Source organism: Camelus bactrianus, chromosome 13 (genome assembly GCF_048773025.1).
Source record: "Camelus bactrianus isolate YW-2024 breed Bactrian camel chromosome 13, ASM4877302v1, whole genome shotgun sequence".
Classification (NCBI taxonomy): Eukaryota; Metazoa; Chordata; class Mammalia; order Artiodactyla; family Camelidae; genus Camelus; species Camelus bactrianus.
In genome coordinates, this window is record NC_133551.1 from 73322366 (window position 1) to 73393985 (window position 71620).

A 71620-nucleotide genomic window follows, 5' to 3' on the forward strand; every position below is an offset into this window, starting at 1 on the left:
GCTGAGAGAGCGGAGAAAACCGACAAGAGGGCTGCTGAGTGCTTCAGGCCTGCACTCCTAGCTAACCCGCTCCCCTCCCTCTGCACTCTTTTCTTAGAATAACTTACCTTTTACCCTAGAGGTCTTGAAAGAAGGTCATGGACTGAACCTCAAGAAAATGGGCAAACTGTCCTCAATTCCCCCATAACAACAGCAAGTTCTTATCAAGATGAAAAGAATGTAACACCCTGTAAAACGCCCTGATTGTTATCACCCTCCTGCTCCCATTTTTCTGTAAAGCCGCAGGACCCCAGCCCCAAGACGGGCGCACAGTCTGTAAGGCATGAGCCTGCTGTGACTCCCTTTGCCTGGGAAAGCAATATAGCTTAATATAAAAAAAACAAGCAACCCAGTCGAAAAATGGGCCGAAGACCTAAACAGACATTTCTCCAAAGAAGACATCCAGATGGCCAGCAGGCACACGAAAAGATGCTCAATAATGCTAATTGTCAGAGAAATGTAAACCAAAACTAAAATGAGGAATCACCTCACACCAGTCAGAACGGCCATCATTAAAAAGTCTACAAATGATAAATGTTGGAGACGGTGTGGGAAAAAGGGAACCCTCCTACACTGTTGGTGGGAATATAAATCGGTGCAGCCACTGTGGAGGAAAGTTTGGAGGTTCCTTAAAAAGCTAAAAATAACCTTACCATATGATCCAGCAATCCCATTCCTGGGCATATATCTGGAGAAAACTCTAATTTGAAAAGATACATGCACCCTAATGTTCATAGCAGCACTATTTACGGTAACCAAGACTTGCAAACAACCTAAATGTCCGTGAACAGATGACTGGATAAAGAAGTTGTGGTGTATATATACAATGGAATACTACTTGGCCATAAAAAGAATGAAATAATGCCATTTGCAGCAACATGGATGAATCTAGAGATTATCATATTAAGTGAAGTAAGTCAGACAGAGAAAGACAAATATCATATGATGTCTTTTGTATCTGGAATCTTAAAAAAATACAAATTTTACTTACAAACCAGAAATAGATTCACAGACAAAGAAAACAAACTTATGGTTACTGGAGGGGATGGGTGAGGCAGGCGAGGGACAGATTAGAAGTTTGGGATGAACATATACACACTACTATACATAGGTAAACAACAAGGACCTACTGTATAGCACAGAGAACGACATTCAGTTTCTTGTAATAAGCTGTAATGGAAAAGAATCTGAAAAAAAGTATGTATTTGTATAACTGGATCGCTTTTCTGTACACCTGAAACTAACATTGTAAATTGACCACACTTCGATAAAAAATAAGAATAATTTTTAAGAAGTACCATTTCTGGTGGGGGATGTTGACACTGAGGAGTCCGAGCGTGTAAGGGGGTGGGGGTGGGGGAGTAAATAGGAAATCTCTGAGCTTTCTGCTCAGTTTTGCTGTGAACCTAAACCTGTTCTAAAAAATAAAGTCTATTAAAACTTATTCATTCAGCCAAAAACCCCTCAGTGAGTCCCCCCCTCACCCCCGCCATCAGTCTCTGAGCTGGGACTGGAGGGAAAGCTGGGGCTCACAGGAGCGGGGCCTCCAGGAGAGGCTTTCTAGAGAGGCCGAGAACCGCAGTTGTCCCACGTCCAGCCCTGTCCGAGTCATCCTCACCTCCCTAGGCCTCATCAGCCTTGGAGGGGACACTGGGGAGGTGGGGGCGATGGTGACTGTAAAGCAAAGGCTGGTGGTCTCCTATCTCTGGGCAGACTACGTCTGGGCTGGGAACCTGGGCAAGTCGGTGTCCGTCTGTAAATGGGGGTAGCAGTGCCTGCACCTCCCGTGAGCGCCAGTGAAGACTACCAAGGTGATATGGGTGGAAGCTCAGTGCACAGCAGGACCTCAGTCGAAGCCTGGAGGGAGTTGGCAGTTCCCTGCGGTTCCTGCTGGCGCCTCTGCGCCCCCTGGTGGCCGCAGTGGGGGCTGCTCGGGCCGTCTCCTGGGGCTGGGCCACGCTCGCATCTGCAGCTGCTTCTGCTGGGGCTTTGCCAGGGGTGGGCACTACGATGTATTCATCAAGTGTCCCCAAAGGTGGCCACCCTGAGTTTCCTCCCAGCTTTCTCCTGCTTGGGTTCTGGGGTTGCCATCTCCAGGTCAGGATTGCTGGATGCTTGCGGGATTGTGCTCCAAACACTTCCACCCATCCATAACCAACCCTACCGGGGATGGAGACCCCTACCCTTTATCACCTGTCTCCCCCCAACCCCACGCCCCTCGGGCTCTCCCAGGACACCCCCCCCACACACACACAGATGCGGAAGGAGCTAACCCTTCTCTCCTGTGGAGAGTCCGCACCAGCCTGGGGCAGCCCACCCCGCTAAGCTGAACTGCTAGGGCTGGATATACAGACAGGTCCTCTCTCGGGACCCTCCATCAAGGGGCAGAAAGTCCAGGAAGGGCCCTCCCGCCTCTGGTTTTTGAGAGAGGCTGAGTGCCAGCACTTGGAGGGGCTTTATCCACTCTCATCTCCTCTGGGAACCCCAAATAAGGATAAAAAATTGGCAAAGTATGTGTTTCAAATTCCCAAGTTGATGGGACTACTGTTTAATTCATAAAAGGAAGAAATTAAGACAAAGTGGTAATGTACTGGTGAAATAACTGATTGATTGGCCATTAGGGGAAAGTTCTAAATTCTACTAAAAAACCGTATTAAGTAACCTGTTTGTAAGGATAAAGTATTTATTAATAACATCTTTCTGGATTGTTTTTCAGTGCTCTCCTCAGACAGCTGATGATAGCTTTTCTGTAAATGTGCTCTAAGCCTCAGCCCAGCTAAAGAGCCACCCTCGCGCCCTCTGAGGAGGGGGTCAAGGAGCCCCCACCCACCTGGCCATTGGACCGTAGTAAAAGCACCGATTCCAGGACATCTGAGTGTGATTGGATTCTGGAGGAAACTGGCAAAGGGAACAGGTCTGCTGACCGGAAGCTGAATGGAGGTGGCGCCCCCAGTGGGGAGAGTGGAGTGGGATCCATGGGGTAGGGGCAGAGGTATGAGTAGAGAATGTCGTGTCCATGTTTGGGGTTTTAGTCTGGAGCAGGTTGTGAAGTCAGAGCATTTGAGCCTTGTTTGTCTAAATTTCAAAGGGCCAAGTTGGCCCAGAGTGACATCTGAGTCAGTCACAATATTTAATGTCACTGATGTTGCCTTGGAAGTCGGGGTGCTGCCAGCGAACAGGCCATGTGATAGAGCTGCCAGGGCTGGAGGAGGGCAGACTGTTCTGGAGGGAGAAGAGGAGGGCATCCGAGCTCAGGGAAGAGGGGCAGCTCAGAGGGAGGGGTCGAGGGCTCCCCGTGGGACTGAGCAGGGGCCTCACCTGCTCAAACATGGACTCAGGATCTCACACCACCTCCTTCACAGGCTCAGAAACCTCGGAAAGACTTTGACAAATTTCAGGTTCTGGGCTTATGAAAGCTGTCAATTACACAGTATTTTTCATGTTTCTCTGACAGTGTGTCGGGTGCATTTTCTGGTTTAAAAAATCATTTTTCTATGATAAAAGTAATAGAACCACAGAGAGCTGGGGAACCTGGAACAGGAAAACAAATGCAACCTCTGTAGTCAAATCACAGAGCACGGTCCACCTGTGGCCCTGCTCCCTTGGTTCATTAACACGGCTGCAATCTCAGGCCACTAGCAAATCCAAATTATGTGTTAAAATAGAAAATTGCTGAGACAATATATCTTAAGTGTTCTCATCACCAACCCCCCCAACAAAGACAACTATGTGAAGTGATGAATGTGTTAATTAGCATGATTATGGCAATCATTTCACAATGCATACATATATCAAATCTTTACATTGTACACCTTAATGTATACACTTTTTGGTCAATTATATTGCAATAAAGCTGGAAAAAATAGAAAAGCAGTTTTCTTCAACAAATAAATTTGCAAGGTGAATGGGGAACCTATAGAAAAAAAAAAAGAAATTTAAATGTCAGATCAACCAATCTGGTGAATCTTGATTCAAACAGACTGTCAAAAAAAGAAAAGAAGGATTTTTGGCATTGAGGAGACTGTTGATAATATGACACTAATAATTTAACTTTTTTGAAGAATTTTGTGTGTGTGGTAGTAGTATTGTAGTGAGTTTAAAAAGAGTCTTATCTTTTATGCATCTGGAAATATTTATAGATGGAATAACATGCTCTCTGAGATTTGCTTTAAAAATAAGACTGTTGGAGGGTGTGGATGGAGGTCAAGATGAAAATGAGGATGAGGCTCGCCACATGTTGTTGAAGCAGAGCGGTGGCGACCTAGGAGTTCATTGGACTATTTCTGTATTAAAAAAAAATGTTTGTAATTCTCCATAATTAATGCCCCATAATAAAAAGATTTTAGATTAAAAAACAAAACGGTCAGACAGGGACTATGACTGATCTTCTTTGGGTGCAAAGGGACTCATTACCGGTAAGCACCCTTGCGGGCTGGGAAGCGTGGGCCAGGATATTCAGACTTGTCCAGCCGCCAGCTCTCTCCAGATGCCCCTTTCTAAGGCGCAGTTCCCAGTGTCCGCCAGGGGGCGGCCGAGACCATGTTACCGACTCAGGGCAGAGGGGCTGGACAGGGCTCTGCCTGGTCCTTCCCCACCTTTTCTCCACCTCCTCTGAGATGTGCTGAGATTTCGGACCTCTCCTTGGGGGACAGTTTGGGCACAAACCTAAGAGATGTGCACGAGGTCAAGGCGAGGACTGAGACTGCAGGAATGTTGCTGAAAACTTGTAGATGAAAATTGAGCTTTCTTGCTGTTTTCTTCAGAGAATTTTATTTCTTTGGCTTCTATCCCAGAGTTTCTCCAGTCTCCCTTGTGGATTTTTTTTAAAGAATTTTTTGGGGGGATATAATTCACATATCATACAGTTCACCCATTTAAAGTGTACAGTTCAGTTGTTTTTAATATATTCATAGATACGGGAAACTATCACCTACTTCAATGTTAGGTTTTTTTTAAAAAATCACCTCACAAGGAAACCGTGTACTCTTCAGCTATCACCCAACTATCTTCCTGTCCCCTGGCCCCAGCCCTAAGTCACCACCAATCTAGGTTCTGTCTGTAGATTTCTCTATGCTGGACATTCCCTTGTGGTTTCAGTGAGGGAGGGGCTTCTTCCTCTCCTGCCCTGAAAGCGACAGCATTACGGGAGTCCCTGGGGCCTCCTGCCCTTCCCTCTGAGACCTTGGTCCAGACACATAGAAGCTGCAGGTTGCGGTGATGCTCTCTAGACTGCTCGATGAAACTGGCTTCCCCCGAAGTAGAGCCTAAAGAGGTTGGTGTCCACTGATCACGTCCCCCAGTACACACATATGCACTGGAATTCGAGCTGGGTGATGAGGAGTTACAGTTCAAAAAGGCCCCAACCACCCTCCATACGTGACCAGAGAGATTGTACAATGATGCAGCTCCGGAGGAAAATGAGCTGGCATTTCCTCAAAAAGTTGAAGACAGAGTCACCCCATGACCCAGCAATTCCACTTCCAGCTTTATACTCTAGAGAATTGAAACCATACGTCTGTGCAAAAAACTTGTACACAAACGTTCTTAGAAGCATTAGTCACAATAGCCAAAAAAGTGGAAACCAGCCAAATGTCTATCAACAAAGGAATTGATAGAATGTGGCATAGCTGTACAATGGAATACTATTCATCCATAAAAAGGAATGAACGACTCATACACCAATGAACCTTGAAAACATGATGCTATGCGAAAGAAGCCAGACACAAAAGGCCACATATTGTATGATTCCACTTGTAGGAAATGAGCTGAATAAGCAAATTCATAGAGACAGAAAGTCGATTAGTGGTTGCCGGTTGGGGGGCGGGGGTTGGGGGAAGTAGGGATCAAAAGCAACTGCTCATGGGGATGGGGTTTCTTTCTGTTGTGATGAAAGTGTCCTGGAGTTAGGTTGTGGTGATGGTTGTACAACATTGTGAATAGGCTAAAAACCAGTGAATTCCACACTTTAGAATGGTTTCAATGGTGAGAAAAAAGAAAGAGTGAACCCAAGGGGTTGTCTTTCAGCAGGGAGGTGGGGAGAAAGTCTCAGGACTCCTTCTGGAACTGGGGTGCAGAGATCTGGAATGGGCTCCAGGCTGCTGTTTCCCTTCACCACTCCCCTGAAATGGCTCTTGTCCAGGTCATGGGCGATGCTCTCCTGGTTTTCTCCTTCTCTGATGGCTCCTCTGCTGGTCCCTCCTCCTCTCCCAGCTGTCAGTGCTGACGTGCTCTGGGACCAGCCCTTGGATGGCTTCTCCTCTGGTCACTCCCAGGTGCCTCCCAGCCATCATTCCTGCCCACCTCTCCCCTGACTCCAGACTTCCCCGTCACCTGCCTCTCTCTTACTGAGATGCCCAATAGGAATCTCAAGCCTAATGTCTGTAGAGCCAGTTCCACCCTCCCTATCCCAACCTGCTCCTGCCCCTGCGCCCTGCAGCTTGTCCTTCAGTTGCCTGAGCCAACGACATTGGGGTCTTCCTGGCTCTTTTTCTCACACTTGACATCGGATCTGTCAGGAGATGCTTTCAGTTCCACGTGACAGGAGAAGATGTTCCGGATTTGACTGTTCTCACCACCTTCCCTGCTTTCTCTGTCACCCAGTTACTGCCCCCAGTTACAACCCCAGTGGAATCTCCCTTTTGTCCTTCTAGAATCTTTTCAACACAGCACCCAGATTGATCCTTTTAATTATAAATCAGATCCTATCACTCTTTTTTTTGAATTGACATATAGTTAGTTTACAAGGTTGTGTCAATTTCTGGTGTGCAGCATAATAGTTCCGTCATACACATACATACACACATTCCTTTGCATATTCTTTTTCATTATAGATTACTACAAGGTATGGAATCTAGTTCCCTGTGCTATGCAGAAGAAACCAGTTGTTTATTTATTTTATATATACTAGTTAGTATTTGCAAATCTCAAACTCCCAATTTATCCTTTCCCACCACCTTCCCCCCCCGTAATCGTAAGTTTGTTTCCTATGTCTGTGAGTCTGTTTCTGTTCTGTAAGTAAGTGCATTCATGTCTTTTTAAAAAATCCCACATATGAGCAATCTCATATGATATTTTTCTTTGTCTTTCTGGCTTACTTCACTTAGAATGACAATCTCCAAGTCCATTCACGTTGCTGCAAATGGCATTATTTTATGCTTTTTTATGGTTGAAAAATATTCCATTGTATAAATATACCACAGCTTCTTTATCCAGTCATCTGTCAGTGGACATTTAGATGGTCTCCATTTCTTGGCTATTGTAAATAGTGTTGCTATGAACACTAGGCTGCATGTATCTTTTCGACTTAGAGTTCCCTGCAGATATACGCCCAGGAGTGGGATTGCTGGATCATATGGTAAGTCTATTTTTAATTTTTTTGAGGAATCTCCATACTATTTTCCATAATGGCTGCACCAAACTGCATTCTCACCAACAGTATAGGAGGGTTCCCTTTTCTCCACACCCCCTCCAGCATTAATTGTTTGTGAACTTTTTTTTAAGTTTAATGCCTTTTATTACAGATTTTATGTTTAACAATTCAAGTTCAGTTCATGCTTTATAACTATTTACATAAGTTTATATATATATGTAAATATATTTATGAAGTATTCTCAGTTTACAATGTGGACTTTTTTAAAAATGCTTTTTTTGGAGGGGGAATTAATTATGTTTGTTTGTTTGTTTATATTTTAAAATTTTTAATGGTGATACTGGGGACTGAACCCAGGACTCTGTGCATGCTAAGTATGTGCTCTACCATTGAGCTATACCCTCCCCACTCTGTGGACTTTTTAATGATGGTCGTTCTGACTGGTGTGAGGTGATACCTCATTACAGTTTTGATTTGCATTTCTCTGATAGTTAGCGATACTGAGCATGTTTTCCTGTGCCTCTTGGCCATTTGTATATCTTCACTGGAGAATTGCTTGTTTATGTCTTCTGCCCATTTTTGGATTGGGTTGTTTGTTTTTTATCATTAACTTGTGTGAGCTGTTTATATATTCTGGAAATTAAGCCCCTGTCAGTTGCATCATTTGCAAATATTTTCTCCCATTCAGTAGGTTATCTTTTTGTTTTGCTATGGTTTCCTTTGCAGTCCAAAAGCTTATATGTTTAATTAGGTTCTGTTTGTTAATTTTTGCTTTTGTTTCTATTGCCTGGGCAGCCTGACCTAGGAGAACATGGCTAAGATTTACGTCAGAGAATGTTTTGCCTGTTTTCTTCTAGGAGGTTTGTAGTGTCTTATGTTTAAGTTTTTAAGCCATTTTGAATTTATTTTTCTACATAGTGTGAGAGAGTGTTCTAACTGCACTGATTTACGTGCGGCTGTCCGGTTTTCCCAACACCACTTGTTGAAGAGATTGTCTTTTCTCCATTGTATATTCTTGCCTCCTTTGTTGAAGATTAATTGACCGTAAGTCTGTGGGTTTGTTTCTGGGCGCTCTGTTTTGCTTCATTGATCCACATGTCTGTTTTTGTACCAACACCACGCTGTTTCGGTTACTGTAGCTCTGCAGTGCTGTTTGAGGTCTGAGAGGATTATTCTTCCAGCTTTGTTCCTTTTCTTCAGTAGTGCTTTGGCAATTTCGGTTTTTTTGTGATTCCATATAAGTTTTAGGATTATTTGTTCTAGTTCTGTGAAACGTGTTCTGGGTAATTTGATAAGGATTGCATTAAATCTGCAGGTTGCTTTGGGTAGTGTGGCCATTTAAAAATATTGATCCTTCCAATCCAAGAGCTTGGGGTACGTTTCCATTTCTTTAAGTCATCATTAATTTCCTTAATCAGTGTTCTGTTGTTCTTCACATATAAGTCTTCCACTTCCTTAGTCAGATTGACTCTTAAGTATTTTATTTTTTTGGATGCAGTTTTAAAAGGAATTGTTTCTTTACTTTCCTTTTCTGATATTTCATTGTTAGTGTAAAGAAATGCAACTGATTTCTGTATGTTAATCTTGTATCCTGCTACCTTGCTGAGTTCTTTTATCAACTCTAGTAGTTTTTTGTTTGTTTTGTTTTTTTTTTGTTTTTTTTATTATTGTATTACTTAATTATTGTATTTTAATGGGGGGAGGTAATTAGGTATGTTTATTTTTAGAGGAGGTAGTGGGGACTGAACCCAGGACCTGGTGCATGCCAAGCATGTGCTCTACCACTTGAGCTATACCCTCCCCCCAGCTCTAGTAGTTTTTGTGTGGAGCCTTAGGGTTTTATATATATAGTATCATGTGATCCACATATGGTGACAATTTTACCTCTTCTCTTCCAATTTGAGATCCTATCACTCTTCTGCTCAAAACCTCCCATGGCCCCGTTTCATGCAGAGAAAAAGCTGAAGTTGGTGCAAGTCTCACAGGACCCTCTGTGGTCGAACCCCTTGTGTGGACCGAATAGGAGCCCCCTGAAGGTGGCCAAGTCCTAGTGCCTAGAACCAGTGAATATGTCACCTGATATAGTAAAAAGGCCTTGTGCAGATGTGATTAAGTTAAGGATCGTGAGACGGGGAGATATCCTGAATTACCTGGGTGGGTCACAAGTGTCTTTATAAAAGGGAGGCAGAGGGAGATTTGACCCCAGAAGAGAAGAAGGAGGTAGCATCGGAGGGGCCACGAGCCAGGGGATGTGGGCGGCCTCTGGAAGCTGAAGAGGCAGAAACAGACTGTCTGGGAGCCTCCCGGAGGAAACAATTCCCCTCCCCCAACACCGTAAGACTTGTTTTGGACTTCTGACCTCCAGGACACCATATGAGAATGAATTACTATTGTTTTAAGCCACTGAGTTTGCGGTGATTGGCTATGGCAGCATCAGAAAACTAATAGACCCTCCTTATCTCTTTGACCTCACGGCCTAGTCCCTGCTCCCCGCTCCTTCCTTTCTCATGGTGCCTCTGACCAGCCAGGCACATGCCGGCCTTGGGGTGTTTGCTCTGGCTGCCCTCTCTGCTGGGAACACCCTCCCCATGGCCAGCTCTTAAGTCTGTCAAAAGCCACCTCCTCGATGAGGCCCACTGTGATCACTTTATTTAAAAAGGCAGCCCACCTTGTTCTTCAACCCCAAGCACTTCCAAAATCCTTCCCTTGCTCTACTTTTCCTGCTATCATTGGCACTTATAAGTATCACTCTGAACACACCTTGTCAGTTACTTAGCTCCCATGTTCTTGGAGGGGAGAATAAATGGTCCTGAGGGCCAAAGTCAGGTACCACTGATGATGAGCTTCTGAAGTTATAAGACAGAGTATTTAAAGCATGGTTTGCACGTGCACGTGGAAAAGACTGGGAGGGGTTGGAGCAAAGGCATTCAAGGACTGTCTCCAGGTGGTGGTGTTCTAGGTGACCACTCCAATCCTCAAACTTTTCTATAGTTTCAAACTTTTCTGTAAAAACTTAAAAAAATACCATTTTCATTTTTTCTATTATGAAAAAGATTAGCATTTACAAAAGTGGACAGAATGTTATGATACACCTCTATGTCCCTGTCAGCCAGCTTCTGCAACAGTCAGCTCATGGCCAGACTTGTTTTGCCTACATCCCCACTCCCTCCTGCCCACCCCCATCCTGCATTAGTTTGAAGCCAACCTCAGATGTCGTGCTGCCCACACACGACAAGCCCGCGGAGGCAAAGTCCACTTTGTTGTGGTAGGGAACACACCTGGGTCTCCGTCTTATCTCAGAGGGCAGGATGGAGAAATGGGCTGTATGAGACCTTATCAGGCTCCCTCCTTCCAGCCATGGCATCCATGGAAGGATGGTTGAGATGCTGTGTCAGCAAAGAGGAGTCTGCAACTCCAGACTGGGGCCCCATTTATTTTTTTTTAATTGTGGTAAAATACACATAACATAAAATTGACCATTTAAATAATCTTGAAGTGTGTACTTCAGTGGCATTAAGTACATTCACCATGTCTCACAACCACCACCAGTATTTAGTTCCAGACCTTTTTTGTCACCCCAAAAGGAAACTATGTACCCATTAAGCCATCACTTTCGGTTCCTGGTTCCCACCGCCCCCCCAAACCCTGGAGACCATCAGTCTGCTTTCTGTCTCTATGGATTTACCTATTCTGGACATTTCATGTAAATGGGATCATAGATATGTCACTCTTCTTAACTTGCAGAATATACCAACAGCTCATACAACTCAGTAGCAAAAAACCCCTAAACAATCCTATCCAAAAATAGGCAGAAGACCTAAACAGACATTTCCCCAGTGAAGACATTCAGATGGCCAATAGGCGCGTGAAAAGATGCTCAGTATCACTAGTTATCAGAGAAATGCAAATGAAAACTACAACGAAGTATCACCTCACACCAGTCAGAATGGCCATCATTAAAAAGTCTGCAAATGATAAATGCTGGAGAAGGTGTGGAGAAAATGGAACCCTCCTACACTGCTGGTAGGAATATAGTTTGGTGCAGCCACTATGGAAAACAGTATGAAGATTCTTTAAAAAACTAAAAAGAGACTTAACATACGATCCAGCAATCCCACTCCTATGCATATATCCAGAAAAAACTCTAATTTGAAAAGATACATGCACCCCAATGTTCATAGTAGCACTATTTACAATAGCCAAGACGTGGAAGTATCCTAAGTGTCCACTGACAGATGACTGGATAAAGAAAATGTAGAATACTACTCAGTCATAAAAAAGGAAAGAATGAAATAATGCTGTTTGCAGCAACATGGATGGACCTAGAGGTTATCATACTAAATGAAGTTAGCCAGACAGAGAAAGACAAATATCATATGGTATCACTTATATGTGGAATCTAAAAAGTGACACAAATGAACTCATTTACGAAACAGAAAAAGACTCACAGACATAGAAAACAAAACTTATGGTTTCCAAAGGGGAAATGAGGGGAGGAGGGGTAAATTAGGAGTTTGAGATTAGCAGACACAAACTACTATATACAGAATAGATAAACAACAAGGTCTTACTGCAGAGCACAGGGAGCTGTATTGAATAACTTGTAATAACCTATCATGAAAAAGAATACATATGTAAATGTATATATGTATGATTGAATCACTATGCTGTACACCAGAAACTAACACAACATTGTAAATCAACTATACTTCAATAAAGAAAAGAATATGTCGCCCTTTGTGTCTGGTTTCCTTCACTGAGCGTAAGGTTCTCAAGGTTCATCTGTGTTGTGTGTGTGTCCTTTTCATGGCTGAGTAATATTCCACCACATGGCTGTGCCTGATTGTTTATCCAGCCCTCTGTCTATGGACACATGACTTGTTTTCATCTTTTGTGAATAGTGCTGCTATGAACATTCATGTACAAGTTTTTGTTTGATGTGTTTAATATTAAAGTCCTACTGGAAGAGCAAAACTTTAATTGCCCAAGTACAGGAGGGGAAAGTTCTGTGACCTAGATCTGCAGTTTTCCTTCATTCTCATCTCAGTGAGGACCAGTGGTGTAATTCATCTCTTAGGGAAAAAGATAAATGAGTGCAGTCTTTGGACTGTAATTTGCTCAGCTTGGACCAAAGGCCAGACCTGCATCAGCTGTTTACCGTGGAGGTGGCAGTTCTTGGAGAATAAGTCCCTCGTGACCAGAAGTACCAGCCCCACTGTGTCCCATGCTGGTCAGTCATGAGCACTGAGGGCTTACAGGGGCCACAGAAAAGGTAAGGCCTTGGGTTCAAACCCCAGTCCTGCTACCTCCTGACTGCAGGGCTAATTTTGTCACTAAACCTGTCTGACCCTAGCACCTACTCATAATGGAAATTTCCTAGGATGATTGTCTCAGATAAAGTGAGATAATGTGGCAATACTTGTCATGTGAAAAATGCTCCACTGACATTTGCAAGGGCCTTGGGGTGCAGGAAGGGCCAGCCCAGGGCTCCAGGATCACCCACTGAGACCCCTGGCTTTGCTCCCCAGGCTGAAGGTGCTTTAGGCAGAAACAGATCATAATACAAAGCAAGCTGCTCTCACAGTTTGATAAAGAGGATCCAGCGAGGGCAGAAAAGCAGGTCGGGAGACGGGGGGAAACCGTGAGGATCACAAACACGCTCGACCCGGCCAAGGTCGTGTCTGCAGTCGGGCCGATGAGATGCACCTGCACAAAGACAGCCCCCTTGGCAGTAAGACGGCGTCCCCTACTGGGAGGATTTTCTTTCGGGTCTCCCCACCTAGAGCTCACCAGCGACGCTGGAGGGAGTTTTGAGGAGAAAAGGCAATAACAGTGACGAACAGGCTGGAGGGCTTGGTTATGAGAAAAGATGAAATGACAGCTTGGCCGTAGCACAGATTTAGGGGAGACCCGGCCTCCATCTGGCAGATGTGAAGAGTCCCAGATGGAAGGAGAAGTTGGGAGAGTCTGGAAGGACGTGGGAGGAGTAATGATGCGGTGTTATGAAAAGGAAGTGATAGGCCGAGCGTCAAGACGATTTCTGGGCGAGGAGCCTGCTTAGGAGAATAATAGCCTCCCGAGGGCCGCGGATGTGCTCCGTGGCCTGCTACAGCTAACACTGCACAAGATCAAAGTCTTAGAAGCTGCTCTGTTGGGAGTGGCCGCCTCCTCCTCACCTCAGATGTTTCATCTCCAGGCCCCTTTCCTGTTTCATAAGTTTGGAAACACCACGCGGGTTTGCAGCCCAGGTCTTCTGGGCGGCGGATGGGGTGCTGGCCATGAACACAGGCTCCGAGGAGAGCTTAGCAAAGAGGAGCAGACGGATGGGCTAGCCCGAGGGTAGCTTTATCCGCCCCGGGAGCCAAGGGCGGATGAGGGGCGAGACCAAGGGGGATGCTGTTGGCACACCGGGGCAAACAACCAACACGCTTCTGGCCTCTGGTCTGAGCCAAGCAAACGTTTGGCGGGCTCTTCTAGGGCCAGTTTCTTTGACTTGTATGGTTCCTGTTCTAACTGTGTCATGATGCCGCCACATTTCCAGTGGTCAAAGCTGTTTCGTGCCTATTGCCTCCTTTATGTGCTCACTGTCACTACTTGAAGCCGACCTTAAGGGCGGCAGAAACCTTCGCACCATCCGGTCCCCTAATTTGCTGTGAGGAAACCAAAGCCCCCCAAAAGCAAGTGACTGGATCCGAGGCAGCTGGCACGTCCAGACCTCGCAGGAGGAATCCTGGGGCCATGGGGCAGGACTCCACGCCCAGGAAGCGCACCAGGGCAGTGCTTGGCTGAACTCTAGAGGATCGCTTCTGGGAGGAGCCGTGGGTGGCTGAGGGTGGACACGGATTGGAGAGAGACTTAACTGTATTCCCCTCGTATACATTTTAAATTCTGGGCTGTGTGCATGTATTACTTATTTAAAAATAAATAGTATTTTAAAAAACAAGGAGAGGACTAGCGTGCATGGGGTAAAGGGAGCAACGCGGATGTGGAAGAGCTGACGTTGGAAAGTAGGGCGTGACCAGGGGCTACTGTAAGGAATTTGAGCTTTATCAGTGCTGGCTGTGTGGCCCTGGGCAAGCTACCTAACCTTCCCGTGCCTTTATTTCTCAGGCTCTACCTCAGGGCTGTCATGAAGGGTAACGAGTGACTCTTCCTGGGAAAAGTGATTCCCTGAGAAGCAACTGTCAATGGTAATCCTCCAAAGACGTTCGCAGCTGGGACCCGCGCTCGTCCCGCCGGGGCGGCTGGGACCTGTGCTCGCCCGCCAGGGCGGCTGGGTTCGGTTGGGAACTGCAGGGCTGATGAATGACCCCGGTGGGGGCGCATGGGGCATGCAGGTGCTTTTCAAATGGGGGCAGGTGGCAGGTGAGTGACTTCTCAGAGGATGAGGCTTCCGGCACGCCAGACCCTGCTCTGCTGAGCCCAGGAGGGAAGCCGGCAGTGGGTTCCCGCAGTACAGCCCGGAGCAGGGGAACCCATTCTTCCTAAGTCCTGGGAGGGACTAGGGTATTAGAATTCGAGGGCCCAGGTGTGCAGTTGCTCCTGGGAAGTTAAACCAGCAGCTCCAGGAGGTATGAAGGGTCCAGAGAGATGACTTTTGCTCCCTGACAAATAAATGCCGGGACCGACGGGGGAGGAGACCGCTGGGAACCAACTAGCATTGCCTGTCATTGGGGTAAAGGAGTCTGTGGATCTTCCTCCTTTGACTCAGCATCACCGGTTCCCAAACAGTCTCGGGTTACCCAGCTCAGCCTCACCCAATCTGTTCACACCTTAACTAGCATCCGGAGGGGTGGTCCCTTCTGGGAGACCCAGGAACAAGGGAAAATGCGCCTGGGAGGGTCCTCCGCCCACCCTGCCGGCGCCACCTCCAGATCCGCCCTCTACTCACTGAGGCCCGATCACTGAATCAAAGGGCACGGGGCCAGCTGGCCAGGGGCAGGCAGAGCCCCGACATCATCGCCTTGGCTGGTCTGCAAATCAGAATCATCCATGAGGAAGTGAGGACCACAGCTGATCCCCTCTGACAGCCTCTGGGCTCTCACATTTAAAATCATGAATGTGGCCGCTACCAGAAGCATTAGACAGGCTTTGGGGGGCATCTAAAGGCCTGATCAGGATCCTCCCAGGCTGGGGGAGAGAACTCCGTGCTCCCCACCATCCACAGTGTGTGAAAGGCCTCCCTGTGAGGGAGTCCCATCTCTCGCCCACCCCGCCTTCCCCCCTCCACCGGCAGGGGTGGGATATGGCTCCAGAGGGAAGGGCCCCAGAGTCCAATCTCAGCCAAAGCAAAGACCAATCACTGAAATATTAGAATTTGCATCCTTAAGTTCAGGACAGAACGGAGCTGCGCTTGCCTGGATGAAGGCTGCTGCATAAATGTAAACTGCATGTCTTTGGGAAACACTTGGGATATAAGCTCTCTTTTAAAGCAGTGTTTCAAGACGTTTCATTCATCCATTCATTCAACTGACATATATTGAAGGCTGACAGTGGCCCAAGCGCTGTGCTGGTCAGCAGTAGGCCAGGCGCAGACCGAGCCCGGAAGGAGCCCTGTTTGGTGTGTGTGGGGTGGAGAGGAGACATCGGCAGATAATTAAGAACAACGTGCAGGCGAGTGGTATGACTGAACCACACGCAAGGCTGTGGGGAGCCCCAGGGACGCGGCTTTCTGCTGGAGGAGAGGTGGGGCACTGAGTCAGGGAAGGCTTTTTGGAGGAGGTAATGCATGAATTGAGTGATAAAGGATGAGTAAGCTTTCAGGGGTTGGGTGGGTGTGATGAGAGCATTCCGGGCTGAGGAGACTGGGAAAGCAGAGCCCCTAAGGCAGGAAAAGTGTCGTGTGTGTGTGTGTGTGTGTATGTGTTTGTACTGTGCGGCTGGCATATTAAATTAGAGGCAGAGGGTATAAGGGATGAAGAGGGAGGGAGGCAGGGCTGGATCAGGAAGGCTGTATGTTCCTTTCTAAGGAGCTGTATTATATTCCATAAGGGATGGGGGCACGCAAAGGCTGGTGGGTGAAATGAAGTCATGTTTGCCACATGTATTGTTTGGGTCTCTTTTAGTTGCAGAAACTCAATGCCAACTAGCTTGGGCACAGAAGGATGTCACTGGCTTTCAAAAATGAAATGTCTGAGGATAGTGCTACCTTCAGGGAGAGCTGGACCCAGGTGCTCAGACAATGTTTTTTTTTTTTTTTTTAACATTTTTTATTGCGTTATAATCATTTTACAATGTTGTGTCAAATTCCAGTGTACAGCACAATTTTTCAGTTATACATAAACATATATATATTCATCATCACATTTTTTGTCTGTGAGCTACCATAAGATCTTGTATATATTTCCCTGTGCTATACAGTATAATCTTGTTTATCTGTTCTACATTTTGAAATCCCAGTTCTGTCCCTTCCCACCCCCCACCCCCTTGGAAACCACAAGTTTGTATTCTATGTCTATGAGTCTGTTTTTGTTTGTTTGTTTGTTTGTTTGTTTGTTTATTTTAAGATTCCACATATGAGTGACCTCATATGGTATTTTTCTTTCTCTTTCTGGCTTACTTCACTTAGAATGACATTCTTCAGGAGCATTCATGTTGCTGCAAATGGTGTTATGTTGTCAGTTTTTATGGCTGAGTAGTATTCCATTGTATAAATATACCACATCTTCTTTACCCAGTCATCCGTTGATGGACATTTAGGCTGTTTCCATGTCTTGGTTATTGTAAATAGTGCTGCTATGAACATTGGGGTGCAGGTGTCATTTTGAAGTAGGGTTCCTTCTGGTTATATGCACAGGAGCGGGATTCCTGGGTCATATGGTAAGTCTGTTCCTAGTCTTTTGAGGAATCTCCATACTGTTTTCCACAGTGGCTGCACCAAACTGCATTCCCACCAGCAGTGTAGGAGGGTTCCCTTTTCTCCACAGCCTCTCCCACATTTGTCATTTGTGGACTTTTGAATGATGGCCATTCTGACTGGTGTGAGGCAATACCTCATTGTAGTTTTGATTTGCATTTCGCTGATAATTAGTGATATTGAGCATTTTTTCATGTGCCTATTCATCATTTGTATTTCTTCCTTGGAGAATTGCTTGTTTAGGTCTTTGGCCCATTATTGGATTGGGTTGTTTGTTTTTTCTTATTAAGTCATATGAGCTGCTTATATATTCTGGAGATCAAGTCTTTGTCGGTTTCATTTGCAAAATTTTTCCCCTATTCCGTAGGTTGTCGTTTTGTTTTACTTATGGTTTCCTTTGCTGTGCAGAAGCTTGTAAGTTTAATTAGGTCCCATTTGTTTATTCTTGATTTTATTTCTATTGCTTGGGTAGACTGCCCTAGGAGAACATTTTTGAGATGTATGTCAGATACAGGTGCTCAAACAATGTTGACAAGAACTTCCACTGAAACCGTTTCAGCCTTCTGCTGAAACCAAGTCCTATGACTAGTTTATAATTAAAACTAATACCTGGGTTTCTGTTCTTGATCTTCTTATTCCTCTTTGTCCTAGTCCATACCTGTTTGATCACGTTTGCCTAAAGAAGAAGGAGTAGTGAAGGTCAGGTGCCTTGGGCCACAGCTTCCTGATAAGCATCACTGTTTGTGTGATGTTCTGAGTTATCTTCCAGGGCAAGATGACCTGTGCAGATTACGCTGACACAGACCCCGGAGTTCACAGACCGTCGGACCAAAGACTCGTTAGACCGCAGATGATTGAAATGATTAACCCAGCTCCTTTGTTCTCCCCCTTTAGAAATCCCTAACTCAGAGACCAAGGTGGAGTGGATCTGGGACTTGTCTCCCATTCCCTTGCTTGGCTCCCTGCAACAAAATCCTCACTTTGTTGCAAACTCCTGCAGTCAGAGCTTTCTGTGCCACTGACACATCAACCCTTTGCTCGGATTCAGGGATTCTGTTCTTTGTCTCTGCTTTCTTCTGGGTGGGTTTCATTCCCAGGCGGGCACTCCTTCCATGGTGGCAAAGGTGGCTGCCAGCAACTCCAGTCAAACAGAGAGCACTGTGTGCTCCAGAAGCCCTGATGCTGCTCTCATTGCCTGGGGTTGAGTCACAAGCCCAGCCCTGAACCAATCACAGAGACTGATCTGCCAGGCTTGGGTCACGAGCCCGCACCTGCAGAAAGCAGGTGGGGAAGCCAGATGGGTTGAGGGGCGGAAGGGATGGCTTCCCCAAAGTAAAATGTGGGTGCTACGATCAGCAGGGGAAATGGGGTGCTGGGCAGCTAGAAACAACAGATGTCTAGTTTCATATTGTATGACTCCATTTCTATGAGATGTCCAGAATAGGTAAATCCAGAGGCAGAAGGCAGATTGGTGGCTGCCAGGGGCTGGGAGGAGGGGGAACAGGAAGTGATGGTTTAATGGGCAGGGGGCTCTCTTTTGGGGTGATAAAAATGTTTTGAAACTAGTTAGAGGTGGTGGTTGCACAACACGGTGAGTGTACTAAGTAGTCCTGCATTGTTCACTTTACAGTGGTTAATTTGATGTCCTGTGAATCTCACCTCAATGAAAAAAACCATCAACACAGTGGGTATCTACTCCCCAGGCAACCATGGGATGCTTCCTCGTCCCACAGAGCCTGCTGGATGGCATGACTCCTTTCCTTCCCTTTTCTCCTGTTCGCTCCCTCCTTACACCTCAGAGGGCTTGGGACCTGCAGTGGATTGTAAGCCGGAGGTATTTCTGGGCGTGGTCACTGGCAGAGCCAGAGTGGTTGGTCCAGAAACTGAGCTCATGACCTGGTGGAGTGGGCTCCGGTGAGATGCCAAGGACGTCTTGTTCACCAGCTGTACCTGTTTTCCTCCTGGCGTTGGGTAGTGGAAGGGAATTACATGACGTAGGGTGCAGGGCTGCAGCTCCAACTGGCCGTGAAGACTTGGAATGCCGGATTTCCATCATCTCTTGGCACTGAAGGTGCATAGATGACGCCACTGTGAAAGGGCTGGTCTTGGGGAAAAGCGATTCGCATTGGAATTGTAAAGGGGAGAGAGGGGTTTGGCTCACTCTCTGGGCCTTTCCAAATCCTCCATGCTGGGGTTTGGGCAGAGCCCAGAGCTGCCTTGAGGCTCTCCCAGAATGAGCTTGCATTAGCTCCTCCAGGAATGGGCGTTTGAATCCAAACGCTCCTCCTCGGTTGCTCGGCACCAGCTGGCTGCAGCGGGATGAGGACCTCTGGGCCCTGGCAGGCCCGGCCCTGGGCTCATCTGGCACAGACACGGGGAGCGGACCCTCTGGCTGAGCTGTGCTCTCTGCTCCTGCCTTGAGCCAGAGACGAGCTGGTCTAACGGGGTCTGATCTCAGTGATGCTTCAGGGATTCTCAGGTCATGGTTCTGGCCCCGCCTGCACTGCCTGCTCCCAGTCACGTGGGGTTCAGGGTCCTATTTACAATGCAGATTATGGTTCCCCTTCCCCGACCAGCCGACTGGGTCAGAACCTCTGAGACAGATTTTACAAACTCCTTTCAGGGACGCTTTCACAAACTGAAGTCAGAGAGTGACTGGCAGCTGGGACTGTGTTTTGCTCCTGAAAGTGAGAATTTCTACTTGTTTTCCCTCTTGTCTGGACAGGTAGGGCAGGGATTCTGGCAGATGTCGGGTTCTGACAGGAATATTGCAGTGGGTCCTGGGGCCAGCGCGGCCTGGATTTCAATCCTGACTCCACCCCTTTTCAGCCAAGGGACTCTGGACTAACCACCTCCCTTCACTGGACCCCAGTGGTATCATCTGTACAAAGGAGCTCTCAAAATCCATGTCCACCCAGACCCTCTGAAGGTGACCTTATTTGGAAATAGGGCCTTTGCATATGTAATTAGTTAAGAAGCCCCAGATGAGGTCACCCTGGATGGAGGGTGGACCCTAAATCTGACGGCTGGTGTCCTTGTAAGAAAAGGAGAGGATTCGCAGAGAGATACACAGAGTGGAAAAGCCATGTGAAGACCAGGCAGAGAGGGCAGTGATGTGGCCCCAACTAAGGAAAGCCTGAAGCCACCAGAGCAGGGAAGGGCAGGAAGGATTCTCCCCGAGAGCCTTCGAGGGAGCTTGGGCCTGCTGACACTTGATTTCCAATTTCTGGACTCTTGAACTGTGAGAAACGCTTTTCTGTTGTTTTAAGCCACCTCGTTTGTGGTAATTTGTAATGGACAGCGTATAGGAAGTGAAAACACTCCCTCAAAATGTTACCAAACTCAGGTCAGGCTGCTCGCTGCTCAAGCAATACTGAGAGGAACTTGTTGGTAGAAAGGAAAGTTGCTTTTAATCAGGATGCCAGCAATCTGGGGAGAAGGTGGACTCATGTCCCAAAACCAACTCTGAAGAGTCTGCTCAGCCATGAAAGTTTTAAAGGGAAAAGGGGATGTCATCTCAGTTAATCGCTGAAGTACAAGATCAGAGTTGTAGCCATCTCCCACTGCCTGCAGGCTTGTCGACTCCTCGTGGTCTTTCCTTAAGTGCTACCTCATTCACACAGTCTGTTCAAGAGATTACCAGAGGAGGAGCAAGGGAAGAGATCTGGTCATCTGTTACATATTCTTCATTTCTAATTCTTTGATGTATGGAAAGAACCAACAGGTTAGGCAAGATATTGTGTGATCAAAAGATTTGAAAGGTATGCTTGGGGCAGAGATGAGTAGAGCATAGGGGGCCTGGTTTCAAAGTTGTTTACCGTGTAGCTTTGCTAAAGTGACAAGGCAGAGGAGCATCCTACTGAGAGTGGTTTCCTGCAAAGAGCTCCTTACAAATCCCCTCCCATTTCCCATCAGATATCATGCTGTTCCTGTGGGACTAGGGACGAAGGTCTGTCTGCCATGACTGCTTACACTGAGAAAGGGCATCGAGGTCTTAGGGTGAAAGATAGCGATGTGGGTTTGAAGCATCTCTTTGCTGACAGTTTTAGTTGCCCGCTTACATATACCAGTAGAACAAGCTACAATTATTTTGATGCCTACAAAGATACACATTATTATGGGCAATAGTGTCAATGCCAGCCTTTTAAGGCCAGTTCTTGGCATTGTGCTGGCCACAGATTCAGTCCTGCTCAACATGGAACAGCCCGTGTCGTGGCCGCAGTCTGGTCATTGTCCAGTTAGCTTTCTCCCTCTGGTGGCAGTTATAGTGTCTGTAAAATGACTCAGGAAAGAGCATCAGATTGTGAGTCTGTGACTCCATTGTCCTAGTCATCACGTGCTTGAGCCTACGCTTTTGTGACTCAGGGAGGCCCAGGAGAATTAAGCTTTTCTACAAACAAGAGGCGGGGGACATAGAGGGCCTTTGTATTTTGAGGGGGCGGGGTTCTGCTCAGTTCCAGAAGGAAGTCATCTCCTAAAGCATTTTATACACAGTTAGCAAGTAGTAGTCAATAAACACCCATGACATTCACCATGCTGCCGCCCCCCAAGACGGAGCAGCAGGACAACCCTGTGTCTTCCGGCGGGCAGCCAGTGGCCCTGGGGAGGACCAACACGTCAAAAGGAGCACCCCGAGTGTGCTCAGGGTGCACTGCCTCACTCCTCACCCTCCTGGCCTCCGGAGGCTGGAACCCTGGGGCAACACAGCCTGGAGGGAGCAGGGAGCAGGCAGGCAGCATGCGGAATGCTCAGAGCTGTGAATCATGGCACGCGGGCCTGCTGACACATCACACTTCCAGGGCAGGACAGCGGTGAGCTAATGTGGGTGTCGAACACTCAGGGCCCCTCCCAGCACCGCCCAGTGCTTCAGTGTTGCCCAGAGGGAGCTGTCCCCACCCCACCCCTGCCCAAGCGTGTGTGCTCTCCCCTCCCTTGCACACACAGCAGGACGAGCAAACTGAGCAAACCGTCTAAGCCAAGACGTCAGTGGAGGTTTATTATTTGGATGCTTTGGAATGGGCGAGGCAAACAGTTTCCACTTCCCTGAGGGCAGCCTCATCGTAAATCCTGGAATACACACCGCACATCTGCCACAGCTGCATGGGAGAGTGTGACGGGATAAGCTTCGAAGGGCTTCGTTCCCAGGGCTGGAGTCCCTTTCTCTCCTGCCTCCATCTATAAAAATAATGGCTTTCAGATGGGGAAACTGAGGCCCAGAGTTGCTAAGGACCTACTATGCATCTCCAAGTCAGAGACCTTCTTGGCAACAGAGCTAGGATTGAAACTGAGAGCTCATCTTGGGCAAAGTTCTTTTCTACTTTCTGGACCAGGGTCCTCGTCTTCTCGGCCATCGCTGCAAATCTCCACACCCCTGCGCCCGGGTCCCGGATGTGCCCCCGAGTCATGCATTGTGGCTCCTGAGGTCTAGAAACGACTCTTACTGTCTTGGCCCTCACCTTCTGAAAGTGAGTATGCCTCCCTTCAGCAGTGCGCTCACTGCGGACTCCCTCTGTGCCCACCCCACCATCAGAGGTAAAGTTTTCCCGAGGCTCTGGATCTGGGTCCTGGGCCTCTGTGGTTGCCAGATGGCAGTGAGCAAGAATTTTAGGAGAGTCGGTGGAGATGGCATCTAGCATGGAGAACGGGCTCTGGCGTATCCGGGCACACGCAGCCCCTAACCTGTCCTCCGTCTCCCCAGGAGAGAGCTCCAGGCTTCCCTGTGGGCGAGCCATGTCCTTGCCGGGGCTCTGAGCGGGCATCTGGGACAACGGACAGGGCCACTTCGAGCTCCCCAAGGCGCTTGCTTATTTATTTTACCATCATGACTTGAAGCCAATATTTAAGCATTACCAAGGCAACAGCCCAACTCTCCCAGCCCTTGGCCCCCGTCCAGCCCCACGTGGTGGGGACAAGGGCAGGAGGGGAGCAAGGAAAATGAGTCAATCACCCCCCACCCCCCAACCACCTGGGAAAACAGTGACCCAAAAACAGATCCCAGCTTCTCTTACAGGGAAGTGGTAGTTTTCTGTGGTCCTGCGACTGAGCGCTTGTCACACAAGAGGAACAGAATCGAGCAAGACTTCTACCCCAATAGTTTGCTTTGTTTTGGCTGTTATGGTTGGAGATGACAGGTTTTTCAAACGTTTTGTTGAAGCTTAATATACACGGGGAAACCACATATTCCAAGGGTATCATTTTTTTTCACAAACTGAACTCACCCTTTCACCAGCACTCCGATCAACAAACAGCACATGAGCAGTGCCCCAAAGGCCCCCTTGCCCCCCATCCTCATCACTGAGTCCCAGGGTGACCATTACCCCGGCTGCTCACAGCCTAGCTCGGTTTTGCCTGTTTCTGTACTTTACATAAATGGAATCGTCTGCTATGTTCCATCTTGGGTTGAAGCCAACAGCAGTTTTAGGCACTGGGAGGGTCCAGGGGTCCTTTTCCACTGCCAGCTCCTGGGAGGAGGAGAGGGCACCTTCCCTGTCCCATGGGCCATGCAGGTGTCAGGACAGGGACTGGAGAGCACAGATAGAATGGGGCGGGCGGTGGTCTTGATTTTATAAAAAAGCCCCAGCATCTTTTTCCTCTGCGTATCTCAGGTTTCTACCTGACGTGCAGGGATGGAGAAAGGGGGTGGGACGCAGAAGCATAATAAGCCCGACCAGTGGGGTCCCCAGAACCCCGGTCCCCAGAAGCCTCACTTCTGGCAGGATGCCGGGTGCACCCACATCCCCTTTGCTGGTCAGTGGGCCTCTCCACTGCAGGGCTGGCTCTGATCACCCCCGTTTTTATGCCTGGTCGGGGCGGGGCAGGGGTTCTAGTGGCTGGTCGTCCCGGAGATGGGGAGAGCCTGGGCTCCTGGCCGCCTGGTCAGGCCCTCTGTATTTTCAACACTTCTAGCCCAGACTGCTGCCTTTGTGAAATACAACAACCGTGACGTACGTGGGAACATGAAATGGAAGGAACGAAAGCCTCACAAAATACAGGCGCCCATTTCTTTTTTTTATTACTAGATTCAATGGTCATTAAGTTACATCTCACAAAATATAATAAGACACACCTAACGAGAGGCAAAAGGCGTACAGAGGTTTCTCAGGGCTCACTCTTGATCTCTACACGTACCCTGTGGGCTTTGTGACAAGCTGTTAGCTGACCAGCAGGTCTGTGGGCCACACTTGGAGCAGCCCCGCCTTAGACTACCCTCTGCCCTGCCCTGAGCTGACCTTGACCGGCCTCTGCAGTTGGCATCTGCCTGTGGCCCCCTTCCCAGCTCTGTGCAGGGCCTGTCTCCTTCCTATTTCTGTATATGTTGCTTTAGCTGAAGTAAAAGAGTCAGAAGCCTCTGCCCACCCATTTTAGGGTCCTTGTACAAGACCCTGAGCACAGAAGCTTTGCTCTTTTCAGTTTCTCATAGATCCTTAGGAATTACACCTCAACTTTTTTGGCCTCTCGTGACCTCTCTCTCTTGGGTGTGGGACAGGTTCCCCCCGGAGCTGGGTTGGAATATTATACTGCTGAGAAGAGGATGGGGCCACACACTTCTCTCCTCCCTTTGCCTCCACCCACTGAATCCCAGCAGCCCAGCGTCACCCTCTGAGAGGTGCTGAGAGTGGGAAGGAGGTACCTAGAGAGGGCAGGAGGCATCTCTGCCCACTCCTTGCTTAAGAGTCTCCATCCTGTGGTTCAATCCTGAGCCCACTCGTCCTGGGCTTTTTCTTGAGGGAACGCTCTCAGGATCCAAGTGGGCTGGCAGCTTTATCCCTGTTGAGGTCACCACCAGGTCTGTGACCAAGCCCTCCACCCCCAGTGTCCTCTCTCTCCCTGCAGGAGATCCGTGGTCTCGGCTCCTCTTACTCAGGGAGACCCCCGAGGTTGCTCATCCTCCCCTCACTTGCAGGAGGGACAGCTCCTCCGTGGCCATCTACTGTGTGACCAGCCTCTCCAGAGGACAGCCCACATACACCTCTTCTGGCCCTAAGTGTCACCAGACCCATCTGACCAGAGTGTCATGGGTGTATGTGGGATCACATGTAGGAAGGGGGACAGTGAGGAGGGCGGAGTGCGTTTCCTACGTGAGACTGATTTTATCTGGGCTTCTTTTGGGACAGATGGGCTCAGCGAGGATCGCAAAACCCCAGCCAGAGACACACGCAGAACCAGCGGTGTTGGGATTTACGAGCTGTCACCGGCCCTGCTGTGTACAAGCCTTCCTGCTTTCCCCTTTCCTCTCCTCATTCTTCTGCTTCTTTTTTTCTTTTTAATAACCCTGGCTACGTATTTTCTCTAAACCAAACCATCTGTTTACTAGCTTTCATAAGCAGTAATAAAGACAGTGGAGACCCAAGAGCCTTTTGGGTCTAGGCTACTTCCCCAGCTGTCCCCAGGCGGCCCAAGGATGGAGTTAAGTGCCCCAGAGCGGGGCCTGGGGGTCACGGGTCCGGCAGGGTTCTTTCCTTCTTCCTGAAGTTGCCAATTCGGAGCCGAGTCTCTTTGGAGAGCAGCTGCAGCTGCCTCTCCATCGCTCCCTCTTTGCAGAGATGCCACAGGACGGTGGGGTCACCTGCCCGCGGCAAGCTGCCTGCTGGATGCGGAGCTGGAGCAGAGGAGCTGGGAAGTGAGGCTGCTGAGCGATCCGGGGGTAGCGGGTGCCAAGTTCTCTCCGCGGGAATGTACTGGGCTGGGAGGATGGGTGAGCCCAGGAAAACATTTCGACAACAATGCTGAGTGCCTAGGTGACAGAGGAAAAAAAAAAAAAAGAGGAGTCTGTTTGGGAACAGATTTCAGCCTCCACTTCCAAGGCATTAGTAATTCAAGCAGCAGTGAGTGTAATATTTACTTGGGAAACTATGAAAAGTCGTGTAACAATGTTCTCCGCAGAGCTTTCATCGTTGGCTTGCTGGGTTCCGAGCGCAGTCAGCCACCTAATCACAGACAGGGCCGCACTCTGCCATCTGGCAGCAAAGGTTAGCACGCTGCCGGCAGCTGGGACCGAGGCCCCTTCAGTTCCAGGCGTCCTCCATCACCAGGCCCAGTGCCAGCCCCTGAGCCCCAGGGAGCCCAGCATGTCCCATCAGGTCACTGCCGTAAGGATGGCACCACACATGGCTTGGACCGGGAAGAAGCCAGGGATGGTGGTGTTGACGATTACCTGTCTGGCCCAGCAAGCAGGCCCAAGGAAAGATGAAATCTTAGGTCAACAGCTCTACTTTATTATGTTACGCTGTTACGTTATGTTTTTTGGTAGGGTAGAAAGACAGGAAGTGAGAGGTAGAGTGAGCAACCACCCTGGTTTGTCTAGGACCAAGAGGGTTCCAGGCTACAGGACTCTATGTTCTAAAACCAGGACGAGTTGGTCACCCTAGTGGAGGGGATGTCTACAGAGTAGGCAAAAGTGCAGGATTCAAAATCAGCACTCATGGTTTGCCCCCAGGAAAATCAGGTAACCTCCCCAGGGTTTATCTATAAAATGAATAGATTTGACTCTTAGGGGAAGGAGCAAATTTGACAGTGTACAGGCCGGGCAGGTAAGCTGACAGTGAAAGGGGCAGGTGTGGGGACACAGGGGGGTCTGTGGGCTGGTGGTGACCAAGGAGGTCTGGAGGAGAGGCTCCTCCCCTCACCGCAGTCAGGTGAAAAGTGGGCCCTGGGCTGCCAGACCTCTGAGTTTTTTAAAGAATTTTTTGTGAAAATCCCCAAATTCTGAAACATTGGCTCACCTATTAAGGACATCCTGTAGAGGCCTCACAAACACATCTGGTTGCCAAGTTGGCCTCTGGGCAACCGGTTTGCAACCTCTTCACTGCACAAGTTCTAAGTTTCCGGTCAGCTCTACAGTTCAATGATTTTGCAAACCCCAGCCAGCCACCCCCTCGGTTAGCTGGAAATTAACCACATGGTTTACTTTGGGGAAGAGTAAGCATATTACAAAAGATGATGCCAGGGAGTTAATTCTAAAAAGTGGTTTCTACGAACTGTCCCAGGCTTGCCTTTCTCTCTGCTTATTTAGATGTTGTAGCGTCCCCATTGTTAAGATGTCTGCTATAACCTGGACGAACCTTAAAACAGTATGCTGAGTGAAAGAAGCCAGACACCAAAGATCACATGTTGTATGATTCCATTAATATGAACTGTCCAGAACAGGCAAATCCATAGAGACAGAAAATAGATCAGTGGTTGCCAGGGGTTGGGGAAGGCATGATGGGAAGTAACTGCGAGTGTGTACAGGCCTTCCTTTGGGGTGATGAAAGTGTTCTGGAATTTGATGGTGGTGATGGTTGCACAATGTTGTAAGTACTAGGAACCACTGAATAGTATAATTTAAAATGGAGAACTTTTTGGTATGTGAATTATATCTCAATTAAAAATATACACTGTTAAGTTGTCATTTCTCTTCAGGTTGATCTATAGATTTTATGCAATCCCAGTCAAAATTCCAGCCAGGCTTTTGGGGTCAGAAATTAACAAAATGACTCTAGAATTCAAATGGAAACGCACTGGGCATAGGATAGCAAAACAACTTTGAAAAGGAAAGGCAAAGGAGGAAGTCTCACACCACCTGATTTTAAGACTTGTAAAGCTACAGTAAGCAAGACGGTGTGGTACTAGCATAAAGACAAATAGATCAAGATAAACAACAAGTTTATACTGTCCAGCACAGGGAACTATATTCAATATCTTGTAGTAACCCATAATGAAAAAGAATATGAAAAGGAATATGTGTATGTATATGTATGACTGAACTATTAGGCTGTATACCAGCAACTGACACAACACTGTAAACTGACTATACACCATTAAAAAAAAAATCAACAGTCCTCTAGAAATAAACAGGTCTATTTAAAGACAAATAGGTTAGTGAAACAGAAAAGAGAGCCCAGAAATAGACCAAACAAATACAGACAATAGATTTTGAACAAAGGTTAAAAGGCAATTCGATGAGAAAAGGACAGTCATTTCAACAAATGTTCTGGAACACCTGAATATCCATATGCAAAAAAAACTTGATCCATATATTGCATCATACAAAAATATTAAATTAAAACAGACTTAAATGTAAAACTTAAAACTATAAGACTACAGAAGAAAACACAGGAGAAAACCTTGTAACTTGGGTTAGGCAAAGATTTCTTAGATATGGCACCAAAAGCACAATCCATAAAAGAACAAATTGATAAACCGAACTTATCCAAATGTAAAAGTTCTATTTTTTTGAAAGACAGTCTTAAGAGACTATAGCTAAGCCACAGACTGCTAGAAGATACTTACAGATCACATGTCAGATAAAGGACTTGTATTCAGAATACATAAAGAACTTTCAAAAGTTAATAAGAAAATAACCCATTTAAAAATGGGTGAAATATTTGAACAAATAAATGCTTATTTTGTTTAATAAGCTTATATTTTTCTTATTGGATGGCCAACAGCATATGAGAAAATCCCAAAATTATTACTCATTAGGGAAATGCAAATTAAAGCCATAATGAGATGTCGCTACACACCTATTAGAATAGCTAAAATGAACAAGACTGACCATGTCAAGTGATGGTGACGATGTGGAGCCACCGGAAGTCTTATCTATTTCTGGTGGGAATGAAAAATAGTACAACCACCTTGGAAGAGAGTTTGGCAGTTTTTTAAAAAGTTAAAGTATACCATATGACCATATGACCCAGCCATTCTATTCTTAAGAATATTCAAAAGAAAAGGAAATACATGTCCACACAAAGACAAATGTTCACAGCAGCATTACTTATAACAAGTAAAAACTGGAAACGACCTGAATGTCCATCAACAGGCGAGAGGGTAAATAAATCCACACAATGAAACAGTTCTCAACAATAGAAAGAAGTGAGCTAGCGATACAGGAAAAAACATAGACAAATTTCAAAATAATTATCCTGAATGAAAGAAGACGCACCCCTCCCCCAGCACTTGTATCAGCTTGCTTGCGCTGCCGCCGTAACCAAGTGCCACGGGTTGCGTGGCTCAAAAAACAGGTATTTACTTCCTCGCATTTCTGGAGGCTGGAAGCCTGAGATCGAAGCATTGGCAGGTCTGGCTTCTCCCCTTGGCTTGTAGATGGATCTCTCTCTGGTGTCTTCACATGCTCATCCCTCGGAGTGTCTGTCTTAATCACTTCTTCTGGTAGGGACCCCAGGCATATTGAGTTAGGTCTCCCTAATGATCGCATTTGAACTTAATTACCTCTTAAAGACCCCATCTCCAAATGCAGTCGCATCCTGAGGTCCTGGGGGTTAGGGCTTCAACACATGAATTTGGGGAGGAAGGCACAAACCATCCCATAACAATACTGTATGATTGCATTTATGGAAAACTCTAGAAAATGCACACCGATCTAGAGTGACAGATCGGTGGCTGCCTGAGGGTGGGGGAGCAGAAGGGGAGGAAGGAAGTGGTGACAAGGGGCCTGAGGGAACTTCTCGGCGTGATGATACGTTCCTTAGCTCGATTGTGGAGATGCTTCCATGGATGTGTACATATATCCAGAGGTCATCAAGTTGTACCCTTTAAACACAGGCTGCTTGACACAGAAAATAAACTATGATTACCAAAGGGGAAAAGGGTGGGGGCAGGGATAAATGAGGAGTTTGGGATTAACACACACACTACAACATATAAAATAGATCAACAAGGACCTACTGTATAGCACACAGAACTATAGTCAGTATCTTGTAATAACTTACAATGGAAAAGAATCTGAAAAAGAATGTAGGGGGAGGGTATAGCTCAGTGATAAAGCATATGCTTAGCATGCGTGAGGTTCCTGGTTCAATTCCCAGTACCTCCATTAAACAAACATAAAAAAATAATAATAAAGGAAATTATTTTTAAAAATAATAATATATATATGTATATGTATAGTTGAATCACTTTGCTGTACACTTGAAACCAACACATCATTGTAAATCAACTATGCCTCAATAAAAAAAAAAATACATGCTGTTTATTGCATGTCAACTAGACATTATGTCTTAATTAAGCTATTTTTAATGAAGCAGTCTCAGTGGTTTAGTTCTAAACGGCAGTCTCTCCAAGTGTCCTGGGCCTGGTGTACCTCCAGCTCCATCCTGTCCGTGGCTGTCCACGAGGACCCTGATGGTTGAGAGGGGCTTCCCCCTCGCTCGCCTCCTCTCAGGCCATACTCCACATCACTTGCTTTCCTGAAGCTCACACCGGCCTTTCTGTCCCTCACACAGATCCAGTTTCTTCCTCCCCCAGGGAGGATGTGGCCCCCAGCATGCCGCATCCTCACCTCCTCCTCCTGCTCCAGGTCTCTGTGTCATCTCTGTGCTTGATGGAATTCTAAAAATGCCTTTCCCCCTTCTATGTCCTAATCCCTGGAAACTGTGAACACGAAGAGACCTCTGATCACTCCTGCGGCTAGGTGATGCAGTATGACAAAGTTGGCCTTAAGATGGGAAGTCACGAGCCCTGAAAAGCAGACAGTTTTCTCCAGCTGGTGGCAGAAGGAGAAGTCGAGGGACACAAGATGTGAGAAAAATCAGACACTGCGGTTGCTTTGAAGATGGAAGGGCCACACAGGAAGGAATGTGGGTGACCCCAAGTTGCTGAGGGTAAGCCCTTGCTGACACCAGCCAGAAAAGGGGTGACCTCAGTCCTTGCTATAGGCTACACGTTTGCATCCCCTCCAAATTCAGATGTTGAAACCCAGTTCCCAGTGTGGTGCCGTTTGGGGTGAAGTCCTTGGGATGTGATTAGGTTGGGAAGGTGGAGTCCTCATGAATGGGGTTAGTGTCCTTATAAAAAAGACCCTGGAGAGCTCCCTTGCTGTTTCAGCCACGTGAGGACACAGCGAGAAGACAGCTGTCTAAGAACCAGGAAGCGGCCTCTCACCGACACTGAATCAGCTGACAACTTGATCTTGAACTTCCCAGTTTCCAGAACCCTGAGTAATAAATGGTGCCTGGTCTGTGGTATTCTGTGACAGCAGCTCGAGCAGACTAAGACAGTCCTACAGCTGCAAGAAACTGGATTCTGTGAACAACTGGGATGAAGTTGGAAGAGGATTCTTTCTGAGAGCTTCCAGGTAAGACCCCAGCCCAGACAACACCTCGATTTTGGCCAAGTGAGACCCTGAGCATAGAACCCTGGTGAGCTTACAGGAACTGAGACTAATAAATGGGTGTTGTTTTTAAACTGCTGAGTTTGTGGTGACTTGTTATGGCAGCAAAACTAACATAGCTCCTCAGGGGGATTCCCTGACCATCCTGTCTGAAGCAGCCCCCACCCCCCTACACCTCTAATTTTCTCACAGCCCTTCTGTTACCTGCAAAGCAATAGTTTTGCTTGGTTTTTCCGATGCATTCCTATACTAGAACGTAGCCCATGAAGGGGAAGACGCTGTCTCTTCTGCTCACCTGTGGATCCAGAGCATCCGGGCCTGACCTGAAACAAGTGCTTGATTTGTGTCTGTGGATGGAGAAGTGATCCTTGAAGATGGTGCAGCCTGACCACCAAGGAAATTCCAACGCTCCTCGGCTCCCTTCTTTCTAAGATGTAATTATAATGTGCTAATTTGAATTAGAAGACCTCTCAGTAAAAGTTAAAATGACATTAAGAAATGATTATTATTAATTTCGTCTAACCAAAGCAGCCAGTTAGCCAACTTTCTCAGCTAACATTGAACTTGAACCCTTGTACTTGTTTAGAATCTTTCTGGAAAGGTCCAGTGATACTGTTATTGTTTTGCTAAATGTGACTGACCAATTCTTAGACACCTGAACATTGATAGGAGTAGAAACCATCAAGGCAGTTCCCAGAAAGATTCAACATGGAGTTTCCATATAATACAGCCACTCCACTCTTGGGGGCCCCCACAAGGAAAGTGAAAACGTGTGTGCAAACGAAATCATGTTCACAAATGTGCAAAGCAGCATCACTCAGCCAAAAAAGTGGAAACAACAAAATGGCTATCAACTGGTGAATGGATAAATGAAATGTGGTCTATCCATGCAATGGAAAATTATTCATACATAAAAATGAAGCAATGACATACGCTACTGCATGGTGAACCTTGAAACATTGCAGTAAGTGAAAGGAGCGAGATACAAAAGACAGCATATTGTATGATTCTGTTATTTATGAGATGCTCAAAATAGGCAAACTCATAAATAGAGAATAGATTGGTGGCTGCCTACGGCTGGGAGGGATGGGAAAATTAGGGGATGATGGCTAAAGACTGCAAGGTTTCTTTTTGGGGTGATAAAAATGTTTTGAAATGGATTGTAGTAATGGTGACACAACCCTGTGGATATACTAAAAGCCACTTTTTTTTTTTAAATGGAGGTACCGGGCATTGAACCAGAACTTCATGCATGCTAAGCATGCATTCTACCACTGACCTATACCCACTGCATTGTGCAAATTTAAAAGGGTGAACTGTATTGTGTGTAAATTCTATCTCAATATAAAATGTAAATGCCACAAAAGTAAGAATAAGAACAAAGTGAATGGGGTGAGAGCTGCTGGCATTACAAAGATGTGGACCCATCAGAGAGAGGAAGGGGGCCTGGCGCAGAACCTTCAGCGAGGACTCTCTCCCCCAGGCCCACATCCCTCCTTGCAGGGCAGACTCCTCCTCACTGCCACCAAGACTCTGAAGCTAAGAAAGCTCCTCCTTCCCTGGTCCACTCTGAAAATACAAGGGTGTTTTCAAGTTTGGTCATTGGTGTCTTTGCACTTCGACACATACACGCGGAATCTATCTAAAATTTGACAAGTTAAGGCCAGAGAGTTTATGCAACCTGCAGATCTTCTCTCGTGGGTTGGCTGATATCGTGAAGGCATCCTCTGAGTTTCCTTCTCAGGATCCCTACTGGGCCTTCTGAGAGCCCAGCTTCAAGGACTTTCAAACCCTCTGCAGGAGACAGGCACCGGCCTCCTCCAGGTGTCTGGGTGCCTTGAAATCCCTCTCGCCTGATTCCAACAGAGTCTGTGGTTAATCCCTCCAAGAAATGTCAGAGTGCTTGGAAGGAACTCAGCTCCTGAGTAACACATATGGCGGAGAGAGAAACACCTGCTGGATCCTCAGCGACTCGGGGAGCACACTCAGAGCGCCTTATCAAGGCTGCGCAGCCGCATATGTTATTTACCGGAATCAACTCATCCGCCCCTGGAAGGAATCTTGGCCTGGAACCTGGAAACGTCAGGCATGTAAATCTGAGCCTGGAGAGATTCTTGCAGCGCTGGGGCTCCGTCCAGAGCTCACTCCCTGTAACTTCCTCTAGGCTTAAGGTTGAGGACTGGAAAGCACAGAATCCATCTTCTTTGGCCTTTCACAAACTTTCCCACGTGACCCAGAAGACGAGTCCTGGTGCTGGGCGGTTCCGAGACCAAGCCCTCTTACCAGCGTGGGGTGCTTGTTTTTACCCTTTGCAGGGACTTTCTAGAATCATACCTGATATTTCTCCCAGAGGGACAGAGATGCTTGGTTCAACTTAGAGGCTTCTTGGTGTCTAGCCTGGTCTCTCTTTAGCCTGGAGGACAACCCTGGCTACCTGGTCGTGGCTTCCTTCCCTGAGACCTGGGGCAGCCTCTGGGACCACGAGGCCTGGACCCCTTGGCTGTCTGGCTTTCCCTGACCTCAGCCCTTTGATGGTCTGTGCATCAACCCTGGGATAAACACCTGCCTCCCCACTTGGCCAAAATCGCAAGTAAGTCCTCCAAGATTGAGCCACATTAACTCCATGCTGCCCGAGGATGCAGGCCCCAAAAGGCCACGTGCAAAGCTAGAAATCTTGCGTTTTGCACAAAGGTGGGATGTCGGGTGACTGGAGATGTCCATCGCCAAGAAAAGCCCACTCTGGGCGCTTGGAAGAGACATTTTGATCCGCTCTCGCCAGAGGGCGCCACACGCCTATATTGCTCCCCAGATGTTGCCTCCAGATTTCAGAAAGGGGGTGGGCGTGCCTTCCAGATTCTCACAATCACCACTTTGCAAACTACTCACAGGCATCCCAGGTCACATTGGGTACCTTGATGATTTTATGAGAAAACTCAGCTGACCTGAAAAGGGGTCTTTGATCAAATAACCAATTTTTTTTGGAGGGGGAGAAGGGGATAATGAGGTCGGTTTGTTTGTTTGTTTATTTATTTATTTATTTATTGGTCTATTTATTTATAATGGAGCTACAGGGGATTGAACCCAGGACCTCCCAGGACCTCGTGCCTGCTAAGCACACACTCTACCACTTGACTATTAACCCTCCCTCTACCGACGTTGCTTTTTCACAAAGCCTTGCATTGTAGCCTTTTGCATGTCTCCATGTGCTTGTCCTAGTGCTCATGAGATGGCATCACCAAACTGGCCTCATCACTGTAAATAGCGGTGGATGGGGAGCTGCTCAGAGTGGGTGAGCCAGTGGCATCCCGCCTGCGTGTTTCCCAGCTTCCTCCACCAACCCCTGATGGAGCCAAATGGATACAGGACAGAAATACACAAGTGAGGGGGGAAAAAGTCTAGATTTGTGCTGAAAACCTTTGAAGCATTCCAAGGAGAAACCAAGAGTTGGAGTCAAACACTGGAGGGTCAGGGACACACTAGAGCTTTCAGCAAGTTCCCAATCCCTCTAGAAAGACGAAGCACACCAAGAATTTGACACCCACGGGGGGCTGAGGACCAGGCCACTGCCGCTGGAAACGCTCTCTGCTGAGCACGGCCCACACCCGCTGGTCCAGAGTATCCTCTTGGCCTTGCCTCTGCCGGGCTCTTGTTCACAGCTCAGAAAACCATCTCAGCCTGGGTGAGTGCGTCTCGGCCTCCGTCTCCTCCTACTTTGTACATTCAAAACTTACATTTTCTCCTTCCCTCACATGGATTCTCGTTCCACCTTCCTCATTTTGTCATTGCCCCTTCTCCAATCTTCCTCATCTTCGGAGCTTACCCAGCGAGCCTCTCCTCTCTTACCTCCATCAGCTCCATCGCTGCCCTGGAGCATTAGTTTTTCCGTGACAGGGTCGGTGGGAGCGCCCTCTTCCTGTCCGGTCTGTGCCCAGCCCCACCCACAGGCAGGTTTCCCCTCTGCATTCTACACTTTCTACAATGTAGCCACCTGCTGAGCAAGTGATTCAACACCAAGTCTAGGTTAAGGTTTTCTCCTGCTAAAGAAAAAGTTATTTAGTGACACTTGCTGCAGACAGGAAGGCAGATTTTCCAGCGGGACCATGGCAGTGGGTGCAGGGACCACTGTGGTGGGGTCTTACCGTCGGGGAGAGACTGGGTCTAACTCCAAATACAGGTTGGGCAGATGGGAGTTTAGAGTCAAGGACCAGGGGTGGGGTCAGTAGGTGGAAAATTCCTAAGAGGAAACACTGGGGGCAAGGGGATTCTGGCTAAACAGACCTCACAAGGTTCTTGCTGAGGGCAGGCCAGGGTGGGCAGACATCCCCTGGGGGCTGGAGGGGGATGAGGAACTGATCAGATATTGAGCGCTGGGTGGGGAAGGGGGTGGTTCTTGCTGAACTGACTCAGCAGGCTTCTTGCCAAAAACTAGATTTTACAAGGAAGGGTAAAGATGGGCCTAGAAGTTTCAGAAGTCTTAAAAAGTTTGGTCAAGCAAAGAATCTTTGTCCTTTTCTAACATTTGCCCCAAGGACAGTATTTTTCTCATCTCCGATGGTTCCAGGTATATAGTGCCTCGCACAGCTGCTTGAGAATGCTGTGAGATGGGAACAATGACTTTTTTTACCTTATGGGACCAGCATTCTTCTTAGGGAACAAAAGGTCTTTGTTTAGGAAAATACCTCGCTAAGGGGTGGAAGGTGAAGCCCTCAGAGTTCGCAGAAGAGACCAAAAAAACCAAACCAGACCCCACATACCTTAAACTATTCTGCATAATCAGAGAACAAGCATTTGGGGAGAGAGAGAAGGGAGAAGCTTGGAAGCAGAAGCAGTAAAGTGGGGGTGAAGGCAGAAATGGCTCATGGATATTTCAGAACATGCAGAGGCTAACATTCCCTTTTAAGTTGGCAGCATCTGTAAACTTGCTTCAAGCCTCCAAATCTTCAGCAAGAGTTTTGTTGTTATTATTATTACTTGATTTTCAAAGAGAAGGCATGAGGCCACGCATCCGCCGGGGTTGATGCCGAGGTGGAGATAAAGCAATAGGAAGAGTCAGGGTGGGGCGGGGAGGGAAGCAGGGCAGGGCCAGGCTGCGGGGCCAGCAGTGGCCGGGAGAAACATGACAGGAAATCTTGGGGAGGCTTGGACCTGCCTAAGGGGCTGGAGGAAGACAGAGCCTGAAGCCACCATCCAGCACTCAACAAGTCTGCCTGGACGCATCTCATGGATGGGTAGGTGGGGGGTCTGCTCTGCCAACTCGCATCTCTGCTGCACCGACTGTGTGCCTGGCATGATGCTACAGAGACACAGGGGGAACTTGCTCGCAGCTCCACAGTTCCCATCACTCCCTGGAATCACGACTGCTTCCTTGCTTAGACAGCTTTGCCAGCTCCTCCTGCCTGAAGGCAAAGTCAGCGTCAGTGCACATTCCTGGGCCTGGGAGATGACCCTTTTTAGCCCAGCCCCAGCTTACTTGTTCAGGCTCTCCTCCGAAGTCCCTCAGGAAGCCCCTCTGCCCTCAGGCTGCATCTGATTCCCGGATGTTCCCAGAAGGCATCAGGCCAGGCTGCAAAGCTTGTATACCCCAAATTCTATTCCTGCTGCCTTGGTGAAATCTCACCTGGACCTTTCCTGTCCATCCTGTCCATCCTTCCAAGCCAGGTGAGCGATCACTGGCCTTGTGGTCCTCCCTGACCACTCCTTCCCCTCTCCCCACCCCGGCACCATTCCCTCAGGCCCAGCAGCCTCCATCATGGTTCCCTTGGTGCCCCGTGGTGCTCTCCATGGGCAGAGATGGACCAGATCATCACGATTTGCTTTGACAGAGTCTTCGCTCCTGGACTGTAACAAGAAGAGGGGCCGGTCTTACTCATCTCAGCGCCCACCAGGCACCTGGCATTCAACCAGCGTCGGCTGAATTTAACTGTCTAGGCAGTGAGGGTGAGAGATATTTTTGTCTGAGGATCCCGAGAACTTTCCCCAGAGGACAAGGAACACCAACTATGACTGTAGCCATCCCTTGGACTAAATTTCGTCCCACTCCCGGTATAAATAGCTCCCTTTCCGCATATCAGAAAACAGTGGCTCCTACTAGCTGCCCAGCTGTGTACCAGCGCTATAAATATCCCCGGCTGGACCTAGCCTGCCTTGGCACGGGGGCCAGGAGAACTTGGACAGGGCGAACACCCAGCAAGACGAGGGCAGTGGGAGTGAAGACGCAGAAATTGCCCAACCTTGCTCTTTCTGCACCTCCAGGCACAGGCTGACAAGGCTTCCCACGTGGGCTTGGAAACCCCCAAAGTATTCCTGGGAATTGGGCAGAGACAGAGAAATATCAGCTCCTCCTGGTCTGGTGGTTTTCAACGTACTGTCTGCTGCGTCTCTCACCGGCTGAGACACAGCTTGGAACTCAATCTGAGGCAATGCTCCCAATTCCAGCGGGATTCTTGCAGGATGGGAAACGATATGTCTTTGAAAGGAGTTGCTTTTCAAGCATGTTTCAAAAGGGTCATGTAATTCGATGCTCCTTGAAGCTACTTTTTACACTGAATAAACCAAGGACCTGAATTCCACATGGTCCTGTGCTTTAGAACCTGCACAGATGGCCAAGGAGGGGAAAGGGAATTGATTGTTCCGGTTCCTCCCACGAACACAAACCAACTGCAGGCATCACACACCATGTTTTGAAACCAGGGCGTGGCATGGACGGGGTTTATGCAACAGTAAAACTCTCTTCTTTACTCTCCAGGGCCCGTTCCACATGCCTAGGGGGCTGGTTTCTCTCCAGCCTCCCCCAACCACCCCCAGTGCAATCTCTGGCAGCCCCAGTGCCCTCTGGCAGCTGTAGGATAGTAAAAAGGCTTCAGTCACTTCAAGTCTACAAAAATTCATAGAAGGTAAGTTTCTTCCCACCTAACTTCGGCTGCGTCCAGCCACAAGCCTGCAGTGGGAAGTGGTGGAGGGTCACTTCTCAAAGCCCCCTCTATGGTTTGGGCCGGGGTCTCTAGAGAATTGATAGGAGACAGAGCTATATATGTGCTCTAAGGAGCTGGCCTCTAAGCATGATGCAGGCGGAGCAGCCCAAGACCTGCAGAGGGCAAGCCGGAGGAGACCCTGGAGAGCTGAAGGCTCAGGCTCCTGTCTGAGCGAAGGTCCGGAGGCAGGAGTGGTTGGACGTCCCAGCTTGAGGACAGTCAGGGGGAGAGAAAGCTTTCTTTCTTACTTCACCTTCTGATCTACTCAGGCCTTCAGTGGATGGGCTGAGGCCCACTCCCCGCCGAGGAGGCGACCTGCTTCAGTCGGCCAACTCTGATGCTAATCTCGTCCAGAAACACCTTCACAGACACACCCAGAAATAGTGGTTGGTCAAATCTCCAGGCACCCCGTGTCTGAGACATGTAATGTTAACCCTCACACTTGATTCCTCCACGTTGTCTTCTGCTCTTCTCCCTCCCAGTACCTGGGCCCCTCCAGGGTGAAGTGGGCGAGGGGGGCCCATGCTGTCAGTCATGGCAAATATTCTGAGCTGACTTTTCTCCTGTGAGAGGCTTTGGGGTTCCTTGGAGGCACCTCATGAGCTGGGGGCTTGCTCGCCTGCTGTTCCCTTGAGGGAGATGGAGATACACCCAGCTGGGGCTTTAGTGGGATTGGCCCCCTTTTCCCAGCAGCCCTCCGGGGCCAGCTCTCTCTCATCGTCCATATCTGGTCCAGGAGGAAAACCAGGGGCTGGGACTCTGTCCCTAATTGTGCAGCCACCTCCCCTTGTAATGACTTTAGGGCTTCTTGCTGTTAAGATTTCCCGCATATGTGACAGACACCAGTAGTCTGGTCCCCCAAGCCCCTGGGTATGTATGTCAGCTCTCTGAATGGCCTCCTCGAAGTCCCCCTTACTGGACCCCCTCCTCTCATCCATGATTGGGGCCACAGCATCCAACCACTCTCTCTAAAGAAATCATCTAATTTCCAATCTCTCCCTCTCGGCCTTACCACCTCCAACCTGTGGGTGGCCACAGCTCTTTGCAGGCCATGCAGTGGTGGTCTAGTACCTGCTTGGGACACAGTAGTTGGCACCTACTGGTTTGTTCTCTGCCTCAGGACCTTTGCCAGAGTTGAAACAGAATTGCTTTTTAACATCTTGTTCCATTGACATTAGCTGAGGATAGTAGGCCAGCAGTTAGTTTTAATCGTACAGCTTGTCTTCTTTGGTCTAATGATGCTCCAGGCATTTCCAATGGTCTTAGTGACACCCAGGGCAGAGAAGGTTGGAAGCTAGAGTAGCTTTTGTGCACTAGGCTGCTAGCGGCTTCACAGAGTTGGTTGGTTACCTCATGGTCATAAATGGCTGCTGCAGCTCCAGGAATCATGCCCACTGTCAAGGCAGGAAGAAGGGGAAGGGGCAACACCAGTTCTATCTGTTTCATAGAAGAAAAGCAAAACCTCTACCAGAGAGGCTTCCTGAAGACATCCATGCCTGTGTCCTTTGGTAGGACTGGGCCAGGTGCATTTGGCTCTTCCAGCCTGAGCTGAGGTGGGCGAGGGAGGAGGGGGGGCTGGGAATGATAACTTGTTAGTCACAGTGACAGTCAGCGTTGAGCAGCCCACTGCAACCGAGATGGTGGCTGTGCTCAGGAAAATCTTTCCCACCATGATCACCATCCTCCTCCTCCTAATTACCAAATACAGATGGGCTGTCATGAATGATGCCGTGTGGATAAGACACTACATTTGATAAATTAGATTCCATTCTCAAGGGGCTCGTCCTGATGCTTGTGGAGTCCCTCCACCAGCAGATACATCTCAAACATTACACTTTTTTTTTATTGTTGCTCTCGATGTTGATAAGTCATGGTGGTATTTCAACCCTGGCTCAAGAAAACTCAGATGTTACAAAGTGATCTGGATGTACTGGGACAGACTCAAGACGTGAAAATGTGAATCAAACCATTAATGCAGAAAAGGGAGGTTCTCTGCAATTCCTGACAAAAATTTGGATATAAAGGGGAAGGCTCAGTGGTAGAGCATATGCTTAGCATGCATGAGGTCCTGGGTTCAATTCCCAGCACCTCCATTAAAATATATACATACATACACAAATAAATAAATAAGCCTAATTACCTCCCCCTTCAAAAAAAATTGGATATAGCCTTCATATCTGTCTTCTTTCATGGAAATTTTAGTTTGCAATTGGTTCTATGTAGACCTTTCTAAATAGAATTGTTGTCAAGACTGTAAGTAGTTGAATTTTTGGTCTAAAATTAATTTTTCAGTTGGATTTCTCTAAGGGATCAAGTGATTGCCTAAAAGTAGGCTGGCTATGCTCTTAGGCTAGTTCAGTGCTTTTAATGTAAGTTCATGAAATATTCCTTGAGCCTAAAATAGCTTCAGAGTTACCAGACTCAGTGATGATGGTAGAGACAGCTTGGCACCAGTAAGGATCTGGCTGATCAGGTGAGGAGAGCCTTTCAAAAGCCACTCGATGACATTGTAGGTTTGGAAGGGGGTGTCCTCCCCACTGAAACCAGGATAACCAATCAGGTGTAGGAGTCAGAGAAAATGAGGCTGGGACGCTAGTGTCATTATTTTTATGAACCTGTTTGTAGGACATGGCTTGGGTCTGTGGGCGAGTGGGCTTGCTTGATGTTGCCCTCCTGAACTGGACATGCTGATTTACTCAGGCCAGCTGAGAGCTGACCAGCTGACCAGTGTGTGCTCTACAGCCAGGCCATCCCAGAGAGGAGATGGGAGATGCTCTGAGCATGCCCAGTTCCTCCCCATCTGACCAACTGGGAAAGTGGCTCCTCCTCCCATCGGAAAGGAAGGGGCGAAAGGAGGAAGTAAGGTGGGGGGGAGAGGCAAGGAGTGTCACTTTAAGGAATTCCCTTTGCATGGCAACCCCAGGAGCTGGGAGTAAGAGTTCATCCCCTCCCCAAATTTATAAACTTAAAATACTACAAACATACATTGTGCTCTAATCTGAGATGGAGCAAACAGCTGGGATTCTAGACTCTTCTGTTCTTTTTATGAATCTCCCCACAGGTTCTCTCTGTGCCTCAGTTTACTTATTACAACCAGAAGGATAACAAGGGCTTCATATTAATAGGGTTGATGTAGAGGTTGTTGTGTTTAAGCCAAGTATTGCCTTTATCTTCTCTTAGAGTTTATTCTAATACTAGTTATTAACAAATTATAGTATCCTATTAAAAAATCTGGCTGCTTAAATATATATGAAAATGGCTACATCCAAGCAGTGAAATATTATTTAGTCCCCAAAAGAAATGCGCCATCAAGACACGCAAAGGTGTGGAGGAAACGTCAACGCGTTACTAAGTGAAAGAGGCCAATTGGAAAAGGCTGCTTCTGTGTGATTCCAACCACAGGACATTCTCAAAAGGCCAAGCTATGGAGGAAGTCAAAAGAGCAGAGGTTGCCAGGGACTGGGGGGAGGGAGGAACGAATACAGGAGCACAGAGGATTTTGGGCCGATGAAACGGCTCTGCATGACGCTCTCAGGATGGATATGTGTCATTATACATTTGTCAAAATCTGCAGAGTATACAAAACACAGAATGAACCCTAATGTGAGGTTTGGGTGACAACGACGTGTCGACGTCGGTTCGCTGCGGGTACCGCTCCGGTGCGGGATATTCACGGTGAGGGGGCTGTGCGTGCAGCGGGGGGCAGGGGGTATACGAGAAACCTCTGTACTTTCCATTCAATTCGTTATGCATCTAAAGCTGCTGTAAAAAATAAAGTCTATTAAAATATATATATTTGAAAATGGTTAATAAAGAGACCCGGGTGTATTTATTTTTAGAAGTCCACCCATTTCATTCCCAAAGTCTGCCAACAAATTCTTCCTCCATATTTGAGATGGACGTCGTGTCCGGCCGAGGGAGAACATCACCAATGTTTTTCCATAAAGACATCCATTCAGGCAGCTTCACCTTCCTCCGCTCCCACCTCCCTCCAGGCCGCCGTGGGCTCCCTGTGCTGGCCCTGAGCGCACAGAACATTGCCAGGTCAGCAGGATACACCGTCCCTTAGACACAGGAGTATTATTTAGTCTACGAACTCTCAAAGGAAATATCCACTTGCACGTGAAAAATCTCTGGAATTTCTCTGTTCCTCTCTGTCCAGGGTCCCTGCATCTGTGAAACCGCCTTGAAGGGCTTCCATACACAAGTGCTGCCTTGTTCTGCGCTGACTACCTCAGGCCCAGCTCCAGAACCCTTCTGTCCCCGCCGGTGTCATTCCGAGCCGCTCCTGCCCCTCTGAGACTGGCTGAGCCCAGGAGGAAGAGAGGGGGGGGGGGTAGAGGAGGGAGGAGGCAGGGGAGGAGGACCCTCTGAAGGTCAGAAGTGAGAAGACATCCACGACTGGGGAAAATCTAGGAGTACAATCCAAAGCCTTAAACTCTCCATCCTTGACTATCTGAACCTCACCACTCTTCACTCCGTAACTGAGGCGGGGAAGATTTGGGACTTAGATGTTGGTAAAACCTCTGGGCTCGCGTCCTGACACTCAGCCATTCTCAGTCTCTGCCTTTGATCGCTTGTGCTGAAAATTCCTCTGTTCCCCGGTTTCCGGCCCCACTCATCCCCTTTCTGAATTCTTTTTCTTCTTCTCTTGAGTGTCCCCTGCCCCTGACAGGCAACTGATGCTGACGGATCTGGAGTTTATTTAGATTAGGTGCCCGGGACTCAGGGGGCACCTGAGGGCCTTACTAGAGAGGCTGTGGAGGTAACCGCACTGAGTGCCCGCCTTTGCCTTCCCTGTCACTTGAGGACAGGGGAGCACTTTTCCCTTCTTCGGCCCCTCTCTAGCCCTCACCCTCCAGCACTGTCGCCGGGGCTGCCCCGTCTCCATCCGAGCCCGGTTTTGGCAGCAAAGGTGAAAGGTCACAACTTCCCAGCTCCTTTTATAAATGTCGTTCTTTTTCTGCCTTTGGGTTGGGTGAAACCCAGCAGGTTGGGTTAAACCAAACCAGCACGGAAACGGGAAGGTGGAAAAAAATCCGAGGGAGAGAGGGTACCCTTTGGAAAACAAGAAATAGTCCAGTACCAGGTGCGAAAGTTTTAAATAGAAACGTGCTTACGCTGCACTCGTGGTGACAACAGCTGGCCCTTGGAGGTCCCGGGTCTTTTCAGAAGACAAACATTTAACTTCCAGACGGTTCTGGGACAGCGTTACCATCACATGAACTCATGACAGCAAATGCTCAGTGGCTCTTTCTGTCTGTGCATCTCAAATTCCTGGTTCTCAGTTGTATGCTGAACCGCTCACATTCCAACACACACACAATGACTCCATTTTTTGAAATGCAGTCATACATGGGAATTTTATGACATCAAACCCTTAAAAATGTGGAAACTTCGGTTTCAAAATACTTAATGGAGAAAATAATAAACCCCTTGATTCTCAGTTTCTTTGCTCTACTCATGATCCGTTTCAGAAACTGTGGCTGGCACGGGGTCTAGGAGGCATAATCAAGTATTCATATATGCCCAGTCTTGGCACTGCAGACCGATCGCTCTGATCTGGAAATATTTTCCCTCCAGACAGGAATAGAGAGGTTACTTTTGGGTCAACTCTCAATCTCACAAAAGGCTTTTCAAAAGGGATGAAAGAAAATAAGTTCTGACTTGTGGGGAGAAGCCAGTGAGCTTTCAAATGATAAAGATGCGGAGAGCCTCTGGGGCTGGCAAATCTCTGGGGTGGGGAGTGGGTGAGATACACAGGGTTACAGGCCGGCGGAGAGGGATGGAGGCCCCACTTCCTCCAGGTCTCTTACGTAGACTTTCCAGCTGGGCTGCTGGCTGCAGGCTCCGTCCCTCTCCCCGTGGCTGGGGCAGCAGCTCCCCCGATCTCTCCGGAAAGCCTTTGGAATGGCCCTCTGCCTGCATGTGGCTGCCTTGTCTGCAGCTCTCCCCGCCCCATGGCTCTGTAACAACAGGGGAGGTGACCACACATCAGATGCTTTTCCTCCTCAGGAGCTCGTCAAAAGTGGGGATGGTTGGCCCCAGTGGAGCAAACACCCATGTTCCTAAATCATAAACGGTTCTGCCTTTGCTCTGGAATGATCCCCCTTTCCTGTGTCTGTTGGGAAAGTAGAATGTACAGACTCAAGGGGGCGGCGAGGTAGAGGGAGAGAGGAAAGTGTTGGCTCATCTCCTTCAATCTCTCCGAGGAATCAGGAGAACCAGTTTCCTTCAGCTTATAGAATTTACTTAGCACCTTAAAGCAGAGTCATTTCCTCAGTTGCTGGGCAAAACTTTTGCAAAAACATCCAGTGCCTAGACTAGTGCCTGGTGTGCAGAGGACATGCAATAAATACTTCAGAGTGGGTATGCCAAGCACTGTTACAGGGACTGGGCTGTGACAGTGGGCAAGAGAGTCAAAAATGTCTGCCCACGTGGAGCTGGTGCTCCAACCAGGGAGGCAGGTGGAGGGCAGACGAGGAGCCGGTGCTGTTTTGGCGGGGATAGCAGCTCCAGGGACAGTCATGAGTGGAAGGAGGACACACGTGGAAGGGCCTGGGGAGGAGGGCGGTTGAGATGATCCCACTGGTTAGCAGGCATGTGGATAAAGACCTAATGGAAGGGATGGAGGGAGCCACATGGACGACCCAGAGAGAGTGTTCCAGGCAGAGGGAGCAGCATGTGCCAAGGCCCTGAGGTGGCTGTGTGTCTGGTGAGTTCAAGCATCAGCAGGACATCAACTGGGGGGCTGGCATGGTGGCAGCTGAGTGGACAGAGAGCCTAGGGGATGAGGTCAGAGATGTGAAGGAATGAATTTTGTTTAGGCTCTCATCTTCAAAAACCTCCAGGGGCATATTCAAGGGAAAATGTCATTTAGATTAGAGACTGACATGACTGTGGGATAAAACAGGCAACAGAATTGACAGCAAGTACCGGGCATTTGGGAAACAGGAACAGGTGGATGGAGGAGCATCTTGGGTCTGAGACAGGTTGTGTTCCGAATCGGACTGGAGCAAACTCTTAAGATCCTCAGGTGGGTAGAGATGTTTTGAAATCTCCCGGGGCAGCTGGACTGATTCTTTGGATAAGACAGAGTGGAGTCTTTATCCTAAAATGACCTCTGTTGAGGTTGAAGGAAGAGAGAGCTTGTGTCTTTACATCTGAACCGTGTCTCCTCTACGTGGTTCTCTCATGCCTACGTTTAGCAGCCGCTAGTCTCATTGTTCTGTTAGGAGATGGGAACTCTGCCTTGCCGATGCGGAAAGAGAAGAAGCTTCCCTGTTGAATCTGCCTTTGCCTCCAGCCCCTGAGCCATCTCCTACTTCGGATTCCCCCCACCCCCAGATTTCGTTAAGTAAAACTGCTCCAGTATATAATGCCCCCCATCATTTTGGGATCCAAACCAAATCACCCTCCCTAAGCTTCCTACAACCTCATCTCACTGAGATAAAGAAATTGCTGCCAGGGGCAGACTTGGACCCCAGGGTTTACAGCTGCTGCTGTCCCGTTGTGTCAGCTAGGGCGCAGAGGAACAGGTCAATGACATTTAAGAGCCTTGCTACTTCTGAAGTCATGTGGAGCTGAACCCTGTCCCTGCCATGGTGCATCACCTGTCCTCTCTGTCCTCAGGTTTTCCCAGTCACCTCTGTGAACTTAGGGGATGTCACTCTGTACATGAGTGTTTTGAGCCCCTTGTGAGCTTTTGTTTTTGTTTTTACCCACGTAGGGAGCTGGCTCAGGGGACACTCTGGCCCGTGGGACATAGTTACCTTTGGAGGTGGCTTCCAAAGCACTCTGAGTCACTCTCACACCACACAAGTAGAGCCATCCTGGAATAAATAATTTTTTTCCAAAAAAAAAAAAAAAAACCGACCCTGGTTTCCTGGCAGCTCTGAAATTCATAAGGGGCGCGATGTTGCAATACCAGGGGGGCAGGTTGGAGAGGGAAGCGCTGTGCTGTGGGAAACTTGGACATGATCTCATCCTGCTCAGGCTGCAGCCCGGGCTCCGTCTGCTTCTACAGGGAAGTGTTGGCAGAGCAGGGAGGAGAGCCAAGCCCCAGAAAATGCCAGAGAGAGAGTGCCTAACCTGGGCAAGCTGCGAGAAGGTGGCCCCAGGGCGCCCTGACGTCCACGGTCAGATTCGAGTGGGAACGCTGTCTGCTGACCAGCAGCTCTGATTCCTTTGCTGAAACCCCAGCTGTGCTGGGAACTGACCTCATTCATGAAGTAAACACTGAATCAGATACCAGCAGGCCTAGCCCTGGGTAAGTGGAAATAATCCGGACATTTCCATAATTCTGGAGCTGCCAATTGGATTTGGCGAGAGAAACTCTCAATATGTCAATCGGAGTGAGTTCATTACCTTCTCTCGCCAACTTAATCAGAAGCCAATTTGCCTTGCTGCGGTTGAATTTATTTGTATGAAAGTGCTTTCCTTACATTTTAGTTTTTACAGCCCAAAGAATGTACTGGAAAGCAGCGTAGTCTAGCAACTGGAAGACAATACTGGGAATCCGTCGATGGGCGTCCAGTGCTGGCCGGGCCCACAGCACTTCCCTGTGCCAGCGGTTAGCGCACTTGGCCTCGGGATCCTGTTATTGGAAGACGGCCGAAGGGCAAGGCTTGGTTGTAATCTTGGGGCCCTGTGGTTGTGTGTTCCACCTCGCGGTCACACCCACCTGCTGTCGGGTGATGCTGTCCACTCGGGATTACTCAGACCTCCTGGACCCACCTGGCGTGTTCTTCGCACCAGCCTTCCCGTTTCTACCTGGCTCCTCCCTCAGGGGTAAAAGAGTTGGCTTGTCCCTCTATGGTAGTTGAGACCACTGTTTGCAAGACAGTTGCATGATGTGGGGGAGAAATAATTTCCAATAGCAATTCCTTTTTCATCCTCCTTTACTTACGTAAGCCATGCCTCACTGACTTAGGGAGACGGGCTGCCCGAGTTCCGACCCCAGCTCCATCCCTTCCAGGATGGGTGACCTTGAGCAGGTGGCTTACACTCCGTTCTGCACCTCAGTCTCATCATCTGTGAAAAACCAAGTGAAAACAGCGCCTACCCCACAGGAGTGCTGTGGGGCTGAAAGGGTTAACTCGTGGGGCGCACTTAGAAACATGCTTGGCACACACACCAGAGAGCCAAGTCTTAGCTTTTATTAGCATTCTTACTGTTATTATCAGTCTGAATGAGCAAGAACCGACAGCGGGGAATGGCCATTTTTACATAGTTTAGTGGTAAATTTACAAGGTGAAAATCAACAACTACATTACAGGCCCGGCTACAAGAAGCCAGGCGGCCAGAGGCATGACTGACTCACCGTGTCACTGAACTCAGTTACCTGATTTCTCTCTTAGTTTCTTTATCTGTTGCAGGGAAGTGTTTACTGTTCCTTAGTCTTGTCTGATTTTTGATCCCGAAGTAACTCAGAGAAAGGTGTCATTTAAAGATGATTCTGTTCATGCCTGTTTTTCTCATTATGCCTGGAGCTGGACACCCAGAGTCTCCCCTCCCGGGCCCACTGGAGCTGTTTCTTCACCCAATGCCGAGAACAGTCTGTAAATGCCAGTCTCACAAAGGCCCTCTTTCCCCTCAGATGGAGCCATCCTGCCTGTTTCCTTCCAGTGCTGCCCGAGCTGTTTATGACCCTCTTCCAGGCACCCTGGCCCCTTTGTCCATGCTGGGAGCAGAGGAGGATCTCCGTGAAAAAAAACATTACGTATTAGATAAACTGAAGCCAATGAGCTTGGTGTTGATCCTGGGCACAGTTCTGGAGCAGATAATCACATGAGTGGTTGACCAGCACTTAGAAAGAGGGATCTTTAGGGTCAATTTTGATGGTCGAAGGACTTCCATTAGATTAGTCAATCCAGTGAGTGCTTTGCCAAAGTGTGATGACTTTTAACAATAGCTTAAAAGTTTCTCATGAAATCCAAATGGACAAAATCATGACCAAAGTCTGCTAGAGGTTGAAGGGACATTAGCTAGTCATGTGTCACATCTCCCATTAAGGTGACACCACTTGCCCAAAGTCACACAGCTAATTAGTGTCCAGGCTGGAGTCTGGGCCTGGCCCTGTGCCCCAGATGAAGGCCCCACCCAGCAGCTGTGGCTCCTGGGCGTGGTCAGGTGGAATCCTAACAGTACATGGGACACTGTCCTCCCAAGGCGTTCCCTAGTGGCATGCCAAACGGTTCTATCCTTGGCGCTCAACTCTTTAACATTCTATCAACAACTTGGATAAAGCCAAAGATAACTGCTTATCAACTGTGCAAATAACACAAGGCTGGGTGGGAAGGCCAGTGTGTTGGAATCACAGAATCTCGATCCAAATGATCTCAACAGGAAGGAATGATTGGTGGAATCCAACAAGATAAAATCGAACTGTAATACATGTCAGCTCCTGCATTTAACTCCAAAACCCAATTGCAAAAGTATAGGATGTGGTTGGAAAACATGTCCCACCTTACCCGTAATCAAAGACATGCAAATTAGAGCAGCCATGAGCTAATCACTTTCCCCTATCAGACTGGCAATGATTAAAAGAATGAAAATTCTCCAGTTTGGTGGCTAAGGTGTGGGGAAATAGGCCCCCCTATAAACCGCTTGTGGGAGTACCAACAAAATCACCCTTTCTAGAGGGTAATCTGGAAACAGAGCGAAAACTGTAAAATGTACCATTTGTCCCAAAAGTTTTGCTTGTAGAAATGTATCCAAAGACAATTATGTTAAGATCTATGTACAAAGATAGTCACAAAATTACTGTTAAGAGAAGAACATTTTGGGGGGTGGTGTTCACTTTGGGAACAGAAATCTTGGAGGCCTCAGAAGGGTACCACAAAGCTCTTGTCAAATACTGGACACAGTAAAGAGGAGGGGTCAGGGTCTGTGTAGCTCCTCAAAGCCAGACCAGAACATAAAAGAGATTTATGTGGCCTAATATTATAAAGCAGATTCTAACAATCAATTCTGCCCCAAATTAGGATGGGCCCTCTGTCCAGGGTGTCGAAGTGGACAGTTATTATTCTTTAGCCATTGGGATGAAATGTTCATCTTGGCTCCTCCCAATGCAAAGGGGCAATGAGTCTTTATTGTATGAAATCAACAAAGGGCAGACTCGCCACTCGAGGTGAAGGTGGGAGGGAGGTGATACTGGGTTTTACTTCCTGATACTGAATTCTAGGAATAAAATGATAAACCCCTGGCCCCCAACATCACCCTTACTGAAAGCCTCAGGGAGATGACCACACCCCTTCACCCCTAATCTTTTAGGACTATCTGCTGTGTATCAGTTCCCCAAAGATAAAACCTCAGGGGGACTTTTAGCTTTTAGGCCTGAAGAAAAGAAATAAAAGATGAATGCTCTTTCTCACCAAATCATTTCCACTGTATTTTGGCTTCCAGGAGACAGACATATGGGGTAAGTGTTTAACTACTCTGTCTACACCTTTTCTCTTTTGTGTTAGTTTCATCTAAAACTTTCAGTTTTAGTCACGAATCACACCTGTCTCAGCCACATTTTATGCAGCACCTCCAAATGTGCACATTCCCTTCTTTTTGATGCTTCTTCTTAAGTGTGCCTGCATATTTATCATTTCAGTTTGTTGAGTTTATTTTCTTCGGTCTCCCCATCAACTGTGTCAGGTGATAATTAACAAAAATATTCATAGTTAACACTTTACTGAGCCCTTGAGTGAGACATCACCCTGTACCCTATCAGGTGGTCCTCACCGGCACACACCCTGGGACTGGGCACAGCCTCCCTCCACTCATTTGTGGCCAGAGTAATCTTTACATATGACAACACCTATCACATCACCAACCACAGGCCTAGGTGGCCTCCAGGGCCCTGTATGGGCTGCTCCCCCTGAACCCCAGTGTATCTTCTACCAGGTTCCTTCACTTTGAGCTCAAGTCACATGGGCCTGTCACTTCTTCCAAGCTGTCACACTCCTTCCAGCCAGTTTTTCTACACATAATCTTCCCTCTTGTCCCATCTCTTCTTCCTATGCATTCTTAATTAACGCTATGAGGTAAATGGTGTCTCCCCTGCCAATCATATACTGGAGTTCTAACCCCCAGGACCTCAGAATGTGACTAAGTTTGGAGATCCGGGCCTTTAACAAGGTAATCATGTTAAAATGAGGCCATTAGGATGGGCCCTGATCCAATCTGACTGGTGTCTTTGTAAGAAGAGATTAAGCCCCCTGGAGAGACACTACGCTTGCAAGTGCACGGAGAGACCATGTGAGGACACAGGGAGAAGGTGGCCATCTGCAAGGCCAGGAGAGAGGCCTCTGGAGGAACCAAACCTTAGACTTCCAGCCTCCAGGACTGTGAGCAAACAAATGTCTGTTGTCTAAGCCGCCTGGCCTGTGGCATTTTGTTATGGCAGCCCAAGCAGACTAGTAGTTAAGAAGTCATTCCCTCAGAGAGGTTCTTCCCACCCTCCTCCCCATCTGCAGCACTATATTGCCCCCCCCCCCCCGTCACACTTACCAGTTTGTGAATAGTCACTTATCTGGAGGACTACATGGCTATTGTCTGTATCCCTTCCTCAGGATCTAGACTCTGGGGCAGCAGAGAGACATGCATTTAGGTTCTCCATAGTGTCTCCAGCAGCTAGCACAGTGCTTGCTGGTCACGTGGGGGCGTGGGTGTTCTGTATTGTTTACTGAAATGCTGAAGTATTAAACTGAGGCTCAGTTAAACTTCTTAAAGGTCACAAAGCAGCTAAGTGGCAAAGGGAGACTGAAACGTCAGCCCCTAAAGCTCTGGCTCTTAACCACTACTTAACCCTCTGATCTTGAAATGCAACGGTTCACTCAACAGGTGCTTCCTGAGCACTTATCACTTTCTGGCTTCTGTCTAGGAACTGGGGATGCAGCCATGACAAAACAGACAAAATCGCTGCCTTCCTGGGCAGAGGGATGTCACATTCGTAAGGAAGTAAGTTGTGTGGTATATTAGAAGGTGATAAATGCCATGGAGCCCAATGGGAATTTGGGGCTGGGGAGTCGGATTTGTAATTTAAAGTCAGAGATTAGACAGGCCTTTTTGAGTAAGGAATGTTTGAGTCAGGCTTTGACGGAGGTGAGAGAGGGACCCTCAGGGATATTTGAGGACAAGCCCCATACAGAGGTAAAAGCAAGTTCAGTGTCTTGGAGGCAGAAGGAAGCCTGGCAAAATGACTTATGCGGCTGGAGTGAAATGAGTAAGGGAGTCAAGTTAGGAGAGGGGCTCAGCAAGCTTCCAGGTGGTGGACGACATCTCTGTCCATGGTACAACTTTGGCTTTCGCTTGAGAAGGACGCCTTTGGAAGATTTTGCAGAGGAGCCACATGATACGACTTTTAACAGAATTACTCAGGCTGCAGTTACATAACATAGACTGAGGAAGAGAGGGGTAAAGGTAGACTCTGGGAGCAGTTTGGAAGGCATTTATAATCACCCATTTACAATCATCCGTGAGGGACGAGGGGCTGGGTCTAAGATGCTGTCAGTGGAAGTAGGATTCTACATATATTTTAAAGAAAAAGCCAAGGGGATTTGCTGGCAGGTTGGATGTGGGATGAAGGAGATCACAAGGTTTGGAGCCTGAGAAGCTGGAAGGATGGAGGTGCCATTCTCTGAGATGAGGAAGAGCACGGGTGAAGCACTTTTTGGTGAAGAAGCTCAGGAATTGCATTTGGACATGATCAGTTTGAGCATCTTACTAGGTATCCAAGTTTTGATACCAAATAGTTGTATATTCAAGTACTGAGATTCAGGGGAAAGGCTCTCATTAGCATTTAGATGATTTAGAGCCATGAAACTACATGAGGTCACCAAGATACTAAGTTAAAAGAGAGAAATCCAAGCAGACAGCTCTGGAGGCACTGCTACATTGAAAGGTCAGGGGAATGTGGAGGAACCAGCGATTGAGACTGAGTAGAAGCCAGGGACAGACGAAGAAAATCAAGAGTGTGCAGTCCTGCGAGGCAAATGAACAAAGTGTTTCACGGAGGAGAGGAGATAAACTGTTTCAAATGTTGCTGATAGAGCAGATAGGAGGACCGCAGGGAAGAAACGGAGTGTGCAAGGAGAGGGGTCAACAAAGAGCGGAGAGAGCTGGAGACTGCGACTATAGACACTTTCAAGAAGCTCTGATATTCAGAGAAAGGGAGGGAGAGAGGAGGTGTGAGCTGGAGAAGTGGAGTCAAGGAAAGGTTTTCTTAGGAAGGAAGAAATAATATATTTATATGCTTATGGGAAAGATCTTGTGGAGAAGAAACTGAGGCACAAAAAAGTTAGGTTACCCCTAGCACTAAGTCTCCTGGTCTAGACCCTTCGTCCCATCCCTACGCTGCTTAAGTGACAGATTTAAGCCTTATCCGGGCCTCCTGCCCCACCCAGAATCGGATCTAGGGCAGTTTGAATTTTTACTTTACTTGGATCAGAAAGTCATCCGAAATGTACTACCTTAAGTCAAGAAAACCCTTACATTGAATTCTGGACTCTGACTCTAACTTTGGGGCTTCCTGGAACTCGCCGGGCTGAACAGAGCGAAGACGTACGGGATCCTAGAAAAACTCGCGTAGAGAGCGCCTCACGGCGCCTCCCGCGCGATTTCTAAACCTCACCAACGTCAGCTGACCAGCTCTCCTCCAATCCCGCCTCGTGGGCGGGGCTAGACGCCCCGTCTCCACAGCAACGCCTTCGTCAGTTCGAGCCGGGGGCTTCAGCACCGTGGGAGGCGCGCTCGGATGACGTCACGCGCCCCGCGGCGCTTGTATGACGTCATTCCTAGCTCAGCAGAGGGGGCCGCCGACCCGCACGTATAAAAACAAGCACGGCTTTGGACACCAAGCATGTGTCATCTCAGATTGACTCCTGAGTAGCTCTTAAACGCCAAGTCGTGAGCGAGCGCAGTTGAGGTCCGCCCGCCTTCGCTGCTGTTCTTTTCGTTTTGGCCAGAGATATCGTCAGAGGTGCTTACAGTTCCATCTGGCTTTGTCAGAGCTAGTAGCTTAAGGGCGGATATCGAAGAATCAGACAGTCCCTTCACTTCATCTTGTGTGTCTCTTACCTCTCCTGGTGCGTTTCATCCACAGTGTCACAGACTAGTCTGAAAATGCTAGTTGGATTCCCAAATTGCTGTTGCCAGCAAGCTTCCTCTGGCTGGCCATTTGTTTCTCAACCAATGCTTGTAAGGTCAGCAAGCAGACTTTTTAGCACCAGTTGTAAAGTAAGGGTAACCAGACTCCCACCGAGGGCCTGAGAAGTTCTCAGAGTCAAGTATTTGAACTTTTAAGGACTTGGCAACTTCTGTTGACAGCTTGTAGTTCTTTCTACCTTCTTTCAGACTTTTACCCAGGATACATACATTCGACCTGGCTAAGTAAATGACCTCCAGGTGAATGAAATGTCACTGTTCTGAAACGTAGAAAGCACCCACTGGTGCTGAGTCCTGGGAATACAGTGATGATAACGACAGTCCCTGCCATTCAATGACAGCTCATTTACATTGATTCATTCAAGAAACATTAATTGAACAACAGCTGTGTGCTAGGCATGGTTTAGATTACTATTCAATGAAAGAATGAAGTAAGACCTAGAACAGCATGTGGCTAGGAGTCAGACTTGATTTTGAACCTTGGCCCTGGCTCCTTACTTGCTGAGTGATCTTGAGTGAGTTATGACCCCCTCTGCACCTGAATTTCATGATTTGTAAAAATGCACATAATCCTACCTCCTAAAGGTGACAGATGTGAGAGTTAAACCTTGTGCTGAGGTTTGGGGGGCCTTTTCTCTCCACTCCTTCCCTTCTCGGTGAGTCTTTCTCAGGTCTTACACAGCGGATAGCACCACTAGTGGGAAAACAGCGCCCTGAGCAGCACACAGCCCTCAGAGGTCACCCATAGATTCTCCTCAAATTGTTTTAAAAACAACTTTCATCCAGACGCTGTTTTTTGTGGGTCTGTATGCTGAGGCCAAGTTATACTTAAGCAGAACTGTCCTATCTCATCCCCAAACAAGTTCCTCTAAAACCACCCAAATCCAGAAGGAAAAAAAAATCCGTTTCTTGAAGTGCATGGTGACTTGAAGCCAGGTGTTGGAGGGTGGCCTATGAGGTTGGGTCAGATCCTGGGTCACTGTCTGAGGGGGAATGAGGCACTGACAGGGTTGGGGAGCGGGTGTCTGGCTCCCTTGTCACCACAGGGCCTGTGGTTTCCAACCCTGTCTGCATCCCCGTCCCATCAAACGACAGTGGGAGAGAAAACAGACGTGCACATAGGCGGACACACACAAGCACGCAGACTTGCACAGCCTTCAGAGGAAGTGGAGGACCAGATGTTCTGGGTTTCCTGTTCGATGCTTCCACAGCTGGTCGAGTCTGTGGTTGTGGTTTGTCTGTCTCGGGCTCATGTGAGAGACAAAAGCTGGGCTGACGGGAAACCTCCCCTCCCGGCCCCCCTTCCTCAGCTCTAACTGATCAGTCACACGGAAACCTGGCAGGTCAGACATTTCCTGAAACACCCAGAGTCTGGATTCTCCCAGGAGGAAGCTGAATCCCCGAGCCCTAAGAAGAAGCCCCTGGGCGGATAGCCGGCCCTCACGGATCCTGGGGACGATAGAAACTTCTCCAAATATACTACTAATATAGACCTCCATCCCTGCTGAAGAGAATGAAGATGAGGCCGGGTTGCTCCAGTCACTAAGCCAGTGCTGGCATAGAGCAGTCACTCAAAAACACTCAGTGCACGAAGGAATGAATGAGGCACAGGGAACTTCTTTTTCGGCGGCTGGATCTAAAAGCCCCAGCTGGCCATCGCTTCTCATAAGCATCTCTGGATTCAAAGAGATAAGGGTTTGAAGCAGCTCTGCGCTACCGATTGGCTGCAAGTAATTTAATCTCTCTAGGCCCACTGTCCTCATCGACAGCATTATCTGTTTCACAAAGTTGTGAGGCCTGATGAGACACATGGATTTGCTTGAGGTGGAGTCTGGCCCATCGTAACTGCTCAATAGATGCTGGTTCCCTTTTCTACTTGCAACACTGCTGTTCATTTAAGGAGATGCACTAAAAAAACAAAAGAGATAAAACAACAAGCAAAATATTGACCCCAGGACAACTGCCTGGTGGGGCCATAGAGTGGGAGTTCTGGTATTTGTGTCGGTGCCCATTGTGGGGAGGATGCTGGGAGAAGGGGCGGGGCTGTCTCAGGGTCTCCAGGCCCTGGAGGCAGCATCAATGTCTTCCTCTGGGCGTGGAGTAAGGTGGTGGAGGGAAGAGCAGGCAGAGTGCCCCTTCACCCCTTCACTCAGAGTGATATTAATAGTGATGTCTCCTATTCAATCTGCATTTGGACTTGGGCAATGGGGGACCCCTGCCTGAGCCCCAGCCTCCAACAGTCTCCACTCCAGCCCTCCTTCAGCCGCATCCCTCTCTTTGAAATGAGGCATCCACAGCTAAGTGTAGCCATGAGGGTCATCGCCTCTGAAGTCTGACGGACCAGGTTCACATGCTGGTTCTGACACTTACAAGCGCTGCAGTCTTGGGCAAGTTACTTCACCTCTCAGTGCCTCTGTTGCCTCATCTATAAAATGGGTCAAATAATAACCACATCATAGAATAGTTGTGATGTTTAAATGTGTGAATATATGTAAAGCACTTTGAACAGCTGCTGGCTCCGTGGATCAGTGTTAACCACTAGATGCGCAATCGTGTTTGATTCTTAACTGCAAATAGGTCCTGTTAGTAGTTCTGTTTCACAGATGAGAAGACTGAAGCTCAGAGAGAGATGTAACTTTTGCAAGTTCACCCAGGTAGTAAATAGTCAGGCTGAGACTTTACTCCAGGTCTTTCTGACTCTTTCTCGTGCATGAGGTTTTAACCACCTCCCCAAGTTGCATATTTTTCTTCTCCTTGGAGTCCTCCTCCCACCCCCACCCCCACCCCATGATGCTCAGCCTCTCCCTGCCGTCCTGGACCTCACCCTCTGCAGTCTCCAGCTGGATTTTTGCTTTCAGGTCAAGGTCTTGACTCTTCACTGTTTCCCTGCAGGAACTTACCTTGCAGAGTGACTTCTTACATGCAAATATTCCTTCCTGGGGATCACCTGAGTTTATTCACGAGAAGATTTCAAGTGTTTCTAGGACTGTTCATATTTTAACCCAAAGAAATGACTCTTTGGAGAGAATTCCACAAAGAGAAGCCTGGCAGGGGAGACATTCTGTTGCTGTTTTAGCTGGAGAGGTGGTCCTTTGCTGCCCCCTCAAATCCCACTGCCCCGGTGGTGGGCTTCGTCTGATGGAAGAGGCAACACGTGGTGATGCAAAGGGTCTCAGACTTCATGAGCATAATTATTGCCTGAGGAGCTTTGAACATGGAAACTCCTGGGCCCCATCTCAGTCTGTAAACTACATTTTGAGAAATGCTGGTATTGCAGCAAGAGGCTCAGACCTCGGTTCAAGTTCTCTAATTAGCTGAGAGACCTCAGGAGGACATTAACTCCTTCCGAGCTTCATTATTCTCATCTTTAAAATAGGTATTAAGCCGATCCCACCCACCTCATAGGGGATCACTAGTGAAAATGCCTCATTCCCTGTTCAGCGAGAGACTGTGAGAGAGGACCATTACTATACTAATGTTTAACCAAGTGCTATAGAGAAATTCAAAGGAAAGCGTAGACACAGGCCCAAGCTTCAGAAGTTCCTGAAATCTTTAATGAGATAGGGAACCATGGGCCCCTGAATGTAAGCACTCCTTTGGGTGAAGGCTGCTGGCTGGAAGGGGCGGAAGCATTGCTTTCCACCTCTTGGGCACAGGTCCCTCCCACTGCACAACATGGCAAAGTGTGTGAGAGTCTGCCAGGAGCATTAATCAGCCAGGGCTTGCCAGGTAATGCTGCAGTGAGAAACCAGCCCTGGGTCTCAGTGGCTGAACACGGCAAAAGGTTCTTTCTTGGTCAAGCTGGACATCTCAGTGGGTCAGCAGGCAGTTCTGTTCCACAGACTTGCTCAGGGACCCAAGCAGGCAGAAGATCCACCACCTTGAACCACACCGTCTGGAACACACGGCTTCCATAGTCAGAGTGGCCGGGAAAGAGTGACTAGAGATCAGGGACTGGGCTTTTTACTGCCCCAGCCTGGCAGTGCCTTGCATCCTTTCTGCTCAGTTTCATTGGCCAAAACTAGTCACGTGGCATGGCTGGGAAAGACCGGGAGCAAATGGCATATTTGGGGAGCATTATTGTCCCTGCCACAGGATGCTTCCTGCATAGTGTAGGGGGCTCTGAAAACTCTTGGTCCAGATTTCTAGCTAGGGCACAAAGACCAGTATCTCTCAGAGAGAAAAGAGAGGAAGAGTTCTCTGATGAGTTGCTCCCGCATCCTATGTGCTGAGAAGCTCGGCTTTCCTGTCTGGTAGAGCAGAGTTTTATTTGTTAGTTAATGTGGTTGGCTTTTTTTTTCCCCCTCTCTCTCTTCTTCCTTTTTCTCATTCTTGCCTACCCTCAAAACATGGGAAGAGAAGCAGTCTGCTTCAAACAGCCAGCAGTCTGGCCCAGCTCCCTCATCTGGAGAGGGGCCATCTCTCAGCAGGCCAAGAAATACCCCGGAGCTCCCAGGGTCCTGTGGGCGCTGGGTGGGAGGCTCACAGAGCCAGGAGGCTCTGTGCCCGGCCGCCAGCTCCACTATCGGCCTGAGCACTCTGCGCAGAGCACAGCCGAAAGCAACCCAAAGCTCTTCGGAGCTGGAGAACGCTGGAATGGAACCCAGCAATTTGGGGCAGGAGTGATTCTGGAGCATGCAGCTTGGGAATTTGCCTGAAGAAATCTTTCATTCCTAGAGCGTTGGTGGATAGATGGCACTTATTTGTTTAACCTCAAATCAAGCCACAGACCCCATTTCTGGGCTGCTTTGAAAGGGTTGTTTTAAAATAGCTGAACAAGCTGAAAATCATGGGTCTAAGTTGCTGGAATGGCTTTGCAGAAAGCAGCAGGCTCAGGAAGTTCCTGAATTTTCCGTAGAATGTGACTGGCAGTAGACGGTGGGGGTGGGGGGTAGGGAACAGAGCCTGGACCTTTTTCCTGCAGGTTGGCTGGACTGTCTCTGTGGCGGGTTCGGCGCTGACCTGGTCAGTGTCCCCTTGGGCGTTTCGGGTGGGAGGAACCCTGGAAGATTCCCGTCTGAGATCCGCTGTAAGCAGTTTTGCAGTATCAGAGTGGAGTTCCTCTGTTATTTCTGTCTGACCAGCCTCTGCTTCCCCTCTCTTGGTAACAGAATGTGTCTTTCCTCAGGACAACTGTTTCCCTGGTTTAGGTAGGGCTGACTCTGTGGCCTGTGTGTTTGACAGCTGGCTCTGGGGGGGTGGCGTGGGGAAGCCCTGACGCGCAGCGTTTGCCAGTTTCCCTGGTGTAAATACAGGCGCACCTTATTTTATTGTGCTTTGCTTTATTGGGCTTCCTGGATATTGTGTTTTTCACAAACTGAAGGTTCGTGGCAACCCTATGCCGTCAGATAATGGTTAGCATTTTTTTTTAGCAATCAAGCATGTTTAAGTTAAGGCATATACCTTGTTTTCTAAGACATAATGTTATTGCACACTTAATAGACCACGGTGTAGTGTAAACACTATGGAAAGTTTTGCATGCACTTGGAAACCAAAAAAATCGCATGAGTTGCTTTATTGTGACATTTTCTTCATTGCGGTGGTCTAGAACTGAACCCACAATATCTCCGAGGTCTGCCTGTACTCCCACCATGGCCAATTTCAAGCTACAAACATGACAGTACTGAACCCCCATAGCACATCTCTGGTGCTGATTCTGCCGTATCCAGGGATGAGCAGATGACCCAGAGGCACCCTGTCAGAATTCTTAGGAGCTATCAGAGAAGACCATTTCCTTCTTTTGGAATTGCCAGATAGATAGGATGTAGTCTGAGGCTGTCAGCAGTCATCTTCCCAGTCACAGAGAGAATTTGTTAGAGAGAGAGCCCGCAGCAAGGGGACACTCATGATGCCATTTGAACACCTGAATCCAGCTGTATCTGAAGCTGGTATATCTCTGACTATCCAGTTACACAAATCAGCATTTCCCTTTCTTTGTCTAGGCAGTGTGAGCTAAGCTCCTGCCAGCTACCAATAAAAATGCCATGAATAATACAAACAGGTCACCCATAGGAAGCCAATTAAGTAGATTTGGTGTTTATCTTGATTGTGGCGGTGGTTTCACAGGATATGCATCTGCTAAAACTCACCAAATCGTACACTTTACGTGGGCGCAGCTTATTGTAAGTAAATGATATCTTAACTAAGATGTTACAAATTAATAAACAACAACAACAGGTTTTGGGGCGGGGGGTGTGGTGGGTGGGAGTGGCTTTTTCATATCTTATTCTGCCACGCAAAGGCTCAGACAGGAAAAGGTGAATCTAGATGGTTCTACCACTCCCATCAACTGGTTCCTGCTTCCACCAGTGCCATGATTTTTATCCACCCATCACTGACCACCTGGGACTTCTTGGAGAAGAAATGGATGAAGGAAGGACGGAAGGAAACAGCCCTCTTGGAAGTCGGGGAAGCAGAGCTGAAGTTGGGTGTTACCTCCCCCGCAAGCCCTGGAAACCAGCCAAGTTACCATTGTCCTTCATCCAGTGACAACAGAGCAGCCCCGCTGACAAAAGCGAGCTTGGCCTGGGGTTCCTTTGAGAGGGGGATGAAACCAACCCGGTGTGCACCCACTCCCCTCTTCCACCTCGGGGGTCTGGGAGACAGTGGGCTCCAGGTTGCAAAGAAAGAGAACCTGGCCTTGAGCTCAAATCCCACCATTTTGGTGCTGGCGCAGGGCCCCGAGGCTGCCAGCTTACTTTCTCCCTGGGCGCCTGGGACCACACCTCGTCTCCTATGCAGCCAACTTAGTCGCTAGTGGAGTGGAGAAATAATACTGACGGAGGCAGCTACTGCTGCTTCTTTCTTATGAGACTGTTTGAGTGTCCACCCTGAGCCAATTTCATGTTCCAAATCGTAGAGGTAAGTTCTCTGACAGTCGCCATTATACAGATGAGGAAGCCAGAGCTCAGAGAGGTTAGGTAACCTGCTAGAACACAGCTAGACACAGCTAAGAAGAGGCATTGCTGGGCCTCAAACTCACATCCTTCTGGTCCTGAACCTGGCTTCCACATCTGTACAGAGTGCAAAGCAGAGTGAACTGCATTTGCCTTTCTCACTTGGTGGCACCGAATTCATAATAAGCCAGCCCCAACAAGGTGAGCCAGCTGGGCAAGATGAATTTCAAACGCCTGCTGCGTGTCAGATTGCCCCGAGCCCCCGGGCCACGGTAGAGTTTTCCCAGCCAGGGCACTGATCCCCACCTGCACCCCAGAGGAAAGTCCTGGGGAGATGGCTGGGGGCAGAGTTGGGCCACCCAGCTATAATGGGCCAGAATCAGCCTGGGTCCGGCTCACTACTCTGCAGGAGGGGCTGGGCACTGGTGCTGCCCCTGGCCATGAGCTTTTCCCCAAGTGTGGCAGGAGTGTTATTCCAGAACAGGTAGGGGTTCTCAGCCCAGTCTGCCCAACACACACCTCTCTGATGACCACCAGGCCCTCGAGAGAGGCTGTGCAGAGCCAGTGAGAGTTCTACAGCCATTTGGGGCCCCTGGCAGGGTAGGCATAGTTGTGCTCTTGTGCCCTTGTGCCCATTTCACTCAAATCACACCCGGTTCTGGTCTCCTGAATCATCCCGATTGAAGTCACCCCCTTCCCCACTGCAGCCCTGATCTGCAGAGAGACTGCTTCGAGCAAAGGACCCACTTTGGCTGAGATTTTAGCTGGGTTTCAGGAGGCTGACTTGGTCTGATTGGGTGGTGTGGATAGCCAGATGTGAAGGGGGAGGGAGAGGACGGGGTGGGTGCAAGGTGGTGGGTTTGTCGGGGTGGAATGTGGACAGAGAACAGGGGAGACCAGTGAGCTTAGGGGGAAAGATGGAGCAGAAAGGGGCTCTGAGGCCGGAAAGGGGAGTGGGGGCAGTGTGCACCCCAGGGCTGGAGAGAGGAAAAGCACCAGAGTAACTAGAGCCCTGAGAAAGGGCAGAGTGGAATTACAAAAGGATTATTGATGAAGGCTGTTAGGCAGGAGGGGCAGCGGGGTCCCCAGATCAAGAGCGGAGCTGCCCCAGTTTGGGGATGAGTGCTGTCTGGGTGTGTCTGGCTGGCAGGAAGCTGGGCAGGGCCCGGGTCCACTGGGTTTGGGCTTCAGTGTCTGTGGGGTGCAGACAGCAGCCACGGGGCTCTCAGCCCCAGGACCCGTTGGAGCTGGCCTGGGCGTCCGAGGTGTCCTAACGATGCTCGTATTTACCACTTCCATTTACAGATCATTTACAGTTGGTGTGACTGGCGCAGCACTCAGCACGCTCAGCAGTTTTCTCATTTAATCACCCAGGGCTCCGAGCCTGGTCTCATATGAAGTAACAAGTGGTGGGACTGGGGTTGGGACCTGGGTCACTCCTCTGGCCGTGTCACCCTGTGTCAGTGGAGGGGGTGGGAGCCGAGGTGGGGGCTAGAACTGCTGGGGACAGTGTCACCAGCCAGCTTGTCTCGTTGGCCAGGAGTTCCCCCTTCTGTCTCTCCTTTCATGAGGCAGCGAGGGCAAGGTGCTCTGAGCCACCAGGAGGGTGGAGAGGAGGGGACAGCCTGTGATAAGAATGAGTGAGTGTGTCGGGGAAGACGAGTGTGTGTGAAGGTGGGAGCGAGTGTGTGTGGGTGAGTGTGAGTGAGGGGCTGGGCTGGCCAGGGGACATTAGCCCCCACAGAGTCTGGCTGTGACAGGAAGTCACTCACCCTCGGTGTACCCAGCAGCCCTCCTGGGCTGGGACAGGATGCTGTGGTCTCTGCAGAAAAACGGGAACCTGGGAGGGAGCAGAGGGAGGCAGTGGCTGAGAGGGAGGAGGTGGGAGATAGGGTTGGAGGCCTGGAGGTGGGTGGGGGGATACCAGGGGCTGGGATGGTTGAAAGGTGAGACTTTGGAAATGCTCTAAGACACTGAAGAAAGGGAGGAGGGCAGATCTTTGCCTCATGTCCTCAGGGATGTACTGGGGGACAAGTGAAGCATGTCCCCCCTGGAACTGACTCGCTCCACCGTCAGACTGGCACTGCTGTTTTAATTCCTGGGCTCCTCTGCCTGGGCCCCAGCTGCCAGCCCAGGGCCCCAGGGTCCCAGGCCAGGGGACATGCCTCCCTCAGCTCTGTCAGCAGGAACCCTGCCCACTTTGGAAGACAAGATGTACCTGGTGCTTCACCTCTGAGAAGCCTTCCCTCCCGTGGCACAGGGGCTCCTCCCTTGTGGCCCGAGCTGCTCATTTGTACAGACATCAGCTCCCCAACCCTACGGGGCAGCCTTTCAATTCTCTTCAGCGTCTGCAGCATCCTGTCGAATGTGGTAGGGCCGGTCTCACAGCTGACACCACCACTCACGATGAAAACCATGCAAAAACCATATTGGGTGGATGGGGTTGGGGAGGGGGAATATGGGAGGCAGGAGGGATCCCACCCCTGCTCTGTCCCCAGTGAGACCTCATTCCCATTTTTCTCTTAATACCATTTGTTAAGATTAAAGACTGGGGAGTCTGGGGTGAGATGAACTTGGTTTAAAGTCACCCTTTTCTTCATGTGTGGCAACCCTTCACACTGTAATCCCACATCTGGAAATTCGAGAATTTGACTGAAGACAGTAATCTCCAAAAAATGAAAGACTTTTCCATATGAAGATGTTCACAACAGTGTTATTTATAACTGTGAAGAATTGGAAACTACCTGTATATGCCAACATGGGACAATGGCTAAATGCATAAATATTAGATAGACATTTTAAAAGATGGTTATGATGACTTTGTGGTCCCACGGGAAAGTTTCGTAATAATGTAAGATGATCATGGCTACGTTAAACAAACAACAACCTTACATCCAAAATGTCTGCGTGGGAGAAACTGCAAAAGAAAACAGGGAGATGTGAGTGTTGACAGTACTACGGTGATTTCTAATTTCTCCTTTCTGCTTTTCTCTAACAAGCATGAATATTTATATCAAGATTAATTATACTTAAAAATATCTTTTTTCTTATCTTGAGAGTCTTAAAAAAAAATAAAACAACACCAAAATGAGAAGAAACAAGCATGTTAATATGCTGTGTATTTCCTTCCAGTCCTTTCTCCACGCATATTTCCACATCTATAAATAGATGCTCAGTTGACTAGAAAAGAAAAATCCCAAGGAATTTTGGAGGCGTTCTCTCTGGGCTTGGAGGTCCCAGTTCCCTGGAAGCTTCCTGCGGCTGTGGGAAGAGTCAGGCTTCTGGGGCGAGAGCTGCTCCCTGCTTGGAGCCTTGGGCCAGGGTGAGCCCACTACCCTCAACCTGAGAGCTGCTCCCCAGGAACCAGCTTGCTGACGGGTGTCCCTCAGACTTACCTTCTCTGTTCCAGCCCCCAAGTCCTGGTCCTGCCCCTCCACTGCCTTTCTAAGGACCTCTCAGCAACCAATTTGCTAATGAATCCTGACCTTTCCAAAGTCTGAAGTTTCTTACTAGTGAGAGACTTTCCCTTTTCAAGTGGTTTTGGCAGTTGTTGGCCACGGCTTGGGGCTTTCCACCTCAGTTCCACGGGTTGGCCAATCAACGGCAGGTCTGGCCCCAGAGGTTGGTGGTGCCAGGACCTGCTGGGCCTTGCCCTGCCTCACCCTGCTCAGGTGGGGACATTTGCTCCAGGGCTCTGTCAAGGCCGCCACCCTGGCCCCCTGGGAATCTGCTAGCAGAATTCAGGTGGCTGTTGACTCATTCACCCCTCCCAGGCCTGGGACCATCTCCACGCCCTTGACCGGGGGGATAGTTGCTGCCTCCACCCTTCCTAGGAAGCACCATGCACTCTGGCGAGGAGGGCACGAGGGAGGTGGGGGATATGGCAGCCCGGCTCTGTGCAGCCTGCCCTCAGCATAGGACTCCGCTCCCCACCCTCACCCCGTCCCATCCTATGGCCCTAAGAATAAGACCCTGTGATTCAGAACATCTCTGTTCCCCCAGCATCCCTCCCCGTACCCCCTCCTTCTTCTGCACCGTCCCCCATGCCCGCCTGAGTCGCTTTCTGATAACCACAGCTGGGTTTCTATCTTGGTCAGAGATGCACATGAATCAAGATTTACCAGGTTCTGCCCTGAGCTGACTTTCCTTTTCAGCAGCCTGTTTCCACTTAGAAGACAAAACAGGTCAGGCTGGCCCAGCCCTGCTTGCTGGGTCAGGACGAGGACAGGGTGGGGAGGCTGGGCTCGGGACCAGGGCAGGCATGGGAGGGTGGGATGAGGTGCCCAGGCACTGCCGTCTGCACTGCCCTCCAGCGCCCTGCACAGAGCCAGGCGCACAGGACCACTTCAGAGTAGTTTTGCAGAATAGATGCTCTTCCCCAAGCCTGTAGGGGATGCAGCAAAAGATTTGGTCATGTTTTTGTCTTTCGATGATGGGAATTTTTTTGGCTCCATTCTCAGTCTAAATCCCTGAAAAAAGCACCTGCTAATCACCCACTGGGTGCAGAACATGTGCTCTATTTTCAAAGGAAAGCTCCGTCATCCCATTGCTCACTTCCAACTCAGACCTGGAGGGAGGCTGTCTCACATCTCAGGCCCTTCCCGGGATGGTGCTCTGGAGACCCGGCGTCCTGTCTAGGCCTGGGGCGTTGGAATTTAAGTGGCACTTCTTAGCAACGTTCCCTTTAATCCATTAGACATTTATTATGGTTGTACTTCTAACATCATTGTTGATGGTATGAAGGGGCCTGAGACACCAAGGTGCCCCATAATCAACAGCATAACTCGCAAGGCGGTGGCTCGCCCGGGGGGAGAAGGCAGACAGAGGAGGCCCGAACCCCTCTACGAACTGTGATGGACCCTTCCAGTTGCAGGGAAGGTCCACTCAGGGTTTGCTTGGAGACTGGGGGTCCACCGGAAGGATAACTGTGGACCCAAAGCTGGGAGGGGCCTCAACCAGGCCACCCTAACCGGGAGGCACAGCTGTTCCTGCAGGTCCAGCCCCTCTTCCCTCCGCTGGTAGCCGCACCCCCGACTACTGCATGAGAGGCAGTTGCCAGCGTTTCCAAGACCCCGCCCTCTTCTCCTCGGGGGAGGGCCCATGACTCAGAGCCCGCCAATCTCCTCACACCTCTGACTGCAGTGATTGGCTTAGGAATTAGCACATGCTCCAAGCTGGCCAATCAGAGCCCTCCCAGGCATTCACTGCGGGGAAGGAGCTCTTTTTCCTGGGCCAGGGACCAACAGAGCAAGCTTTGGGTTTCAAACGACCATCAAGATCCACTCCTAGAGAAAACTGTCTTAGAGATGTGGTGAAACATGGACGCCTGAAGCTGAAGCTGGCCCATCTGGGAAGTTTTCAGATAAAAGCTCATAGGGTTTTTTCCCCCCTTAAGCTAGTATGAATTGGGTTTCTGGTACTATTAAGGAAGAGACAAGCCCACAGGGGTTATTGTTGCTTCTCCTGGATATGGCATGGGTCTTCAGGAGGAACCAATTCAGGTTGATCTTTATCTTTAAATTTTATTTATTTATTTATAATTTTTTTTGGGAGGGGAGATAATTAGGTTTATTTATTTATTTAATTTTATAGGATGTACTGGGAATTGAACCCAGGACCTCGTGCATGCTAAGCACACCCTCTACCACTGAGCTATACCTTCCCCCATCAAGTTGATCTTTTTAACAACTACATCTGATATACAAGGTCTTGATCCAGGTTTCTTTCTGTGTCCTCATGCCCCTCTCAGGCCCCCAGCCCCCAACCCCCAAAATCCTCTCAGATAATCTTCTCTTTGGCTGACTTCAGTGTGGTCAGCAGAATAAGGACCCTCTAAAGATGTCCCCGTCCCTGTCCCCAGAACCTGTGACTATGTGCCCTCACGTGGCAAAAGGGATTTTGCAGATGTGACTAGAGTTAAGGACCTTGAGATGGGGAGATTATCCTGGGTTATTCGGGGGCCCCCTGTAATCTCAAGGATCCTTATCAGAAGGAAGCAGGAGGATCAGAGCCAGAGAAGGAGACGTGACAACGGGAACAGAAGCTGGTGTGAACTGAGGAAGAGGCTGTGAGCCAAGGAATGCAGGTGGACTCTAAAGGCTGGGAAAGGCAAGACAATGGATTCTCCCTTTGAGCCTCCAAAAGGAACAGCCCTCCTGACCCTTCTTTTAGCCCAGTGTATAGTCTGCTTGGTATACCATACCAAAATACCACGGTCTGGGTGGTTTAAACAACAGAAATCTATTTTCTCACAGTTCCGGTGGCTAGGAGTCCAAGATCAAGGTGCCAGAAAATTCGATTTTCCTTATCTCCTTAAAGGCCCTCTCTCCAAATATAGTCTCATCAGGGGATTAAGGCTTCAACGTATGAATCTGGGAGGAGGAACACAGTTCAGACTGTAACACTCAGTGTGGCTGGTTTTAGACTTCTGACCTCCAGAACTACTGGAGAATATACTTCGGCTGTTTTAAGTGACTACACGTGTGGTACCCTGTACAGCAGCAACAGGCTCACACACCCAGTCGGCAATGCTCTTTCTCTCTCACCATCATGTCCTCCCACGTGCTGTGCCTTCTGCCTGTCACTCTCAGCTGGCCAGCTCCTGCCAGTCCTTCCTGACTCAGCTTCCTGTTCCACGAAGTTTTCCTCTGTTTATGTATCTGTCCCCTAGCCGGGCGGAAAACTCCCATCCCCATCCTCCATTCGGGAGGTATATACTGAGCACATCCTATGAACTCTACAAAACCCAACGTTCTTACCCCCTTGGGGCTTTTGTTCCAGCAGGGGACAGAGGGCAGGATCTCCACCCCTCTCACCTGTGTATCCCCAGCACCTAGCAGTGTTAGGCACACGATGGACCCCAGCGCTATCAAATCAATGAGAGACCGTGAGTGAGTCTGAAGTCCACAGCCCCAGGCCTCGCCCTCGCACATATCCCTACAACTGCCATTCTGGAAAAAGCCCAGAGTTCAAGTCTCAAGTCTGGCGGATCAGCCGGAGTGTGTTTTCCTGGCTCTGAGTGTTCCCTGGGTCCTCCCACACTTGTTAAGCCTTCTCTTTGCTCAGCCAGCATCCAAGGCCAACTCTGGGGCCAAGGGCACAAGTAGCCCATTCATCAGCCTGTGCCCTCAGTGTGTCCACTCTGAGGTTGGGTCCCCCTGCCCCTTCATTTCCAAGCCCTACGGTTCTCAACATGGGGTGATTCCTCCCTCCTCTCCTCTGCCTCCTGCCCCAGGGACATTTGGCAATATCTGGAGACATTTTTAGTTGATGTCATGACTCTGGGTGGGGAGGGGTGCTATGGATATTTAGTGAGCAGAGGCCAGGGATGCCACTGAACGTCATCTGATGAACAGGACAGCTCCCTTCCAAAGCAACAAAGAAATGTCCAGCCCCAAAAGTCAGTAGTCCTGAGGTTGAAGAACCCTGAGGCTTAACCGCACTCTTTTGGACTCTTTTTGGCTGGAGAGTTCAAGCACTTGGGTTATGAGATTTGGCCCCTCTTTTTAGGACTAGATGGGCAAATCTCTGCTGTATCATGTTAACGGTGGTGTCCTGTTGAGAGACAGTCCGCCACTGTGTTATCTTCTTTTGAAGGCCTCCCATTGTAACTTTGTTCTAGTGGATTCTACATGCTGAGGCTGGGACATTTGGAGGCCACACCAGACTGAGAGAAGTGTGTTTACTGATTCCTGACACAACAGCAAACCCCCAAACACACCTGTGGTTCAGTCTCTGCTCACATCAGCCCTGCTCCGGTGACAGGTGTGTGTTGAAAATCACATGGTATCAGACCATCCTGGGCACAAGCCCTTGCCCTGTGGCCTCTGAGCCTCAGTTCCCTGATTTGTAAAACAGGGATGGTTAACCTGTCCTATGGGATCGTAGGGGAATGAGATATGCGTCTGCTGGAATGCTAGAGCCGGCTTGTGCCGGCTCATGAGGGTTGAATGATCAATTTTCAGGAATTTTGTGTGTCGGTGGTTAAATATGGCCCTCATTAATAATTCAGTTTTACAAATTATATCAAAAACAATGCTAATACCCCCAACTCAACACTTCCTCCTTATTTTTTTTACTTTTTGCTATTGCCTGAAATCTTATGGTTATTTACGTCTGCTGCATCTGCGTGCTGTGAATGTTATATAATGCTATAATATTAGCCGCTATATATTTCTTCTCAACTCCGCAGGCAGTGGCGCCACCTCGGTAGCTTGGAATCAGCCACAGTGGAAGTGTTCACACCATGGAAGTTGGTACACACTATTGGGGCTTGAAAGTGAAGGGGAAGAATGGTAATAACGCAGGTTAAACCTGAAAGCGAGTCAGGTCTCTGGTCCTTACACTGTGAACAGCATACCAAATTGAAGATAAGACTCTTTTCATATTCAAACACCGTTACTCAGTTCAGCAAAAAAGTGCAGTTGCCATGAGCACCTCCGCTGTTTCACTCTCCCTCGCTCATTCAGGTAAATGGAGATATTAATCAACCTTCAGGTCAGAACTGCACCCGCTCAATGATACGGGCTATTTCTTTCACCGAGGTGGATAGTGATGAGCGTTGATTTGTAGTTTAGACTAAATGTATGTTCGCATGCATACGGGCCCTTTTCCCGTCAGAGAGCCGATTGTTAAACATTTACCAGCACAGCGAGGGATGTGAGCATAGATATTAAAATTCTTAATGCAGAGACAGAATTCCATCGCAGTGTCAGCTTAGCTGACGGCCCTGCAGCTGGAGCCCTGTGGGAAGATGACGTGTGCGTCTGAGATGAGGCGGGGACTGGTTCTTGTGAACCGTGGCCTGGAGGGCCCACTCTCCCTGCCCATCAAGCTACCTTGGGTGGGCATCCTTGGCACTAGCAGGTGCACACACAGGCTGAGCCTGCCTGGTTGCAGGTGAGGGATCGGAGTACCCAAGGTGGACGCCTCCTGGTGTGGGCGGGTCCAGTGCCCATCCACCTCAGGAGATGGCCTAGAAACTCCAGGAGAACCCAGACTGAGCAGGTTGGAAGGGCAGGACGTGGGCCTAAGTGGTTTTTGGGGGATGGGATGGAGGTGACCTCAAGGGCCACACTCAGAGTGAGTCCAGCCTTGCCGGCAAAATACTGGGCAGCAAGCCATTTACACTGAGTCATTCATTGATTCAAACACCATTTGAAAAACATCCTGTCTGCGCTGGCCCTTGGCTGCGTGCTAGTCATCCAGCTCATTTATCTTTCTTTCTCTTGAGGAGAGAGTGTTCTAGGCAGAGGGGACAGGCCCTGGCTGCTCTAGAGCACGGCTGGAATTGGTAGGGGTGGGGTGGTGACAGCATGTTCAGGGCCAGATGGGGGAGAAGTGTCACAGAGACCAATGTAAACAGTGAGCTCTAAGCCCAGCTCACATGGCACCATTTTACTAGTAAAGCTTATAAGCAAATGTTGGTTGAATGAAAACCGTCAGGAGACGGGAAGCTCACACTAAACTTCTAGGGGGCGGGAAGGAAAGGTTCTCAGATGTCTGAGAATCTGTGTGAGCAGCATTCTGGGAGGATAAGCCAGGCAGGAGGTTCAAAGCCTGCAAGGACCCACCCCCATCCCCGACCAGGCAGAAGCTGAAATGATGTTCCCGATGGTAAGACCAGACCGTCTGGTAGGATGGTTGGTGCAGTGGGTCCTTAACTAAGATCACACACTTCCTACCTGGCAGGACTGGCACTGGGGGACGGGTGAGGTCAGCAGGGTGGCTGAGTGAGCTTCTCAGACTTTGTATAAAAGGCCCCTAAGGTGAATCTTTCAGGGGCGTTTCCTCCAAACCCCCTTCCTATGCCCCGCTCCTGCTGGGAACCCCCTCATTGTTCTGCGCCTCCACCCCTAAGGTAGCCAGATTCAGCAAGTGAAAATAAGACTCTTCGTTAAATTAGAATTTCAGGTAAGGAACAAATAACATTTTAGTTGATGTATGTTCCTTGCAACGTTTGGCAACTCTGCGCCACCCGCACCTCCCTGAATTGGTCCCGGGGGCCTCCTCTCGTCTCCAGCCATCCCTCTGGGCGGGGATGGTGCGGCGCAAGGTGGACTGAGTCAGCGCTGAAGTCAGGTGCAGATGCAGGGAGAGGCCCAGGAGCTGGAGGACACGGAGGAGTGAGGTGTCCAGCGGGAACTCTGAGGGCAGACCTGGACCTGAACCAGGATTGAGGGTCCCAGACTTATTTTTGTGTGTGTGTGTGTGGATAATTAGGTTTTAATTTATTTATTTATTTTTATTTCATTCATTCATTCATTCATTCATTCATTTAATGAGGTACTGGGGATTGAACCCAGGACCTTGGCATGCTAAGCACACACTATCACTGAGCTATACTTTCCCCCCAAATATTTTGTTCCTATTTTGTTTTTCTTTGTTTGTTTGTTTGTTTGTTTGTTTTTTAGGGGAGATAATTAAGTTCACTTATTTTTTTAAAATTATTATTATTTTTTAGTGGAGGTACTGGGGGATTGAACCCAGGATCTTGGCATGCTAAACACACACTCTACCACTGAGCTGTACCCTCCCCTGGGGGTCCCAAACTTCGTAACTCCCACCTGCCAAAGGGTGGGCTGGCACCCGGCTTCTCTGAGCTCATGTTGTCCCCTCTGTCAAATGGGGATATTAATACCACATACAGGTGGTGGTGAAGGTTACGGGGGATGGAGGGCACTTGGCATAGTGCCTGGCTTATGCTGGGTGCTCAGTAAGTGGTGGGCATGACTGTACACTTACCCATTATTCTATATATTTTGTTAATTACTCACAATAAGAAATTATGATTTCTCTAGACTGGTCCTTTGTTTTGCTTACTGTTATATTGCCAGCATCTAGAATGATGCCTGGGACAGAGTGGGTACTCAGTTATTATGTACTGAGTGGGTAAATAATGTGGGAAAGGCCTTCACCTCCAGGTAGCCGGGAGTGGTCCAGGCACCCAGCCTGATCCCTGAGGTTGGCCCAGCCTCCTCCCACCTAACCAAGCCAGCCGGCATCGCCCAAATGATAAATAAACAAGGCACGTGGGAACATAGAAAATCCAGGCTGAAATGTGTAGCTTTGTTTCCATTGAGTTCTGGGAAGTCAGGCCTGTGACAGGAGGCGGGTGGTCTCTGGGTGCGTCTCAGGAGCCTGGCTCCCGTTGAGAGCCCTGTGGGGATGAAGGATGTCACGGTCTAGCCCTCCCGGCAGATGGAGAGGAACCTGGGAAAACAA

The 71620-nt window shown here is 48.7% G+C and overlaps 1 long non-coding RNA gene across 2 annotated transcripts; it reads left to right on the forward strand.

The window, feature by feature from the left end:
• The first annotated feature begins 22176 nt into the window (after positions 1-22176).
• Positions 22177-41890, forward strand: LOC123617559 (uncharacterized). 2 transcript variants are annotated; one of them, XR_012511462.1, is made up of 4 exons: positions 22177-22729; positions 25379-30865; positions 31089-31338; positions 31628-36429. It is a non-coding gene; the product is annotated as an uncharacterized LOC123617559 (long non-coding RNA). The 2 variants fall into 2 exon arrangements; XR_006725717.2 differs by having other exon boundaries at positions 22180-22729; positions 30650-30865; positions 31628-41890.
• The last annotated feature ends 29730 nt before the right edge of the window (positions 41891-71620 follow it).